General features: G+C 31.5%; 3 protein-coding genes across 3 annotated transcripts; 2 read left to right on the forward strand and 1 right to left on the reverse strand.

The window, feature by feature from the left end:
* The first annotated feature begins 4,101 nt into the window (after nucleotides 1–4,101).
* Nucleotides 4,102–28,702, forward strand: LOC129220303 (dysbindin-A-like). The gene is made up of 9 exons (XM_054854701.1): nucleotides 4,102–4,363; nucleotides 7,977–8,015; nucleotides 11,182–11,241; nucleotides 14,402–14,462; nucleotides 19,429–19,561; nucleotides 21,677–21,832; nucleotides 23,286–23,429; nucleotides 25,163–25,285; nucleotides 27,112–28,702. Exons 1-9 carry the CDS (start codon nucleotides 4,308–4,310, stop codon nucleotides 27,186–27,188), a joined length of 849 nt encoding a protein of 282 aa, XP_054710676.1. The 5' UTR covers nucleotides 4,102–4,307; the 3' UTR covers nucleotides 27,189–28,702.
* A 9,231-nt stretch (nucleotides 28,703–37,933) lies between these two features.
* On the reverse strand, nucleotides 37,934–45,018 carry LOC129221639 (NADH dehydrogenase [ubiquinone] 1 beta subcomplex subunit 5, mitochondrial-like). The gene is made up of 4 exons (XM_054856166.1): nucleotides 44,838–45,018; nucleotides 43,934–44,151; nucleotides 39,655–39,761; nucleotides 37,934–38,168 (listed from the first exon to the last, which is right to left on the reverse strand). Exons 1-4 carry the CDS (start codon nucleotides 44,944–44,946, stop codon nucleotides 38,024–38,026), a joined length of 579 nt encoding a protein of 192 aa, XP_054712141.1. The 5' UTR covers nucleotides 44,947–45,018; the 3' UTR covers nucleotides 37,934–38,023.
* A 375-nt stretch (nucleotides 45,019–45,393) lies between these two features.
* On the forward strand, nucleotides 45,394–58,943 carry LOC129221640 (retinal rod rhodopsin-sensitive cGMP 3',5'-cyclic phosphodiesterase subunit delta). The gene is made up of 6 exons (XM_054856167.1): nucleotides 45,394–45,495; nucleotides 49,725–49,787; nucleotides 49,908–49,933; nucleotides 51,161–51,286; nucleotides 51,433–51,538; nucleotides 55,187–58,943. The coding sequence occupies exons 1-6, from the start codon at nucleotides 45,455–45,457 to the stop codon at nucleotides 55,266–55,268; spliced, it is 444 nt and encodes a 147-aa protein (XP_054712142.1). The 5' UTR covers nucleotides 45,394–45,454; the 3' UTR covers nucleotides 55,269–58,943.
* Nucleotides 58,944–72,089: the final 13,146 nt, after the last annotated feature.

Below are 72,089 nucleotides of genomic sequence, written 5' to 3' on the forward strand. Positions count from 1 at the left end.
CAGAATAGGCAGTCTTTTTGATTGAAGATTCGAAGGTCTCTCCCTTTTCTTTTTTTTGAAATAAGAGTCTTAAAAACGCTCTTGTTGGTCACCTTTGGAAAAATTACGGAAAGGGAGGGGAGATGGGATAGAAGGAACTTTTCCCGGCAATTTTTCGAAATTGAAACTCAAATGACGGAAAATTTTAGACGATAACATTAGAGAAACCAGGCTCGGAGGAAAATTTTCGAAACTTCAAAATGAGGGGAAGGTATGGGAGCTTTCGAATCAATTATAAAACTTCGTTCTGAATTTGCAAGACAAGTTTTTTTTTTTTTTTTTTTTTTTTTCAGCGAAGGCGTTTATATTGCATTTCATCTTAAAAAGTAGGAAGGGCGCACCTGCCCTCGGGCAGGTTGGCAGGCGGGCCAGTCCGAGCCTGGGGGGGGGGGGGCCCTCTCTATTTAAATGGACAGTATTCATGTGACGTCACTGCGGGTCAAAACCGGCACTACAGTGCATTGTGGGAACTGTAGCAGACGAAAATCCGGTACTACAGCGTATAATAACACTTGTATTTATACGGCTTATAAACACTTCTTTATATTAAAAAATGCGAGGTTTTGTAAGTTTTTTAGTAAGAAATGTTGTAAAAGAATGATGAACGATTCATTTAATACGAAATACTCTCTTTATTATCGTATTTTCATGGGTTAAAGCCTTTTTGGTTCCTCATCAGAAACATGGTGAAAACTCGAATTCTCGTTTTACTTTTCTCTTTTCTCGGCATTTTTCATGCAGTCACAAGTCTGTACCCAAACAGCACAAATCGTCCCAAAATCGTAGAAGTAATGTAACATCAACGTGATCACATGTACCGAAATCCTCTTAAATTCGTAGAGAACTGGTTGATAAAACAGCAAAATGTCCACCCAGCACAGCGATTTTACGTGAAATCGCTGTAGATATGATATGACTTTCAACATTTTTGGGAGCAATTATCAACGTTTTTTGGATGCTTACAAAATATCAACGATATTTCTATGTTGGTTATATTGTGCTCTGGAGGAGTTTTCAACGGATTTTAGAGGTTAAATGGATTTATCTACTAATATTAGATGAACTAACAACCTGTTTCAGGGGATTTATCAACGATTTTCTCATGTGTTTGTGTCACGAAACATCTACATAAATTGCATCTTGGTGAATTAATTACCAGTAATTTATAGACTGTTTGCACACGTTTTGAAAGTCTTAAAAACTTTTTTACCCTCAAACTTTTTAAAACAGTAATATACTTAAGATTTTTTAAAAAATCATTTGAATAAAATTCAAATTTGGAATATAACTCAATAAAATAATTAAGAAAGACAAGAAAAATGAAATAATTTTTAAATTGATTTCAAATATAAATAAATATGTATATTTTATTTAAATAATTTAAGAAAAAATGGCTAATGTTAACTATTTTTAGCGTTTTAAAAAGTAATTTTAAAGATTTAAGACTTCCAAGAAACATGTCAGTAATCTATGAATCATTGATAACCTATTTTGTGTTCATATTTAAGTAGACAATAAACGATTTCTTTTGTATGCACAATTCACAAATTTTATTCCAGCAATAATCTGAACAAAAAAACAAAATAATAATAATAATATATAACAATAATAATAATAATATGAGACTTTTTAATTCAAAGCTATCTCTACGTCGTTCTTGACGATCAGAACATTGTCTCTTGAATTTAGAAAACATAATTTAAAAGAACTTAAAAAGCAGGCAATATACTTACTTCACGTTAATACAAGAAATCGCTAATTCATTTACACACTCGCGCTCGCAAATAATACACAAGCCGACAACTGACAACGTGGAAACATACTACAGTCAGCCATTTTTCTAAACTGAAATTGTTGCGCATGAGCAGATTAAAGTTTTCAGACGTGTAAAAACTCATCAAAATGATTACAAAAATTAGAGATACGCTATATACTATAAATGTAAACTTTCAAACATATTTTGAAACCTGTGCCAATTTCGTACTTTTGTCAACCATATTTGGAAAAGCCCAACTACGTGAGGAAATCTACATCGCGTCGATATCCGTTTGTGATATGTCATGAGTTTTGCACCAGTTCAACGATATAACAACGAATATGGGAAGATCTGTGCTGTCTGGGTATTCACCAAATATCCTAAATAAACAAACAAACCACTGACGTAGATCGGAAGTAGCGAGTCTTATTTCCGGTTAAGCGCCAATCTCCATTGCTAGAGATAGGTGTTCATAGCGAAAGCGATTTTGTTGTGCTTCTTTAAAAAGCAGAATAATGTCTTCTGCGTATTTCAATGCATTAAATAAGAAAGACAAACTTAGTTATTGTTAAAAATGATCTTTCAATGCTGTGACCTTACCGATCCTTTAGTAGATGGATGGCGAATCTATTGCTAATGATTGATGTTTACAGTGTTCAGGCAATTTTGTTTTCTTTCAGTTCTAGGTAGAATCATGTCTTTTGCGTATTTTAATGCATGAAATGAGTATAATAGACTTTGCTATTCTCAAAAATTGTCGATCAACGGATCTGATTTTCCTGATCCTTTAAATACAGAAATAAGAAAAAAAAAAAAGAGTCTTCGTTTGTCGATCATTACCGCGATTTCAATGATAAGCATTTATGAATACCTCCTAAGCAGAAATAAAGTTGATACAAAGTCTGCTTTCAAGAATCACAAATCTACTGGATTGCAAGTACGTTGTGAATTGTAATTCCTATTCTTAAGTTGAAGCTATTTTTTCAAAGATGGAAGCTTTTCTGCACTGTGTTCACACAGAATGGCTATGACAGGGAGTTTTGGTGTCATATTCAATCAATTCTCCTGTTGTAGCTTTTCAGTTCACACACACTTATTACAGTTGCTACCTAATTTTCAGGTTTGATATTTAATATATTTTATTACATATTTGTTCATCACTTTTTTTTTTGTTTGTTTAATCAACTTGCTTCTGTAGCAAGATTGATAGGCATAAAAAAAATTGAAAGATAACAAAATTTAAATTTAATCTCCGAGTGCTTTCTCTTGCGTTAAAATTGCTTTGAATGTAATAATACCAATAGCTGTACTATGATACTATACTATAACTTTAATTAATGTGTTTGTTTACCGATTGTCGAATATCTAAATTTGTTTACAATTAGAGCGCCTAATATTAAAGTACCGTCAAGAACTCGAAGTCCCAAGAGACGGGCTAAATGGTTCGAGTTACTGATAGTTCGAGCTATGGGAAGTTTTTTTCTCATGAGGTAAGGAATAGTGGTTCTTTATTTTAATCACACAAATCAAACTATTTGAAACCCGTCAAAACACTGAAAACTTTCAGCTTTGCAGGAAGCAAATAAAAAATTGTTCAGGTTGAGTTTTTCTAATAATCAATTTAATATAGATCAATATAGATCTTCACACATTACAGTAAAAATACAAAGCTGATGAAATTAAGGTGAATGTTTCCAGCTCGTAAATACCTCGCACAAAGTGTGTTTACTACATAATATTCATTAAGATTCAATCCTTTCGCTTTAAAGCATTGGCTTTGATTCGACGATCAGGACCTTTAGAAATTTGAACATCTTTATTTCTGACATCTTATTTGCTCCTGTCCTCATGCTGTACCCGAAAGCAGAACAACATCCCCTCTTTTTACGAAAATTTTGCGCCTTTGAAATTCATGATTAATTTTAAAAATTCAATCAAATTACAGATACGTTAACAGAGCAATTCGTCGTAAGAAGCAATACAAATAAGACTTCCGCCGGAAGTTTTGAGTGACCCCGTGCAGCCCTGCCACCTAGTGTTCAAGCACCTAGTGTTTAGCACTACTAATAACACTGCATAGTTGATCAAAATACCCGCAGACGGACAGCTGATGGGACCGTTGCCAAACCGTGAATAAGGTCCATTTCTTTACTCCATGCTTTTGATGCAGATTTTGCGAAGTCTTAAGAATCAAAACGCTCACTATGCATTTAGATCTCCCTTAATTCTATTCTCCTCAGCTGACGTACGCAGTAAACATTTTGTTTTCGGAGATGGCAACACTAATTGTTATAGCAGAAGGCAGTATTGTTTTGAAACAAGAAATTTGGGTTTCAAAAAATAATGTTCTTTTGTATATAATTTCTGTTAACCTTTTGAATTATTTATGATTTATTAAGCACAAAGTGCTTTATCTTTGAAAATTATCTCTTGTTAGATATGCTGTAAATCTGCATATTAATTTTTTTTTACCGATATTCGTTACGTTTTCCCTTTCTGGAACTGTATCACAATGTTGGAAAATCTTCGGGATAAAATTCTGAATGTCCAGCATGATTTATCCACAAGGTATATCGTTTTTTAGAGAGCATAATGTGACACAATTTCCAACAAACTGTATTTATTGTCTGGATAGTTAGGATACATATTGTTAAAAATGTATGAATATAAGTGTTTATATCGTATATCTGTTTGAAAGACACTTTAATAACTATCTATTGTTTCATTTTATGTGTCTAATCTGTTTTAAATAAGTATTTCAGTACTGAAAGTTACTATCAATGGTACAAATGAGTTTTGCAGCGACTATTAGATAAATACAAAATACACTAAACAGCATAAAAGCAACAATTCTTAAACAGCAGCTGTCTGGGATATTGCATGTAATTTTTAAACAGTTTCGTGATTTCTCCATGCTTCAGAAAAAATAAACAAAAATATTTATTAGAATTATTATTTCATTTTTTTTGAAGTTTTTAGAAGACATTTATTGAAGTTGCTTTTAATTAAGTTAACAACTAATGCTGAAAATTCTATTTCATGTTCTTTCTGTATACATATTTTTCATTGTTATTTATGCTGTTATGTATTTTCAGTTTAGTTTACCTGAATTATTTGTTTTATCCATAGTTCATTTGTTTAATACATTCTTTGGATAAAATATCAACAAAATTTTCGAATCTGAAAATATACTACAGCTATCAAAATTTTCATGCTGTGTTTCAAATCAGGCTTAAATTGCAATATCTATCAACTAGGGCTGGGTGATGTAGGAATTTCTATATCGTGATGCATCGCCAACTTTACATTGCAATGTAGCGATTATTTTAGCAGGGTAGTGGAACCTTGGAACAGCTTACCAGAAGAGGTGGTAATGAGCACGGGAGTAGATAGTTTTAAGAGGGCCATTGATCTTCACTGGGGATTGTAAATTGACTAGGTAGCCTAGCTCGGCCCAGAGCCTGTTGCTGGTTGTCACTTTTGTATTTGTATATTTGTATCACAATTTCAGGTTTTATTTTGAAACTTAACTTGCTTGTATAAGAGTTTTACAAAATAGATAAGGTATAAAAATAGGCCAGATTGGAATTAACAGATTTCAGCACCAGAAAGAAATTTATTACTACAAGATAAATAATAACAACCTCAAAAAACACAAATTGCAGTTTACTGCAGACACGTGTTTCGGCGTTACAGGGAACTTCTTTTTCAATGCAAAAAGAAATGAACTTGTGGATGAAAAGACATATTATAAAGCAGTGCTAAAAACGTAAGTTAGTAAAAAATATGGAAGACAAGTTTTGAGATTACAATGAGCCTGGTTTTTAATGCAAAAAAGATGTAAGTACAGTTGGCTCTCTGTTTAACCACTTTCAAGGGACCACAAAACATTGTCCTCAAGTAGAAAGCGTCCTTAAATTGAATGCTTTTAACACTAGAGTGAACCATCTGGAACCGTGAAAAGCCGTCGTTAAATAAAGAAAGTCGTTAAATAGAGCGTCGTTTAACAGAGAGCCAACTGTTAATGGATGCATAGTCATGCATTCCATTCAAAAGTTAACATATTCTTGCATTAAAAAAAGGTTCCTTGTAATCAGTAGCGATGAAGGGAGACAGCACCCAGTGACACTCAAAGAGGATTTCATAGTTTATAAAAAATATAAATACTTTAATTCTGAAAATTTCCACCAATATATCTTCAATTATATTTAATCTAACAAATTAAATAAAAATAAAGGGCTCAATATTGCAGGGGAATGTTAGGTTACATATATCATCTTCGAGAAATTTTGCATCAAATGGATTCACAGTTTATATTTTTCTTAAAACCTTTTGTTGTGCCACAAAAATAGAAGTGAGCTGTTTCTGAAAATTATGTAAATTTTATATTTATATTAAACAGTTATTATTTTTTAGGGGGGGGGGGGAATAGTCGGTGACACTACGAGTTACCGACCCATGTGACACCTGTGATAGGCACTCCACTTCTTGTAACACCAAAATACATTTTGCATTTTTTGTTGCTATTTTGCCCTTTAAATTTTGTTTTCTTTTCTGGAAAGTAACTATATGATAAACTTACCAGTTCATCAACATATTTTTTGTTTATAACTAAGAACACATGTGCAATTCTTACATGTTTGGGAGAAATGAAGGTCGAACTCTTAACACCTTCATTGTTAAACTAGATTGAATTATTATTAACATTAGTAGGAAAAAATTAGAAGTTAAAACGGCAGCAACCCTGGACCGGTGTCTGTACATCAGAGCAGTATCGATGTATCGGTTTAGAGAAAAATTCTAAACCAGTTTAATGATGTAGGATACTACCTGGTTTTTGGCAATGCATCGCCCAGCCCTACTATCAACTATTCATTTTTGAGCTATGCTTGCCTCTAATAAGGACGAAGCACCCTTTGAATGAGACCTCACAAAAATAACCTTTAACACATTCACTGCCGGTAGATGGCCCCCTTGCCAAAACTCCAGGGGGCAGGTGGGGCTACTGCCCCGGGGCCTCCACAACAAAGGGGCCCCCACAGTTAAATTTTTACAAAATATTCTAACTTTCACGGGTCAAAAATATCAGATATACAGTCGAACCTGTCTATCTCGAATTTTACGGGAGAGAAGAAAAATTCGAGATAATGAGGTTTCAAGATACAGAGGTTTTGAAAAAAGTTCTAAAAATAAGTAATTGGAGCAATGACTCTAAAGTAAAAGTTTGGAAACAATTTTACTAATCAACAATATCCCCTTCCTCTCAGCTTCCGAACGGATATAATTGCTGGAAAACTTGCTTCTTGTGCATAAAGTTTTAATTTTGGAGGATTATGTGAATATTATATTAAGAAATAATATAATATTAAGAAAAATGCTTTTTGTCTCCAAATTCCAGTTAATAAAGATCATTGAGGATCGAATTCAAGAAAGACACTTTAGTCAAAATTCGAGATATACAGGTTTTCAGAAAATTTGATTCGAAACATACATGGGAGGAAAACATTGAATTAATACTTTAGTTGCAGGGAAAATGAAAAACTTCGACATAGAAAGGTTTTCGAGATAGGCAGGTTCGAGATAAACAATTTCGACTGCATACGTATGTATCAAAATATTCAGATATATATCAAAACATCGGATATTTTCGAAAATATGATGATCTTTTCAAACCCTGATTAGGGGCCTCCACTCCTTCGTTGCCCCGTGACCTCCACATTTCCAAATCCAGCCCTGCAAAATTCTCCTTACTAATTGAAGAGGAGAAGCTGTTCAACGTTATGGCCTGACTCGAGATCGGCAGCAAAAGTGTTCCCGCCTAAAATTTTCTATGCACTATGACCCCTGTTGTAGGTGCCCCTACTTTTATAAATCATTAGTTACTCTTTCTATTTGTTTAATAACTAGCAAAGCTGTAAACATTTTGCATGAAGACTAAAAAATTTAATTACAGGCGTAAGGAAAAAATGCTTTTGTGAACAAATATTTGGCTAACAGAACCATGTTTGTTTTTAGCATTAATGTTTATCAAAGGTTTGGGAAAATAACAATTTGTTTAAAATTAGTTTTATTTGTTAAATTCCGCTTTTGTTGCTGTTTAAAATATTTTACGTAAGGTATTAACTCAAAGATTTGTTTCTAAAAGAAAACAATGTTTTTAAAATAGTTATTTTTGTTTTAGCATTCGAAATTTAACCACTGGGGAGAACCAAGCATCAAGGTTAGTAAAATATCATCTGATCAGTTTGAAAAAAAAAAACAAACAAAATAATGTTTTGTGAACTCTCTCTTTTACTGTCTTGTTTCATTGTATTTTTATGAACTTTTTTGTGTATAAATTTAGAATACATTTTGATGAAACAGAGAAAAATGATTTGCAAGTAGAATTCATGGCAGTGTTGAGATATTGCTCTCGCTGCTTGAAGCAGTAACCAGATTTTTACTACTAAGGTTTTATTTTTAAAAAGTTTTAGACAATTCAGCCTTAAAGAAAGTTTGCTTTTTGTGCAAAAGCTCAAAAATCAAATAATTTTAGATTCATTTTTTTAAACATGAGTTCAAATAAATGTTATGCTACTTAAAATATATGTCTTTACAAATCTGCATGGTTATTACTTTTAACACACTCTGACTGCTTTTTACTTTCTAGCCTCTCTGAATTTTTAGCGGTATAGATATAAAGCAGATTTTTTTTTCTTTTCAATTGTATAATGTAGTCTGTATAATTGGAGTTTTCAGTACCATATGAAGTTGGTTTCAGTCCTGATCAACTAGAATTATTGGACTTGACTACAAATGCATTTTAATTCTATCATTTCTGCATGACCCTGTGTATGCCAAATAAATTAAAATTTGCTAGTTAACTTAATAGTTACTACTATATTGTAATGAAGCCATGATGTTATATAAGTATTATTAGTTTATTGCATAAGGTGCTTTGTATTTACTGATAACTTTCATAAAACTTTTAAAGAAGTACAGTGAAACCCATGTAAGTTGACCACTCGCGGTGCACTACTTTAGTGGTCAACTTAAACAGGTGGTCAACTTTCAGGGGTTGATTTATATTATAAGGGCTAATTCCGTGCCTGAAAAAAAGCGGTAAACTAAGACAGGTGGTCAACTTAAAAAGGTTGGTCAACTTCACAGGTTTCACTGTATGATGTTTCAAATTGTAATAACACCCTGTACATCCTTATTAAACTTGCAGTTTAAAAAATCACTTCAATCATTGTTTTAAATTCTGATAACAATTGCTTATTATGTATTCTGATTAAATGTATGCTAAATGTTTGCTTATTATTTTGATTGAATGTGCAGTTCCTACACAGATTGTACTATTAATTATCAGTGAAACCTGTGAAGTTGACCACCCTTGTAAATTGACCGCCAGAATTTTCAGGCTCGGAATTAGCCCTCATCATATAAATCAACCTCTGTCAGTTGACCACCTGTTTAAGTTGACCACTAAAGTAGTGCACTGGGAGTGGTCAACTTACACAGGTTTCACTGTATTAATCTAACAGACATGCAGGGCTGAATTTTACTTCATGCCACCGCTAGGCTAATTTGAAATTTGCTGCCCCCTCCACTTAAGTGATTTATCCAAGATCAATTTAAATACTGAAAAGCACTTATTTTCATGAGTCCGTCTTAACCAAGAAAATTTAAGACTTGCGAAATATTTAAGCTTTATACATTACAAACTTTGATTCTCTTAATAGTAAATTCACAAAATATTCGAAACACGAATTCATCGATAGCTTTATTTTCGTGAAAATAAAAATATGTATGTACTCTTTATTATTCTTAGTGCATGCACCCCATGTTTTTTCTTTTAAATATTGCAAGTATTTTGATTGTTATTAAAATTCACCATCACAAACTTTTCAGGCAATCTGTAAGGCATGTTGAATCTCTATGGGGCTTTAAATCTTTACAAGGCTCAGAGAGTTTTTTTATTCTTTTTAGTTTATTTCAAAAGCATGATGAATTCAAAACCTATTTATTACTATTATGTTCTGCCTTTTAGTATTTGTGTATCTGAAATTTTACATTTGATTTTGAATACTATCATAAGACAGTGACAACAGCATTTAAATTAGCAAAAACAGAATTTTGTTCATTTTTTCGTTAACCAAGTAACCGAACAAAATTAACTGAGCAATAAAAAACACTGTAATTTCAAAATGATTCGATTTACTTACTATTTTCTCAATATTCAGATACATATATTAAAAGTATCAAATTCATTGTAGCGTTTTAAAGGGCCACCTATAGTAAATAAACAATGCAATAAACAATGCATATTAAAAATTAAAAAATATTTTGATTTGTTCTACAAATAAATGGTTTCCACAAATAAATGGACAAAACAGTATTTAAGGTTTTCCAAATGGAGTAGGGTTTAACTTACTTATTGAGCGGAAGTAATAATCCCAAATTACTTTTCAATTCTTAAAACATTCAAGTAATGTTTCGTGATGAACACTCCTAAGGGCATAAGAGGAATTAAATTATTTTTTTTAACGCAGAAGGAGATAATGGTCGCTTAGCAGTCCTTCCAGTATTGCACATAGTCTTTTTAAGAGAAACCAGATATTATATCTGTTTTAACTAATGCTCTCTTCTGGATGCGCTCTGAAAGGACCTTCTTTGAGTTATTAGGGAAAGAAATTCTTGGAAGAGAGATCAATGTTGTTGGGATATTCTCCACCCCTGCCGCAAACTGAAAATGAAACTGATTACCCATTACTGCTAGTCTGTCACACTGCATTTTCTGTGGTTTCGACAATTACGGTCAAGTCCGCTCACAAGTTAAGATCAGTAATGCCGCTGTTTTAGGGAAAAATTAAAAAATAACTGATGTTTTATTTTCAAAAATAATAATTTAAAAAATGAGATTGAAGCAAAATTTGCCACCCCGAAAAAAATTGCCACTCTAGGCAGCTGCCTACTCTGCTTATTGAGAAATTGGGCTCTGCAGACATGTCATGCTTGGAACATCAGCTCAACATGACTGCAGCTGAACTCTTAATGATAAAGTGCTAGCCCAAAACAATCATATGTAACTTTGTTAAAAAGCATTGTTTTTGCTGTAATAAAAGATAGGTTGACTTAGTTAAGAATTTCTTTTGCATAACGCTCATACTAAGATTATGCGAATTTTCATTTAATCTGATTACCTTTTGCCCCAGTTAATTGGGATAAACAAGGGTATACTGTACTGCTGTACTGCAATGAAGTCAAGTATTACTAGCAATACATAAAGTGTATTATATGTACTCATGACTTTTATAAAACCTTTGAATAAGTACTTGATGATTCAGATTATATGTATATGCTTATTTATTTATACTTTTTCCTGAATGTATTTTATTTTTTAGAGGAAAGAAGCAAAATTATAAAGAAGTTTCACAAAATGCTGGTGGATCCATGTTACATCAGTACGTTTTAAGCATATTTATTCACCAATTTGCAGCAAATTTTTATGATTTGTGTCTTAGTGATTTTGTTCGATTGATAACTAATTTTTATTTTGTAATTATTTTTATTTGATTACTGAACATTAATTCTGCCATGGTTGAATATCAATTTGTATAAACTTAACTTCAGAGGTACCCAGAGGGTAGGTCACTGTGACCTCTCAAAAATGTCCTCTAGCGGTTTGAAATTTTTTTAGGTAAAATTGCAATATTTTTTTTTTTTTTGTTTTAAGATTGTCCTCATTAGCTGCAGCAGGTATCTGTGCATACTCGTATTTTGTCATTCAGAGTCATTCGGTCAGTACAGGGTGCCCTTGCCTAATTTGACTTATGAGTGACTTATTATTATGCATTGATCAATGTTACTTTTTGTTCATTCTAAAAATAGAACATGCTCATTAATTATTAAGCATGGCATTGCTTACTGGAACTTTTTCAAATCAATGAATTGTTCTGGTTTATCACTAAAACGAGTATGATAAACTCAGGGACGGATCTAGAGGGGGGCCATGGCCCCTCCAAAAGCCTTGCGATTGTAGGAATTTTTTTAAGGAAAGAAAAAGAAAAAAATATTATGAGATGATAACAAACTTTAACACATGTATTTTACTGAAAACGAAGTATAGGCCTTAATTGGGAGATAAATTATATCCTTCTCCTCAAAACAAAACTTTTATTTCCGGAATTTTTCTTCATCTTTTACATCATTTCAAGATTCCTACTACTGACACTTAGACGATCTCTAAATGCTGCAGTTCTCAGAGTATACCTATTGTTCACAAGACCAAAGAGAACCTAAATTTTCGTTTTTATGGCTTTAATTTCGAAACTAGGAGGAGAACCCCCTTTTCCCATGCCCTTTCACAAATGCCTTGATATGTAGCAAAAAATTGCATTTTAAGTCTTTTATTTGGAAAAAATGTCAATGGAAACTAGCTTATCCAGCCCTTATCACTTAACTTGCTTAAAAGCAACTTAAATGAATTTTTTGGGACTTCAATTACAAACAAATTTTGATAAGACCCCCTCCCTCCCTAGTTTATATTGTGATATAGCTTTAAAAGGAGATTTTTTGCAGGAGCTCAAGAATCTTCCATCCCTTTCTAAAATATATATAGTATAATTTAGAAAGGGATGTATAAATATAGTTAAAAATCGAATTTTTTAGAGCCTCAAAGGCAAAATATTTTCAGGAAGGAAGTATTCTAAGCACTTTCACACTTCCTTCAATGTAAGCAAACATTACCTAAAGGTGCATTTTTAGGTTGGACAGCTGAAGAGCTAGAAGAGCATCCCTCCTCTTCTAACTTCTCAGTGTATAATGACAGAATATTTTGGTTTCTATGCTTTATTTTCAAAAAGCATTTTGGGGCCAGCGCTCGAAACCTGACCTTTCTCCTTACATCATCAAAAATAGACAAAATGCGTTTTTAGTTTCCTAATTTTCAAAAATTACTTGGAAATTTAAATTTTTAAACTTTTTTGAGGGAGATTCGTAAATCTACCCCCTCACCTGATGTCTTGATACCCTAAAAAATGAGTTTTAAAAACTTCATTTTAATAAAATTTCTGGGGAGTCAGGGCCAATTTCGCAATAGGCAGAGTACACAGTTGCCTAGAGCGGCAAACTTTTCAGGGGCGGCAAATTCGCTATTATAATACACATTTTTTGAATTAAATTGTTATTGGAAGTAAGATATTTGCAGTCTTTCATTTTCCACAGAGACAATTTTTTTCTTCTAATTTAATAATGATTACTTTCACACATCTTATGAAAATCAAATGTTTTTCAATCATGGTATTTGCCGAATCGTCAGCAAAATTTTCCAAATAAACATTTTTTGGGAGATCACTGTGATCATTTCATCGGGATGCCTCAGAATGTGAAACGCCATCATTTCTTCATAAGTTTGACAGTTTGAATCTGGGGAACATTTTTTAACGTTTTTTTGAGTGAAGGATATTTTTGCTTCTTTTAGGGCGGAGGGGGGGGGGGGCAAATTTCAAATTTGCCTAGGGGCGGCATGGAGCTAAATTCAGCCCTGGGGAGTTTGTTCAAAAATTTCGGATGGCCTCTCTCAAAGCGATCGGCTGGAACCCCCACTGGATAAACTATTATCTTTGGGTATGTTCGCGTAGAGCTATTGGTTGATTGATTTGATGATGTCGTGGTGAGTGTTCATAAGATTTTTTCATTAACTAGTAGCTCTATGAGAACATACACGATTAGTCATTAGTTAACTGATTGCTCTATGCAAGCATTCCCTATTAAACGAATGTATAATTTATATAAATTAGTTATAGATAACATAGATATCCTAACTGTGGCCAAAGTCACTGCTTAACTATAAACAGTCTTCAACACATCAGATAACAGAATGAAGAGAAACAAGCTCTTTAGTTCACAATGATCAGTGTTACCAAAAAGTTTTAGCGCTTAGCTCTGGCGGGTAGATGAGTATTTGACCTTTCTGGAAATTCTACAGACATCTTTGCTTGATAAAAAAATCATGAAAATGTGTAGATGAATATTACAGAAAGGAGCGAAGTGAAAAATAATTACAACTGAATGGAGTAAATATTCATTATTTGGTAACCTACCAGCTTATAATAATTATTATTATTAAAAAAAGGGAGAGAGAGAGAGGGGAAGGGGATACTAAGTCTGAAATAATGATTTTAAATTTTACTTACTGGGAAAAAAAGAAACAGACATTCATTTAAAATAATTACAGGTAATTGGTCTCCAAGAAGAACATTTTTAGTTTATACCCTAATATTTTTTTAAGGATTAAAAGCTGTTTAAAGTTAAAATTTTTAATCTGTGTTAAAGTGTAATATTATATCAGCATATTGTACTTTTCAATAATGCTATGAACTATGTACCCATAATAATACCCCATACTATGTACCCCAACTAATAAAACTATGTACCCATTTTTTTTTTTTTTAAAGTTCTTCTTAAGCTGGATATCATTTTCATCTTTCATAACTGAGTAAATACCTCATTCATTTCAAGATCCTTTACTGCAACCCTAAATTCCTGTGTTAATTTTTATCCATATATGTATGTATATGTGTGTAATTTTTCTTGATTGTCATAGTGTTTGTTTTTATTTAGTTATCAAGAACTTTGGAAAGAACTGCATGAGAGTGATGCTTATAATGCTAAAAAAGCGGAGGTAAGTTACCACTAGATTGAAAGATTTAAATTTATATTAAAAGAAAATGATGTAATGTTATTGAATGTAGACCGCTCACTCAGTGTTGGATTCAGAGCCGTCTCGATGGAGGTCACTGTGCTAAAAAAGTAATATTTGGCAAATTTTGTCTGACATTTGAGGCCTGACATAAATGCCATTTTGCAATGCCCAAATGCTCCTTTTCATTACATGTACATAAGCTTGCAATGTGCAGTAAATTGAGAATCATTACCCTTCCAAAAATTTTAGTTTAGTGTGCCCCTGGCTGCAAGGGCGCCCATATAGGGGGGCAAGAGGGGGCTCAAGCCCCTCCTTTTGAAATTAGAACTTCCTTGCTTTTAGTACTTTTTTCTTTGCAAAAATATAAAAACATTTCTTTTCTAACCATTAATGACTAAATTATTAAAAATGTTAAATTTTAATAACTCTAATTTGTGTTGAAATCGGTTTCCACGGGGGAAATATCTTGCTAAACCATGGGGAAAATATCTGAGCCCCCCCCTTAAATTTTGCATATGGGCACCCATGCCTAATTCATTAATTTTTAGAAGCCTTATTCAAGATAATGAAGAACCATGAAACATACTCCAGTGCTGTGTTTCTTAACATTACAGATATGCAAACCAATACAAAATTGTAAAAGTTTTATTGACCTTGCAAAAAGTACTATATTATATTGAAGAAAGTTTTTTTTTCTTTCTTTTCTGTTTTGATAATTCACTGATTAATTATCCTCCTCTTCTTTTTAATTTGCTCCAAGGCTATATGTGGGAAATTTTCTTTTCTTTTTTTGCCAAGCCTCAATAATGCCAGAGGATTAAAATGCTAACCTAAATCTCTTTTTGATACTTGAGGTGATTATTTAATACAAAAATAGGAACTAATATTTCGGTTACTAGTAGAGACGTACCGAGTACTCGGTAACTACTCGGTACTCGGCCTACTCGGCCAATTTGCCGAGTACTCGGTACTCGGCCAAATTCTGATCAGATACTCGGCCAATACCGAGTAGTTGCAAAAAATTGAATATTGTCCAAGACAGATACTAAAATTTATAAAAAAAGAGCAAGCATTATATTCTGCAATAATTTACATTAAAAATTTATAAGTCAAATTTAAATTTTGAGAATAATGAAGTTTGTAATGCTTCGATGGAATAAATCTTTATTTTAATGTCCCCAAAGTTAATAAAACTTATTTATTAAAAATTACGCAAAAAATATAAGTATAGAAAATATGGAATTTTTATATTAAAAATGGATTTTTACTACAAACAAAATTTAGTTATAAAAAATGTAAAAATAACTTTGCTTAAAAAATAAAACAACCTTAAAAGTATAGTGCAGGAACTCTGCAGACACATGTTTTGGCATTACAAGGAATTCCTTTTTCAATGCACAAAATGGGGGCTCGTAGATTTAAAGGCATCCGACAAAAGTCGTATTTTTTTGTTGAATGTCTTTACATTCTTTAGCTCACATGTTATGCACTGAAAAAGACGTTCCTTGTAACGGGGAGGGGGGGCAGAAACACGCGTCTGGAGTGTTCCTGCACATTTGTTTTATCTGCTTTTAAAAATTATTGATGTTTGGCAGATTAGAACTATAATTGATTGGTATACAGTGAAACCCCTCCTAACGGATACCCCTCAAAGGCGGACACCCCTCTTATGCGGACAATTTTTAATTCCCCAGTTCCAATGCAAATAACATTATTAAACCCCTGTCCTGCGGACACCTCTATATTGCAGAAAAAAAAAAATTTGTCCTGTTAGTGTCCGCATTAAAGGGATTTTACTGCAATTTGTTTTAATTCCAACTTGATTAATCATACCTTTTATTTATTTATTTTTAATTAAAAAAATTATTTTTTTGTAAAATTTTTGACACAAACAAAATTGTATATATATAATGTGTAATTAAATTTCAGCAGGAATTTAGTTTTAAAAAATTTATATGGATAAGGAGGTTTATACTACTATTCCAATAAGTTCAAAATTCATCACATGTGTGTCGGTGGTTCTTCTTAAAACATAATTGGTACTTGGAACTCGGCCGAGTAGTGAAAGGCCGAGTACTCGGTAACTCGGTACTCGGCCGAGTAATAAAAGGCCGAGTACTCGGTACTCGGCTACTCGGCCAAAGTGCTACTCGGTACGTCTCTAGTTACTAGTGCATTTAATGCCCCCAAATGTTCTAAAAGGTTTGTTTTTATATCATAATCATTTGGTTCATCAGAGACAAGTTGGTTTTAAATTCACAAGTTGGTGAATAAAATTTTAGTAATAAGTCAGTTTTAACACTAATTGTTTAAACATTGATTTTGGGAATAAAAATGCTTTTATCTTTCATCAATTTGTTTAAAGAACTTTTAATTTTAAAACGTATATATCAATGCAAAAACTCAACCCAAAAACTTATTTTTTTTTTCAAAAATCCTTGAATTTAAATATAATTACTTTCAGTGTAACTCGAAGTATTTCAAAGAGAGAGAGAGAGAAGGGGATTATTCCTTCATTTAAATTTAAAAAAAAATACTTTTTGAATTTTTAATCTTTTATGTGTGTAACATTTTGAGATTTTTGTAGGATACAGTTGTTCATATTGCAGTAGACCGATCAATTTTCAGTTATAGGATAGACTGACTAGTGAGTGCACAATCGGGAACAATCTCATTTTTTAAAATTCTTATCATTAAAGACTAGTATTTGGCATGATAATAAAAGAATTTAAATTAATGTACATAACCATTTTTTTTTTCAAAATAGTTAAAACTATTCTATGTATTTACCAGATATAGTGAAACACTTGCAACACGAAAATGCTTAACATAAAAAATCGTTTAGCGCAAAGTTATATAGAAGTTCAGACAGTATACTGTGCAATTTAAAACATGTGAAACTATTTCGGTCGCTTAAGCTTCGTGCTAAACGTTTTCCACTGTATTCTATATTTCACCTTTGGTGTTTTCTATTTTTGATGCTCTAATAATTAGATGAAAAACTAGATGAAAAACTGCATTTCCATTAAGCTTTAATTTTGTTTTTTAGAACAGCTTCAGAAAAATCCCTAGGTTGGTGCTTTTTTTTTGTAACTTTTTTTGATGAAAACTAGCCAATTGTTTTGTTTGTCCTCTACAGCTTACAATGGTTACCATAACATGTAACCACATCAGCACAGGTTAGCATCACAAAATGTCACCAACCTGGGATTTATACCAAAGCTGTTTCCATTTTTTTGTTCGAAAAGCAATCTATTTTAACATTCTATTCTACACCATTTGCTTAAAATTTGATGCTTTAGTTTTCTTGCTCCTACCTGAGAGGGAAATAAAGGGTATTGTATTCTAATGAAAAGCTAAGCCCTCCTAAATTTTTATGCACACATGTACCTACTTCTACATACTTACATATCACATGTCAGTAGCATAGAGAGAGAAAAAATTCAGAAGGGGATAAAGTAAGTTTTAGTCCTTTTCTATGTCAAAAACAAGCTGATGTTTCGCCATATGACTTCCTTTTACTCCAATTTAATGTCATTTCTCCATTACTGGCAATTTTAATGTGATTCAATAGTTTACTCTCTAAATATCACCAACAGTGGCCAAATTGAGACAGATCTAAAAAAAAAAAATTGCCAAATTTGTCACCAAGTTGGCGACAAAACTTGGCGACCAAAAGACTGGCAATATATCGCAAAGTGTTTGCCAAATTATAACACCACTTGAGTTTACATCGAAATTAACAATGATTCCTCCCCCCCAAAAAGGGGCAAAAGACTCCTTTAGAAACACCCGAATGCAACCATAAGGGGAGATGCACAACTAGACCCCACTAGGAGTCTACGTACCGAATTTCAACTTTCTGGGACTTACCATTCTTGAGTTATGCGACATTCATACGTTACATACAGACGTCACGAGAAAACTCGTTGTAATTAACTCGGGAATCATCATTATGGATATTTCGCGTGTTTATACATTCTTTGGCACTTATCCACATGTGGTCCAGTCGGGAAAAAAACTCAATATTCATTCGGGGGTGAGTAAAATGGAAATTAAGGTCGATTTTTTAATGAAAATTATTTCACGAATACAATACTTCCTTTTTTGTAAATAGAAGTAAAAAGGAACATTTCTGCTTATTGAAGGTGGATGCATCTTCGAATCCCACCTGGCTGTGCCTCTCTCATGTTGTATATTATTAAGAATTTTGCAAACATTTCTCGTATCTTTGATTGAACCTACAATTACACCTGTTGAATTTTCAATCCTTTTTCCATGTACTGTGATTTTATGTGCAACAGCTATTTACTGAGCATGTCACAGCAATATTATTTTTTTTCTAAGTGTTTGTAAATGTGTTAAATCAGCATTTGAAATTATAGTTAAACTCGGTTAATACGAAATGTCAAAAACTCACGAATTTGTTCATATTAGCCATTATTTTTAACAACCGTGAATAAGTGATACTCTGAAAATACGAAGAAATACTTACCTATATTTAAAAAAAAAATTACTACTAATTGTTAAATTCAGAAAATTAATCACTCATTTCTTATAAAAGAATGTTTTTTGAAAATCTTGAAAAATGAAAATCGACAATCGGGGAATAGGTTGTCCACAGGTAAACAAATGTTCGGGCTTTATTTCCCGTATAAAATATTTAATATTTTCTTTTCTTTGCACACTGGGACTTCTACTACCTAACAAAATGATGAATAATTTCTGAAAAAGAAAATTACAATATTCAACCACAAACATTTTAAGTAAGGAGGTCAGAAATTTTTGTTTGTCGTAGCCGAGACTTTCAATTAAATTTATGTATTATACATGAAATTTTCAATGTATTTAGATAGCAAACCAAACTTAACGAACAAAATGCTCTTTTTATCCGTGATTTCATATTAAACGTGATCGTATTAAGAGAGTTCAACTGTATTTTTAGGAAGTTGATTCTGTGATTGGAAATCTGCATTCATTTTGTTTTGATCATCTGTCTGTAGTTCGACAACTAAACATTCAGCTTGCTGCACTTCCTCAGTTACAAACTAGCATTATGGACTTGATGAGTAAAATAGGTATGGCGTCTTTCTTCCACATTCAGTAATTTAGCATACATAAAGGTTTGTGACAGTGTAACTTGTGTAGTCAACATTTTAATTTATGTATTTAAATATATTTTATTTATCTTTACTAATATTATAAAGAGAGAGGGTGGATTTTTGTGTGTTTATATGTTCGAGGAAATCTCCGGAACCACTGCACCTGTTTGAAAAATTCTTTCACTATATGAAAGGTGCTTTTTTACTGAGTACCATAGGCTATAATTCGGAAAAATCCGATAAATAGTACTTTTTTTATTCAAATTTAGACCCAAATTTCACGTAAATTTTCTATTATTGGCTATTAAAGGGGTGAAAAATTGCTTGCACATATTAATATTATATATCGTTAAAAAGGGTAGATTTTTCTGTGTTCTAAACAATTTATTTCAATGCTCTAACTTAACTACGGTGGGAGTAATTTGCGTTTTTAGCTCGAACTTTTTTAGGCTTCGTTGAAATTTAGGTACTATTTTCTTCATTAAATCTATCAATAAAAAGTGGAGGAATTGTCCCACAGTTTTTTTTTTTTTACAGCATTGGAAAAAGCGAGATTTTTTACTCCAGATCTCTCTCCACCTATGGTCGAAAAAATTAGCTTCTATCTTCAAAGGAAAAAAAAGTTACAAGCATTTTTAAATCAATTACGAAATGTGTCATTTTGATTCAAGTTGTCAACCATTTTATTTTCCCGTTTCCACGGTTACGCTTTTTGAATCCATTGTGTATTTCCTTATTCTGCATCTGATTTCTTAAACTTATTTTATTTCATGTTTCCATGGTTACGCTTTTAAAATCCATCATTTGCATTTTAATTTCTTAGAAGTATTTTAATATCTGTCGTCATTGTTTGGAAGGGTAATTTTGCATGGTGTTTTTTTTTCTTTTATTTAATTTATTCTTTAAGTTATTAAGTTATTCTTTTAAATTATTGTTGAATATATGTAACTTGACACAATTTTTGTTCTCAAGGTAGACCAGGCAAAGCAGCTCTTAATATATAAAGATTTGAAAGCTACTATGAATGTGATTTTATACCTTTTTGTTTGTTTGGCGAAACATTTATTATTGTGAAAGAAAAAACATCCACTTCACTCGCAAAAGGGCTGAGTTCCGGTAGCGTGGTCACTTGGCACGTTAGGCGCTGATCAGTTCAGTCTAGGATTATTGTTTTAAGGCAACCGTTAATGTAATTCATTGTTTTGGCGAAAAGTTTGTTTTGAAAGAAAATAAACTTTTGATTTGTTTTCATCCGAGTGAAATGTACGACATTTTCTTCTTTTTTTCTGACGATGATTTTTGAATGTCCCACGGGATGTTTTTTTTTTTTTTTCGTTAGACGGATAGATTATGATAGCGTGGTTGCTGGGCAAGTTTGGCGATAAATAATAGAGCTGTGGAATTATTTTTACATTTGAAATATATTATTTGATGTCTTTTTTTTATTTATGTGGCGAAATATTGTAAATTGCAATAAAAACTGCTTCACTCGCTAAATAGAGTTTTAAAGCAACTGTAAATCTAATTCAATGATTTGACAAAAAGTTTAAAATTCCAAAGAAACTTAAATAGTTTTTTTTTTTGAAAAGGTGTGTATGCATTTTATACAAAGAAAAACAATCATTTCATATGAGAAGGGGAAGGGGCGTCAATTTTTTTTATTCAACGGACTTCCATTAAATTTTTAGCACGGGCATTGCTGTGCGGGTACTGCTAGTTTATTTGTAATACTGAGATTAAAATTCCAATTTTGTAGGAGTGGAGATCTTAAAGAGCACTATTTTTATTTCATAGGTTTCTTGATTAATTTACAAAAACCATCTTCAAATCTGATATTTCTTTTTCAATTATACAATTTTTGAGAAATTGCCTGTCATTGTGTGTGTGTGTGTGGGGAGGGGGTGTACATTTTAAAACCTTGTCAATGGAAATTCTAAAGTTGAATGCTTTTCTAACAGTCCTCGTATGTATATGGATCATTTTAAGTTATAACAAATTGAAATAAAAATTTTGAACAAAAGTTATTTTAAATCCAATAGTAGCAATGATTAGAAATGATATGATTAAACAAGTTTTATGGGTATTTTTTAGGAGAATTAGAAGGAGTGTTTGAGGAAGTAGAAGATGCATTGATGAATTTGGAAGATGTAATTGAAACACAAGAGCTTCAAGAAAGACAATTGGACCACAGATTTCAACTGGCTATGTATAAAGAAAAGAAGTTAGCAGATTTCGAAGACATGAAAGGTAAACTGCGTTACTGTTATTATATAGCATAAAAATCTTTAATTAAAATGTTTCTAATGAATCATGAATTATTTTTAGGGGAATGCATGATATTAATTCTTAATGGTATGAGGAAAAAATACTTAAAACTACTATCTTACAAATCTTTTCTTCATAATGCATTTTAATTAATTTCAAAATTCATCTAAGTTTTTATTGATTTCATTAATCATGTTTCCATCCAGTATTATTTTCATTAAGAATGATTTTAGTTACATATTTATGTCTTAATTAAAATTGTACATGTAGTGTCTGAAATTCTTCTCCAATGAGGATTTTTAAAGTCTCATAGGTTATCAATTCTCTGATTTCCCTAATAATATTATCAACATTTCTTGTTAGGTTCTTTTTGCAGTAATTTGTTAATGATTATAGGCTGGGCCTAATCTTGCAAAATGTCATGTATAGGCTGACAAAAAATAAAGTGCAGGTGAAGTGTAGGCTAACCTGCCCCACTTTAAAACCAACCTTGCTTCAAACCAAATTTAATACTGTGAAGCACTGTTTATACGTTTTTGAAGGGGTTGTATGAAAAAAGTGTATAAATGAAAAAATGCATAATAGGTATATATTAATATGTATTAGACTCTGGCAGGACCAATTTGAAAAACGTATAATAGATAAAAATATATAAATGAGAAATTTATAAACAGTGCTACACTGTATTGAAAACACAATATATGCCCCTGAAAGAATGTTTCCAAAGTTGAAAAATCAAGTTTAAGCATAAATGCTGACATTTGATATTTTATTTATTCATACTTATACATTGCGATCAGACGGTTGTCAAATGATTGATCTCGAGTTATTTCAAAAGATATTCTGTTCTCTTGAGATGAAAGAAAATATTATCTGTACGTAGAGAATAATATGCTTGTTTGTGGCAAGTGTCCCAAAAAAGTTTTTTGCATAGAAGCATGAAGTTTGGTAAACAGGTATTTTTTTTTCTCTTTTTTAGTAATATGAAAAGGGTGTGGCTAAAAAAAAATAAAGTGTGCTGATAATTAATTTTTAAAGATAGTAAAAAAAAAGTGCAAAATGTAAAGTTCGGCCCCACTAATCGAGCTCAATTTTGCTTGAATTAAATTTGTGGACAATTTGTTTTTGTAGTCAAGTCTGTCTTTATGTAATCTAATCCTGTGCTTTTTCTGTTTTCTTTATTATGTTGGCTTACAAGTTCATTTGCTTTTGAAACATAACATTATTATTGTATTAAGCGTTCCTAAAAATTGTTATGTGTGGCTATAAAATGGGACTTAATAAGGATAATTGAGAAAGAAGTCATAAGTTTTGTGATTCAAGAGTTTATTTTATGAAAAACATTTATTAGTGCGAGTATTAGGAAAAATACTCTTTTACATTTTAGTAGAAATTAAATTTTAATGTACTAATTCATCTGTCATATTTAATTTAGTTAAATTAGGAGAAGTACATGCACATAAAGTATTTGAATATGAGAAAAAACAAGAAGCCATACTTAAAGAAAGACAAAACACATTCCAAGAAGTATTTGAAGAAGAAGTTCAGCAGTACAAAACGCATGGAGAATTAAGAAAAAGTAAGTTAATTGAATCACATTATTACTGAATTTTGTATTGATACCAATATTTTCCCAAAATCAAGTTATTTCATATATATGTTGCAGTATTTCTTTAAAAATATACAATTTTTTTTCCTTACTTATAAGTCCTTAAAAAAATTGATGAACTTAATTGTTCGTAACTGATTTTTTTATTCAGTTGTTTTACCTTATTATGATTTACTATTACAGTGAAGCACCGTTTATACGTTTCTCTTTTATACGTTTTTTAAATTGGTCCCTGTAGAGTCTAATACGCATTAACCTATGCCTATTATACGTTTTTTCATTTGTACGCTTTTTTCATACAGTCCCTTGAAAAATGTATAAACAGTGCTTCATTGTATTTCTCATAGCATAAATTATGTGGCTACTGTAAAGCTTTTAAATTTGATTTGGTTTCAAGAAAATTTTGATGCTCATTTTGTCTCATAATTGGTGAGAGCAAACCTTAAACATTCAATGCATATTATTAGGAAAACAACACAAACCTGTTGAATGTTGATTTCACAAAGCCAGGGGAGAGTAATTGCCCCCTCCTGAACCCCCTATATGATGGGCCTGGTTCTGACTGCAAGAGACATCACGCCACATGTATCTCAAAAGAATTTTTATTTTTCGATTTTCAGTAAAGTTAAAATACGGTTTTCATTACTTCAATAAAGAATAAATATTCTAAGCAATTTAGATGAGAAAAACTGTTTAATTAACTCAGAGAAAGTATTAAAAGGTTAATTTCAGGCCTAGAACATGGGAGAATGCTCTAAATATTAAAACATTTGGTTTTTTATTTTAATAATTCTGCTAAAGTAATGTAAATTCATTTCAAACCACCTTTTCTTCTGCATTCCCCCAAACGCACAGGTGTGTGCTCTCAAAATTTTTTTTATAACTGCAGCACTGTGTACAGAGATCGCCAAAAAAAAAAAAAAAAAACGGATACATACCCCTTTGTTTTTGTACTAATGAATTCTTATTTTCATCCTAACCCTTTGACTACAGCTACATATGATGTGTACATAATTTATACTACCCGCATAATGATGGTTAGGTGTGTCCTTTACCCCTATAGTGTCCTTTTTCCAACTTTGCACAAAAGAGAATTGTATTTCTGCAAGAGTAATAAAGTTTTCATATGTTTCGTGGGGTAGATACAATGCTTTTTTGCACATAGGATCACATGGGCGCTTTGAACCAAAAGAGAACTTGAAACCTTCAGTCCAAGAAGGAGGGGCTATAGAACTGATTATATATGGGGTGTTTTTTTTTTTTCATTTATTGTCTTGTTATTGTTTAGAGTACGTTCATTTTTTAATTTTAATGTTATGTGTTTTTCCAAGATGGTAAACCACTAAATAAGCCAATAAATCTAAGAAGACTGAAAATAAATCTAAATTACATAAACAACTTATGGAGATTTTAATTGAGTAACATCAATTTATTATTGTTTCTGTTTGTCCTCTTGAATTGTGTTTGCTTTCCTGCAAAGCGGGAAGTCGTTTGCTTCTTTCAACAACATAACTCTAGGGGTCAAATTTAGGACTTATGTTTAAATCAAAAGCAATGTTTTGTAAATGTTCTGTGAAACAGATTTTAAAGCTCAGGTAAGCTCTAGTTTAGATGGAATGGTTAAAACCTTTCTGATTTATCAAATTTGACGCTTTTATGCTTTAAAAAAAACAACATTCATAATATAATTTGTCATTTTTTAGGAGTTTCAAGTACAAGTAGTGCTGAAGCTTCTGTTTCATTGGAAGAGATAGATTTGGAAGAAGATGCTTCTGCATTAAATGACTTTCTTGGCGATGTTGATGCAAATGAAACAGCCGAGAAAGGTGAGTAGAAAATTGTCTATATTTTTTAAATACAAAGGCTGTTTAAATACTTTTCAGTACAGTCAAACCTTGATTTCTCAAACCTCCTTTCCTCAAAACTCTTGATGTCTTGAAATACTCCTCCCCCCGCATTTTCTATAAAAACTTGAATGTGTTTTCCATAGTCATCTTGAAACTTATTTTTAAAACCCTTGATGTATTGGAGTTTTTACACAGAAGTGAGTTTCAATTGCTTTTTTCTATGCAATTTTGTTGGAGCAACTAGTTCTGCAGGCATTTAGTTTTTATCTCTTTTCCTGGAAATTTTAAGAATAGGGGATTGGATGAGTCCCTTGTATCTTAGTGTTTTCCCCAAAGGTTAGATTCTTTGCACTTTTCCTCAGAATTAGTAGTCCATTTTGATCGGGGGGGGGGGGTGATCTAGAAGAGGGCCATGGCCCCTCCCAAAACCTTGTGGTTGTAGGATTTTTTTTAAAAAAGAAACAAAAACAAAAAAAATATGAGAAGATAACAAAATTTAACACATGTGTTTTACTTTAAAAGAAGTTTAGGTCTTAATTGGGAAAGAAATTATATCCATCTCCTCTCGAAATAGAACTATTTTCTCCAAAATTTTGCTCCATCATTTACATAATTTTTTGATTACAGCTTTAGACACTTGGGCGATCTCTAAATACTGCTGTCCTCATCAGAGTACACCTATTGCTCACGAGACAAAAGAGAGCCTAAATTTGCATTTCTATGCCTTTAATTTCGAATTTTTTTTCGGGGGGGGGGAGTGACCCCTCCTCCACAAATGCCACGAAAGGAAACCAAAATTGTATTTTAGGACTTCAATTTAGAAAACTTTTCAACGGAGATTAACTTATACCCAGCCTTTATCCCTTAAACTGCCTAAGAGCGGCTTAAATGACTTACAGTTAGATTTTGCAACTTCAATGGAAAAATATTTCCAGGAAGGGGAGATTCCAAGCACCCTCACTCTCCCTTTAATGTCAGCAAACATTGCCTAAACGTGCATTTTTAGGCTCGACACCAGAAGAGCACCCCACCCACTCGTATTTTCTCAACATTTTACAGTAGAATATTTCGGTTTCTTAGCTTTATTTTCAAAAAACGTTTGGGAACAGCACCCGAACCATGGCTGCATCATCAAAAATAGTCTGAATGCTTTTTTAGGACACTAGTTTTCAAAAATTTCTCGGAAACTTCAGTTTCGGAACATGTTTGAGGGAGATTCCTAAACCCACCCCCATCACCAAATGTTTCTAAAGATGGCCTAAAATTGAGCTTTTAAAACTTCATTTTAATAAAACATCTGGCGAGTTTGTTCAAAAATTTCGGCTGGCCCCCTCCAAACACTTGATATTTTTTAACTTTCCAATTTACAAAGTTTGAACAGAACAACGTCCGTCGGGTCTTCTAGTATATATATAAATACATATACATATTTAGGTGTCCAGCAGAAGAGGCCTAAAACTCATAGTTTTCCTCAAAAATTGATTTTTTTCTAATTTTTTAAATTTATGTTTTTTTTTTTAAATAAAATATCAAGTGTCCAAAAATTATTTGCAAACACATTTTCAGATCAAAATTGGAAATGAATAAAAAAAGTTATGTTTAAAATAAAATATTAACTTAAACTTTTAGAAAAATTCCATATCTTTGAGTACTATGTGGTTGAACTTAAATTATGTAGGATTAGCAAAAATTTCTCTGTAATGCTACTTACCTGCTTTACTGTTTATATTTTTGATTTTTTTTGCTATATTTTTGATTGTCATATTTAATGATTTTTTTTTTTTTTTTACATTTCTTTGAAATAGACAAAGCTGATGGCTCTAGTGAAAATGATGATGAAAAAGCAGCTACTGAAAATAAACCACCCATTTCCTCTGATTAATAAAAAGCTTAGTTTGTTTTAAGATGAATGTATTTAACTTGTTTATAGTTTTTAAACAAAAAATTAGAGTTAAAGAACTAAAGTTGGAAATGAAAACAACCGACTATTATCTTGCATCTTATGGTTAGCAGGGCTATAGTGCCTCGAAAGAGTAGTGTGCCGATCGGCACTTTTTTCCCCACGATTCTTGAAGACAAATTGTATGAAAACCGCTAAAGGGCAGTGCGATCGAGGTGTACGTTCAATTTCGCGGTGTTTACATTAGTAGACGCGGGATTTTGTTACAATTTAGTTCCGCGTTTCTCTTTTTTACCTTTATTTCATGAATATTTCATGAAACAGCATTTACGGCTTTTAATGGAGGCATCAAAGTTGAACATTAGAAGAAACAAAGCTTCATCTTGTTTCGCACCAGGGTGTAAAAGTGGATACAAAACATCCAAGGAGAAAGTTACGCTTTTTAAAGTTCCAGCAGATGAAGGAAAACTAAAGTGGAATTCGTTAATTCCCAGTTTAGATAAAGTTTTTGATAAATATTGCTCAATTTATTCTCTGCATTTCGAAGAACATTTTATTGAAACGCATTTTAAGCATATTATAAATGGTGAGGAAGTTTTGATTCCTCGGGGAAAACTTTTTTTGAAAGATGAGGCAATTCCGACAATTTTCCCCAAATCTGCCAACATACTTTACTAAAAAAGTACCAAAGAAAAGGTCCATCAGGAATTATGCAGTTAAAAAAAATGTTCCCTGTTTGAAAAAAAAAAAACTTGATCTTTCCGCAGATGAAACTGAAATAACCACGTATAAATCTATTATAAATGAAATTGTTCATATTAATTTGCCTAACGAATATTGAGTTTGCATGAAATTTAAAAATTCATTAATTACGTAAGGATGATTTTGGCAATTTTTGACCCCCTCCCCCCATGTAAGGGTACGTAAGATTTTTCACCAACCCCTATCCCCCTATTCTTATGTAAGATTCCATTTCGTTTTTCAAAATAATAAAATAAATCTTCGAATCGTTATTAAATTCACATTATTAAATTAAACCTTTTGCATAAAGAAATAGTTACTGAAAAGTTAGAATCTAAACTGAATGTTTTTTCGACTTTTTTTTGATATAATATTAATTACAAGTAAAACATGCAATACACAATGTGACTCTTTTATTATATTTTTTACTTTTTTTTGTAAAACAAATAAAAAAACATCTTATCCTAACACGTTTTTACCTTCCAGACGCAAATGGAACATAATCTCTGCCAAATCACTTGACCGCACAATTTCTAATGTGAAATACCGACTTGGAAAATATTAAGTAAGAATGAGTTTGACCCCCCTTCCCCAAGTAAGGGTACGTAGAGGCTTTTCCGACCCCGTCCTCCTCGGGACCCTTACGTATTTATTGAATGGCCGCTTATAGTCTACTATTTTCATTGAAGATAACTTAGCATAAGGTAATTTTATATGCTTCAAAAAATAAATGAACACCCATGTTACAATTAGCACTTATTACAGATTACACTTATTTCTTTTGCGCAGAAATAAGTTCAATCCGAAAAACGGGGCTTTTAAACTGCGAAATCAGCATGCAATCGCTGATTTAAAACGAGTCTGATTGGGAAGCATAACGTACTACTCGAGCGCAGCGCCATCTGGTTTTTCCTCAGATCTGAACTCACTTTTTCCCCGTCGATCGGCACACTACTCTTTCTAGGCACTATAGCAGGGCTTTTGGAAATTAATAAAAATGCCAAGCTTTGCCAGTTTGAAAAACGCTTTTTAGACTCGGTACAGTTTTGGACCAATTTCAAAATATTACTTTTTTAAATGATACATAATAAGCTGTTAAAGGGTCACAGTACCTTTCAAGCAATTTTTTTTAATTTAAGTAAATTCTATTTTTTGTTGAAACCATAACATGCTTGCTTACTTTATAATCAATAATTTTTTTACAAAAATTTTAAATATTGCTTACTTTTTTTTAAAATTCAAAACATTTAGGAAAATTTCAATTTTTTAAACTCCCTAAGGCTTTTTTGTTTTTAAACTAATATAAAAAAATCTTTTTGCTAAACAATCACAATCATCATCTCTAAAAATCTGTGCATTCATTTGCTTTTGTGTTAACTAAAAAATTTTCTGTGATCAATTACAGAAAAAATCATAATTTTTTTCAAAAAAATTTAGTTTTTAAAGGTATAACATGCTCTAAACATTTGAATAATTTATAAAATGATTATCCAATGCACAGTTTTGTTAAATATATTATCTTGATTGCAAAAAGTATTACTTTAAAGCTGTATCTTTAATGGAAAAAAATCCTTAAGGATTCTTATGACATGAAAACACACACACACAAAAAAAAAAAAAAAAAAAAAAAAAAAAAAAAAGATCATCGAGAAAAACCAATTTAAAGTTTTCTTTTTGCATAAGAACACATAGCGAGCATGACCTAAAACTATTCATAACTTTTTAAATATTTGAACTAAAGCAATGAAACTTTTCCCGTGTTTGGACTAGTGTTTAGTTTCGAAATAAGCAATAAAAATTTTTTTGATTGTTTGGTCATTTTTGAGGTACTGTAACACCTTAAATAATTAAACGTTTTTCTACACATGGACTTTTAAAATCCTATAATGCACAACATTTTGAAGCTTTACAGATTACTTTTCTGTAGAATTGCCGTTAAATATTAAATGAAACTTTTTATAAAAACTTCTAATTCTTTGATAATTAAAATTGATTCAAATTTTATTTAGTGGGATCTAATTCAGCACAGTCATTGAGATTTTAGATGCAATTTTATCTCCCTGAACTAATAACCATCATTTGTCATAGATGTGTGAAGAATGATACAAAATAATTTAAAGGACTATGGATTTGAACTTAAAGCAATTATGAATATCTAATTATCCTGTATTAAGTCTATGTACAGACTATAAAATCAAAAGTTTTTAACTTATGAAAAATCTATTTTCAATAAAATGTACACTAATTCATTAAAATAAGTCTTTTAACATTTAAGAGATAAATTGGTTTATTACAGTAAATCATTTTCATATCATGAAATAAATTCATTAAATTTTGTAAACAAATGAAGTTTACTTCAGAAAAATTACAATACGCAGTAATATGTAAAAAATACATATTTATTTTATACCTAAAATAAAAAGTTCATTTTGATCAGTTTTTAAAATTTCAATTGCACAATTATCATAAATGATTACAAAATTTATCATTTTCTGTTGCTCTTTTTTTTATATTACTAAACATTAAAGTGTTTTAAAACATTCCATTGATTTTTGTTTTCATACTCAATGTACATAATCAATTGCTTGATTTCCCAAATGTTGAAGTTTTATATAAATATTGAATCATATATAAAAAATGTATTTCTATTGGTATTAGTTGTTATAAATTATATTTGTACAGCAATAATTTTCTAAATTATAAACCTATCTAAGAAATGTATATTGTTGTGATTATCATAAAATGTGCATATTTGGGAAATGTTTTAAATATTTTTCTTTTGTAATTGATAAGTAGCAATAAAATATATGAAATTTGCATATTAAGTGTGTATTTAATTAATCATCAATTTAATAGTTAAATATCAACATTAAATAGTTCTGAAAAATGCAGCATGTATGAGATACACTATTGAAATCCAATTAATTTTGAATAAAATTTCAATAATTTAAGGAAAACTTTTTGTTTTGTCAAGTTGTACCAAATATTTCTCAGAAATTCAGCATTTTGTTTAGTTAGGAGGATATTTACCAAGTAAATAGTGAAATAAAAAATTAAGTGTGTGTAAAACTTAATAATTGAAATATGGAAAATAAAACTGGAGTGAACTAAGGGAACTTATTTAGTGGATATTAAGTTCAATTCTAACTTAATTCCTAGTTTAGTTTTTGTAAGAATAATAGCAAATAAATCTATAGCTTCGGGCTTTTCCAAAGCGAGTTGTTTTCTTGAGGAATATTGAACATTGAAAAATATTTAATGAAATTTAAAGACTATGAACTAATTAGTTCATTTTTCCTGTGCTATAAATCTCAAATTTTCCCCCGACGGATGGGATGATCAATACTTCGGGGAAAAAGGGGGGAAAAAGTCCCCCCCCCCCAACTATTCCAATTTCTACACTAAAGTAAATTTACTTTAATACAGAGTACCTGTGAAAGCTGTTGGATGACTTTTCAAGGTGGCTGCTCAATTTGTATAATGAGAAAATGCCCAATCAGTCAACTTGATGAAGATCAGAAAACAAGTTACAACCACCTCACCTTCTGTTTTCTCAAAGCAGGGACAGCAAATATGGAATGAGTCTGGTTCTGAGCTAAATAGCACGTTGCCGATCTGCCTCCTGTGGATCTCAAACTTCCTGATTATGCACTAACATTAAAGGATAAATTTGGATTCAAAAACGAAAAAACTAGAAAATAAAATAGGTTCAAGAATTTAAAAGCAAGAAATGGTAGCATTTGTAACAGTATCAATAGAATTACGAGTTTGGATTGACGCTTGGAGAAGCAAAGGGATTCGAGTAAAACACATGCAAAGTTCAGTTACAGGTAGGCTTTAGTAGGCTTCTTAAAAACATTGAATTATGAGTTTCGATCAGCATATGTTGCCACAAGATGTTCAAGAAAATTAAAAATCAAATTGAACCATTAACTAGGCATATTTAATACTGATGCAGAATAAAGTTTCATGTGTTTCAAAAAAGAGAAACCTTCAGGCTATCTGTATATAGGGTAAGTGCTTCAGTAGTCGGTTAGTCTCCAGTAGTCAGCCACAAGGACATAAAACTGTTTATAAATAGTAAAAACGAATGTGGTTCAAATGGGTAATGAAGTCAAGCCATTAAAATAAGTTTATTAACGAAACTAAAGCTAATTAATATCGAAACATATCAAAACAAAGAGGGGTTAGGCATACACCTCAACAAACACAGATGATGCTTTCCCTTCCAAAGCAAATATACAACTGACTTCAAATGGGAGTGGCTTAAAATGACTTAATACAAAAAATAAAAGGAAAGCGAATCAAATCATTCAATAAAAAGAAACCATAAGTTTCGCTTCAATAGTATATCAGGGGTCATTGTGACTCCATGAAAAAATACCTGAACTTTTTTTCCAAGAAGAAGAAGTATTTTGATGGGCATATATATTCACATTACGTACATGTACAGATTATATTACGTATATATATAACTTATATACATAATTATTCGATGGGGCTAACACTCGAAGTTTTAATTGGATTTAATACGTCCATATGCATGAAGAGAATTAAATTCTTTTAATTTTTCTCATTTCTTAAAATTTTTAAAAGAATGTTTTATTTTTCTCCACTGTATATGAATCCCTAACCATTAATTACATTCATTTACTAAAAGTGCATAAAGATTTCAGAATTAAATAAAGTTTGGGGCAAAAGGGGCAGCATGTATTGTGCAAGTGACATCACACAATTCAGTCTGAGTGGAGTTCAGTGAGCCTTCTAAGTTCAGGAGTCTCCTATGCTAATTTTTAGCCCTTAGTTTATAACATTAACAAATTCTGCAATTCTAATAATAAATTTTGCATTTGATAAGTGACAAAATGTTTTATTTCATGAATCTTTCATTTTTGCAAAAAAGCTAAATGAATTTAAATCCAAATAGCAAATCCAACTTAAGGAAATAAAACGACTAAAATTTTAAATGAATAATGAAAATATTAAACAATAACACTGGTTAAACTAAGTACTATGTGTTTATTTGCTTGCTATCCAATTTTGAAATGAAAATAAATTATCCGTTTTGAGATAGAAAGATCAAAATTTTGAAAGATTACTTTACAATATACAAAAAGAGAACTGGGAACAAATTGCTAACACTACTTTTTTTACACCTTTCATCCTTCTATTTTTTAAAAAAAGCACTTGAAGAAAAGCTTTGAAGAAATCTGATGGAGGAGAACGCTTTTGCCCTGTTGCAGAAGTAGTTGAATTACTTGATCCACTTCCTACACAAGAAAGTTCTGTGCAACTGGCACAATACTTGAGGAAGTTGCATCTAAAGTAGACACATTTTTTCTTTTTTGGTGGTTTCCAAAACAAAAACTGAATCAGAATTAGTAGCAGGAAAAGTGGTAGCATTATTTGATGCACTTGCTACACAAGAAAGCTCAGAACTCTGTGAAGCCGGCACAATAATTGAGGAAGAGGCATCTGAAGTAGATACATTTTTTTAGTGGTTTCCAAAATACTAAATGTAGTAATAGCAGAAGAGGAAGTTGAAGCAGATAGGATGGTGTTCTTGTTGATCAGAGAATCTTGATAGATAGACCAACTATTTACTAAGTTGTCTCGCAACTTTTTGTTCAGAAACTCCTTTGTAGGGTTTTTAGAGCCAAAAGCTGCACAAGAAGTGTTTTCAATAGCAAGTAAATAGTACGACAATGTTTAATTGTTTGGATGGAATCTAAACTATCACAGTTCAGGGATGTACGGGATTCGGCGATTATATCGTTCATGAAATTGAAAGTGCCCTCAGGAGTCGGTCCATGAAAACATGTTAATACTGCCTTAACTAGTTTAGACAGAACCGGATATTTTTTTATCCCGAATTCTTCCATATTAAATACAGTGGTCCAGAATTTAAGGATTTCCCTGTCTTCAGAAGACTCGGTTGATAAATTAGCATCCACTTGGTAATTTCTGATCTCTTGATTTAATTCATCAAGTTCATTGCCATTGACAACATTTGGCAAATAGTCAGCCAGTTTTAACAGTGCCAGAAATGTTGTTGTTTCTCCCCGCAAAGCTGGATTCAAGCCTGTAAATTTAACAAATAAAGAGTTTTTTAATCATGTACTCTGTACACTTAATATAGCTTTGTCTGAAAACAGATATAGCTTCTTTCAATAAGGGATTCGTTTTTCCCAGACCACGAAGAATTCGAGAAGCATCACCACCAACAAAAATTAAGTTATCAGGCAAATGACACTTTATATCATTAACATTGATTTTCAATATTTGGTCATATGTTGCTAGAGTTTTTTTTTTTTTTTTGGTGCACAAAGAGTTTCTTTACGATCCTCTCTTTTCTTTTCTTTCCTTCAGCTGTCAAAGGTTTCTTTTTTAGTAGACGACTGATCTTTTTGACTTCGGAGACTTCATCTTCAAACAGTTCCCTTTTTTTGAAAATGTCATCAATAATTTCTTTGTAGATGCTTTGTTCAGCCATCCACGAAAAATAGAAAACTACTAAGACATCCCATAAGTAGATAACCCTTTCCAGAACAGCCAAGATATGGAGCCATCTATGATTTGGTCTGGAAAGGGGCTTTAGGGGCTTCACTTTTAGTAACCTGCATACTTCAAAAAAAAAAAAAAATTGTTGTTTATCGTGACTTTTGAGATCAATATGTATATCATCACATAAACTTTCTAAGTACCTTTTAAAGGGCTTGGAAAATTGCAAAGCACAGTTGTTCACTGTATGGCAAGTATCGCCATCAATATCTAAAAGATTGGTAGCTTTGCTCCTCAATCTTTTTTCAACTCCGCTTTTTTTACCATGCATGGTATTGCATGAATCCATCAACACACTAATTAAATTACCCCATGGAACTTCATTTTTTTCAATTAGCGAAACTATTTTCAAATAAATAGACAATGCAGTTGATGAAGAGAGTTGAATAGATGATAGATGTCTCACAATTATTTTATTTTCTTTTTCACAATAGTACTGTGCTAAAACAGCTAATATGCTATCCGAGCCTCTTGTAGTGCTTTCATCCAAATTCAAAGAAAATTTTGAATTCCTTAAAATTTCCCACTGTTCATCTTTGATTGTTTTGGCAAGTCCATGCTTCAGTTTGTATGAAACAGTGGTTCGACTTAACTTAAGGGAGTTCAATGCTTGCAAGTCTTTTGATAATGTTTTGGCTAGTTCCACAATTTCTGGAGCTACAGCAAATGAAAGAGAATGTTCAGCAATAAATGAGCACACTAAAGCTTCAGATCGACATTTTCTAGTAAGAAAATCAACAGTTCTGTTGTCTTCTTTCATCTCATAATCACCATCTGGATAAAATCCACCTAATACACCAGCATTTTTCAATGATTCCCGGTTTCTTTTATGAGTATTTGTAGAAAAATATTGCAATAATGCCTTTACGCCATCATTAGCATATGTAAAGGGCTTGTTGCAAGAAACACAAAAGCAAAATCCAGCCCTATCAATTTTTTACACCATATTTCCATTTTTTCATTGTAGGAATCCACTCTGTTTAACCATTCCCAATTAAACTTGTTCTTCTTTCCTGCATCGATGAAGCCAATATCTTCAGATTTATCCAGACACCTCATTTTTTAAATGAGAACATGCAAAGTTCAAATGAATAAATTTATCAAACAAAAAGAGTAGCGAAATGAAAAGTAAGAGGTAACTAGTAAAATTTAACTAAACAAACTAATTTACGAGGAGCCTATTAATAACGATAAAGTATAATTAGTTCAATAACAACAGAATGCACGCACACAAAGATCATACACCAGAATATAAAATAAAGAAAATATTTGCATACGATAATTTCCTCCAACTGCCATAAAGAACAAAGACAGAGTCAAAGCTCTTATCATTTTTCTCTTCCTACCTCCCCCCCCCCCAAAAAAAGAATAAACTGGCCACCGATTTGATTTCACCCGTTCTCAGTTTGACCTTGAAGCAGGTGTGAATCGAAACCCACGTGTGAATGCATCATCTGAAAAATAGTTTCTTTGGCAGTAAAAAAAAAAAAGGAAAAATGTTAGGAGATGAATCTTTTTCTTTTAGATACACGGCCACAAATTAAAATAGCTGACCTCAGCAGCGGAGGAAAATCGTTTGCGGCAACCCTTCCCAAAGGGGAAAAAATATTCTTTCAAGTAACCCTCTTTCCTCTTCTTATCTAGTCTTTATTCTAACCCCCACCCCAGCTGTTCTTCTATAATTTCCATAGAGTTTGCAAAACATGACCATGCTTTATACCAAACAAAACGCTTTATACCAAACAAAACGTGCTTTATACCAAACAAAACGTCTTCAATTTGGACTTTCGGTGTGCATTTCATTAAACATCGCCCTAAATTTACAAAAAAGGGTTTTCTGAAAATATAGGAGTTCCGGTATTTTCGAAGATGAAGATACCGGAATTCAAGATGAAAATACCGAAAATCCGGTAAAATACCGGAACACAATCACCCCTGGTATATGCATAACTCAAAAACGGATATGACGCATACCCACCCCATTCATTTACCTATCCCCAATTATTATCCAATAACAGTTAAGTCGTGGGTACTTTTTCTTAAGTCATTTTATTTTAAATGATGCGCCTGTCATCCTAGATTACGACTCTGCTTATTATAATTTTTTTGTTAAGAAGAGACATCTTCTTTAAACGTTAAGTACCCTTCTTTATTTCATTCTACTATAAATTGATTTTACTTTTGTTTTAATGGAGCGTAAAACATAAAGTTTCAATGAAAAAACAAACTCATTAGCCCAATTGCTTTTGAAGGGGTGGCCGACCACTAGGTATGGAATTCTATTGCACTTCCAGTAGTCGTCCATGGCAGTTCGACCACTGTTTTTTTGCTGTTTGGTTGATCTATCCAGGAGTTGAACACGTTCTTAATATGGATTTTCTAATGTTCATTAAATACAGTAGAGTCTCAAAAATCCGAGGCGCTTTGCTAATATTTTTAAAGTATACTTTTTATCGACGAAAAATGTTTTAATCTAAAAATTGAAATATTTTGCTGTGTAGAACTTCCCTAACACTATGCAATAAGGTACTGAAAAGAAATTGAAAGGTTTATGTCAATAACTCTTGCCAAATGACATGAAATATTCTTTGAGTGTAAGAGATGGATTAAGAAATGCCTTGGAGAAAGTAAGAAGTAAGTTGATACAAAAAATAACTTGAAATTTAAACATTGTTTTGCCTCAAAGTGAATCATTATCAGAGAGGCATAGCCTAAACTTTTACACTGTTTTTATTGTTGTATTGATTGCTGAAATTTATAGGTTAACAAAGATAAACATATAATCTCTTAAATGGTCGACTACTGGAGCTTTTTCCCTATATTGTTTTTACATGTTTTAAATATCTTTCTAGTAAATTTTAGTTTTCTTCTCTGCAGCATTTTGTTAAATAGTTTTTTATCTGACAATCCTTTCCTTTGAAAGTACAGTTAGAAGATGTCTGCCGGCCAATAGACGATTCAAAAATCTTTTGTGAAAACGAGCAGTTGACACTTATATGGAGAAAAGCAGTGAAAAAAATATATTACCAAGCACAAAATTTTTGCATTGCAGATTTCTGCAGGAGATTGCAAAATTCAAAACATATTGAAGTCTTTCGTATCTAGAAAACATCAGGATTCCCCTTCTAACATAAAGCTTGAAGGGGATACTCCTTTCGACTTGAGAAAAATTGAATTTTAGCATCTGATTACAAACAATCCTTTTAGCAAATTTGTCTATGCATGCAGTCTTAGAAGATTGTTTTTTAGAATACATATTTTAAGCTATTTAATACTGAAAATTTAAACATCAAATTTTGATTCCTTACTGTAAAGAAATATTTTACATTTTGACTTAAAATTTTTATTTCGAACTTTGAACTTTAAATAAAGAATTTATTTCAATGACACCAAGGAACATTTATTTTTATCACTTAAGTTCACAATTCATCAAAAAGATCTAATTTATTCAACAAAATCTACAAAAGATATCCTAACATAACAAGTGGGCTACTTTTATTGGTTTTAATAATATATTATATGTATCCTTTCGATCTCTCCAGTTCATCTTGCTGCTGTCTTGCACGTCTAAAATGACGTCCTTGATCGGTTGGAATAAAGAACCAGGCTTTGTAATCATCTCTTTCAGACATCAATTGATTGACTTTATCAATTTTTTCCCTACATAAAGATGATTTAGTATTACTATCATTGCACAATACACTCTAGAGTGGTTCAAAAATACATGTAACAAAAACGTTTCTCCTAGATAACAGGACACCCATCTATATTTTCAGAGTTGTGGATGGTAATATACTGGAAGAATTTTAGCTTCCTATTTCAACTGAAAGAAGGTGCTCAACCTGCTCCCCCAAACTTCATAAGTAACGTCAGTGGGGGGGGGGGGGGAGTTAAAAATACATTGAACTGAAAAAATAATGCAACATATTATAATATACGCTAGCGATATGCATATACATTGCAATAAAATAATAACTTACAAAAAAAAAAAAAAAAAAAAACAGCTGTGGAAATTAAATGTTTCTAAATGTGTGGTATTTTCTACACTACGGCTAATGTTAAATTAAGGGGTCATTGAGCACCCTCTTAAAATTTGAGTAAGAAGCTAAAACTTTTACAGCATAATACTATTAGTAAGTCTAAAAAAATAGGGAATGTCCAGGACTCTAGCTGAAAAAAAGTCTTTTTGAGCCACCCTACTACACTCACATACAGTAAAACCTGTCTACAACGATACTTGTTGGGACCTAAAAAAATATCGTAATAGACAGGTTATCTTTATAGACAGTTTGATTATTCATGCTGACATTTTGCTGGGGCCAAAAAAAAAATATTATAGACAGGTTATTGTAATCGACAGTATCGTTATACACAGGTTTCACTGTATATACATATAAAAAGGATAGAAGAAGAAAATTTCAACACAAACAAGACATCACAATTAGTGATCACCATTATAAGCTATGTGGGAGTTACTTTAACAGCAGCACTATTCTAATTTTTGGTGGTCAATGTTTTTTATCTAGCAACCCTTTTGCTTGCCCATCCACTTTTGAATAAACCCTCATCTTTTTCCTGATTCCACCATTTTCCTCGCATTTTTGTTCAATAGCTTTCATGAGCATTTTGTCCAATTAGGAGGTTACTAGGTGCTTTTATTTTTCAATGCTTTCATTGTAAGTACATCTATTACTCATAGAGATGTAAAATTTCCGGAATATTTAAGCATAGGATTGATGAAGATAAACTATATAAAACATATTTATTTTCAGTTATTATTTGTTCAAAAGTGTCACTCAGTCTTACTAGCAAGTGATAATCAATACACATCATCATAATAAAATCCATTTTGTGAGCACGGCATGAGTCAAAATTGCCAAGAATTGCAATTTTGTACATCCAAACTAAAACTAAAAATCCAGAGAATTTCGTTGTTATTCTTGGCAACAAAGTGCCGGAAAACAAAACAAAAAAAAGTTGTTTTATTTTCTTTATGCACCAAATTAAGGCACTTACCCCCCCCCCCCAAAAAAAAAGCTTTGGATCAATTGAGAATAATTTTAAGTTAGCTGCTACATTTATTTTACTGCTAATTTACTAAATACTTATAGTGTCCAATTTGAAATACATCTTAAAAAATACTTACTTCCAACGCATTCTTTCTTGATCATATTTTAGGAAATGTAATGTTCTTTCATAAATTACTTGAGGATCTTCCATAAAATGTTTTGCGATGAATCGCTTGATTGGATGCTAGAAAGAAAAAATGTTAAAAATTACATACTCAAGTTGGAGGGTATGAAAATCATTCAACACAAAATGTCACTGAAGAGTTTTAAGTGTTGAAGAATGCAATAACTATGTTTAGCATTTATTTTTTTTAACTGTTTACTATGCAATGTAGCATTATATGTTACCTTGTTTGACACATAAGTTGGATATTTATATGCTGCATGAACAAGTGACCAAATCCTGATTTTATAACAGTAAAAAGCCAAATATTTGTCGACCCAAAATCCACACACAAAAATTTAATATAATTTCTTTTTTGTTTTGCTTCAGGAGATAAATAGAGAAACGAAGCAGGTTTCTGGGGAAGTTCCTGGTCAGTGAATACTTCACTAAAATTTAAGAAAAAAAAAAAAAAATCATAGAAATATTCTGAACTTTTCCTCATTGGAAATTATTACTTAATTTTGAGTTGATTACATTTTGTTTTGAAAAAAAAATGATATGGCTTGACAAATTTCTGTAATTGACTTGAATTTCAAACTACTTCAGGAGCACACCAAATGCTGCCCCATGTACCGGGGAGGGGTAATTCTTGATCACTGGAGTAATTCTTAGTAGTTATTATCATTTATGCATAGTAAGCATTTTAGCTATTATTCAGAGTTGGCAAAAAAAAACTCACCCCATTTTTTTAAAAAAAAGAGGGGGGGGGAATTTAAAAAAACAAAAAACAACAACTAAAGCTGAGTATTTTAAAGGAAAATGCTTTTTTTTTTGGTTTCAGGGAAAAGGTGGGGCAGTTGTAGCATATGGTAGCATAAGAATAAAGACAGAACTTAGAAATTGCCTTAGGGTGGAAATTTTGTAGAGTATTTTTTATGATGTCAGGTCTGTTACCAACTTTTTTAAAGGTAAATGATCAAGCCTTATTAACTGCTTGCAACATTCAAAGCAACTCTGAGAACCATATTTGAGATAAGGTACCTTAAACCTAAAAAGTTTACACATGACAAAGAAAAAAAAACAATAGTGTAAAATTGTCAGGCAAGGTTAGTATTTTGCCCACTTTTTTGTAAAAAGTTCGGGACGCCGGAAGAAACTGGACAAAATGGACGAAACTGGAGGAAATGAAAAAACAACCGACTATCCATACACAAATTTATTGTTATGGTGTAATAAAATTAGTTCATAACTTTAATACATTTTATATTATAAATTAATCATTTAATTTAAATAGAATGATTGTAAACTTTAGAATTCAATAAATCCAAAAATAATTTAATTACACATTGGTGCAACTAATTTTAGATCATAATTTATTTAAAAGTTAATAATATTTAACAAAATGTGAATAGGCTATTGGGCATGATTACACTATTATGTATGTATTACAATAAAAAAAATAAATAAATAAACTCGATGGAATAGTCAAATAAATGCTTGGAGACATACAGTTGGCTCTCTGTTTAACGATGTTCTATTTAACAATGGTTTTTTCCGGACCTAGATGGTCCACTATAGTGTTAAAAGCATTCTATTTAAGGGCGCTTTCTACTTAAGAACGATTTTTTGTGGTCCCTTGAAAGTCGTTAAACAGAGAGCCAACTGTACATACACAATGAAGATTTATAGACTAAAAACATTTAACTGTTTTATGTTTTTCGAGTTTTATTGATGTCACACTATGGTAAAATATTTATGTACTCGGCATGTTTTTATGGAAACGTAATGTCATACAATAACTACTTTAATAGGATTGTGGGTACTCAGAACAGTGTACCGGAAGAGACTATAATGAGCAAGGGGTTAGAGGGCTTTAAAATGGCCATTAATCTTCATTGGGACTAATAAATTGACTAGGAACAACCTAGCTGGGTTCAGAATTTGTTGCTGATTATCACATTTGTATTACAAGAACAGATTTTACTTCATGTCAACATTTCCTTTATTAATATCTAGTAGTCCCACCCCCCTTTAAAAAAAATATGATTTTTAATGTTTTGAGACTCCAACCTTTAAAAACTTTTGTTGCTAAAAATATTATGGGCAATAAACCTCCACATCACAGACAAACATAAAAATGTACAACTGCACGGGTGCAGAATATGTCCGATCCGGCGATCTAGGATTGGGGGAAATTTGAACCATCTGGGGAAATTTTGCAGATTCGATTTTTTTTTAATTTTAATTTTCCGATTTTTTTCGCAAGTGTTTTTTGAATGCATTTTCTTTTGCATCTCTTTATATTTTCATTAACTATTTGTTGGATAATAATTTACATTTAATAATAAATATTAGATAGGATATTTTAGTTAAAACTTAATTTAGTTTTTAGATACCTAGTTCTACATGTTACCAGTTCATTCTATTAGTTTTAAAGATGTATTTTTTTCTTTTTTCAAAATTGTCTATACCTATAGTAATGAATTAATTTTTATCTGAAACATAAAACATATTGTAAAATTTTGGGGAAATTTTCAAATAGATTGGGTGAAATGTTGGCAGTAAAAACATTTTCTGCACCCCTGTACAACTGATGTGTTTGTTTTTATAAATGCCATTACATGCATCATAACTTATTATATACACACTTGCATAAACTTTAACAGAATCTTAATTTTTCCATTTTCACTTTAAAATATTTTTCAATCAATTGTTTATATACATATTTATGTATGCTATTTTTACATAAAAATATTACTTGAATAGGAAGAATCTGACATTGCGTAAAAATTACATTTTTAAGACTTCAATTAAGAGAAATTTCTGGAAAGCATCCATTGATCCCCTTCGTGCTTCATATGACATGACTAAAGCTATTGTTACTTCAAAGTTTCTGATGCCTAAGATGGGCTAACGGACACATATGTGAAATGTGGAGTATAAGGTCATGAGTTTTCCCAATCTTTGTCAGTTTGAAGGCTCTTACCATCTCCAAATGACACAAGACCCCCCCCCTCCCCCCCTCTCCGCATCAATGATACTAATCACCAGCATGGTACTATTTTATTAAAAAAATTAATTATTTAATTAAAAACAGAAGAATTTAATTTTACCTGAACATTTAGAAAAACTAGATCTAAATAAAGAGAGAAATTAAAACAGGTAAAAGTATGGGAAAGTATTTTTTTTTTCTGGAATTTGTTTTTCATTTTGCGGGGACCGTAGCATTTGCTACCTTTGCTCTATGGCTAATCTGGCCCTGATCATCCCTGGTAACTCTACCATTTATATTCTGCATCAAATAAGATGAAATAATTTATTCAATGTCTTCCATTATTTTGATTGCTGACTTTTTTCAATTTGACTTTTAATTCAAAAAGATACTTATATTTTACATGATTAAAATTATACAGATCAAAGGAGTAATAAAACTATCACAAAATATATATGTTTTAGGTTTAATTTCATGTTCAGGTTACCAAAAATTTAAGAAAACATGATGGTTGCTATAATATTTTTGAAAATTCTATTTTCAAACACATTTTTAAAAAATATACAAAATGTCTACTTAAAAATTTTGACAATTTTTTTTTTTTTTTTTTTTGAATTCATTTAATAAGTTATTAAGTGACTTAAATGGTACAAAGTTCATTTTTCTAGTGGATGGAAAATGATTACCTTTTTGAACCTGGCTGTAGAAATACAGGAAAAACTTACCACATGCATTTTGTATAAACTGAGTTTTAGAATTATTTCAATGCAATCAGTATTTAATCAAAATAATCATCGAACATTTGAAGAGAAATCTTGCTAGGTATTTAGGAAGTGACAAATATTTGATAAGTTTTGCTGAAGTTTAAAAATTTCCGAATTTTCCAATTCGCTCACCTCTCCATGCATGAGAAACAGTAAAACTTTTGCACACCAACCTACAGTGTTAAAAACATTTTTTACTGCCTCCTTTTTTTTTTTCTCCCTAAGGTAATGCATAACTAGATTGCTGCAAAATAAAAATATACAATTGCAGAAAATTTTCCCAAAGAGCCTTTTAAATACAGTAAATATTTTCATTAAACCTGGTAAGACATTTAAAGGCATTTACATCATAAAACAGGGTTTTTTTTTTCTTTTTTTGATAAACACAGAAAGTAAAGGTTTCATACACCCCCACCCCCTAAAACAATAGAGCAATTTAAGGAATTTTGAACAGCTTTTTCAAAGGGACATGGAAGGAAAAAACAATTACATACTTGAAAATATTCATGATATTCAGGCTTATAATCTTCTGGAATTTCAGTCAGAGTTGCAGGTCCAATAAAAATATTGACGTATAAAATAAGCAGCCCCAGAGGTATTACGCCTAAAGATATATAAAAGTGTAAGTCATCCTTGAAACGAGTGTACTGATGTCTGGAAGGAGTAATGTTCATCACACGATCACCGGCATCATCAGACATAGTGCGAAACGCTGGAGAAGAAAAAAAATACAATCATAAGCTAGTACAGACTACAATTATAAGCTCATTAACTTGTTTATTGTAATATTTTGATTGTAAATAAAAATAATGGAATTTATAAAAACCTTTGCAACACTATAAATGAGTTCCCAGAGCTTTTCAGCAGGGTCTAGGGCCCCCAAACGGCTAAAAATGTTTCAGCAAACAACAAAAATTGTAATGTTTGGCTTCAAAGGCGTCCTGAAAAAGGGGCCCCCTCCCCTTTCCTAATATCTTAATCGGGCCCTGCTCTCAACTACCATTTTAGTAAAATCGTTTCGTTCAGCTACTTAAAATGACCTGAAAAAAAAAAAAAAAAAAGTGTACAACTGTGCTTCGTATTGCACAGCAATTGTATTGCGTATTTACAATTGTATTGCGTAATCGTATTGCGTCTTTGCTAATAGCTACTGCTATTAGCAAAAACGCAGCAGTTGAAAAGTAATGTTAGTTTAAAAAAAAACGCATCCTGCTGAAATGCCGGAATAAAATATACCTATATATACACATATAAACAAAAAGCATCTGTTTTTCAGATGAAACAAACAAGAAACAATTATTAAAAGACTATAATTCACAGGCAATGCAACATACGAACACATAAAGGTCACGGAAATCAGGAGAGCTGAGGGAAACAAAAATATTATTGCTACTGTACCTTGCCGAATAGCATTCTGTTGCTTTGAGGTTAAAAAATTGGAAATTTTAGTTAGTCTAAGAGCATTGGCAGGCAGGCAAGCTCTGCACAAGGTACTTAAAATTGTCATGCTTTACAATTGCATATCAACTTTTCTCACAACCGAAGTGTATAAATTTTGGCCTTACTAGCTGTTTGTAGAAGTAGAAGTGGATATCATTGATCTCCAGGGTGGAAGGAAGTAGTACCTGGAGCACCACCTAATCGGTAATCTGAAGCAGTCCCCTTTACAAACTTGTCTCAAACAAAAGATATAATTGAAATAATTAATTCTGATTGTGGAATAGATTCTTAGAAGCTGTTTTTAAAAGTTTCATTCAATAACATCCTGGTTTTGGAAATTTAAATATAAATTTCGTCTTGTTAAAAAATAATAATCTTCCGTTGGCAACAAAATCGATATTAAATTCTCTCGCACTGTTTTGCTTGCTAGAATTTTTCCAGAGTTCATTAGCAACTTGAAAAATATTCTCATCTGTCAATGAAAAACCTTTTTATTTAATTTCCCAATGTTATTTCAAAGCGAAGTGTTTGTTGTTCATTGACCAAGTTTAGTTTAGTGAAATTATTTCTCTACAATGCCTTCTAAAGCAGAAGATATTCTTCAAGGATTCAAACTGTATCCTAATAATTTATAAAATCAAAATATAAGTATATTCTGACACTTTTTATGTTTAAATCGTTTCGCTATTTTTTCTCCATTGAACGGAAAACATAGTTTGTACTGGTGTGTCTGTTTGTAGAAATATTAATTTTATTATATTTTAATTCTTAATGTAATATTAAATTTAAATTTTGTGCTTTTCGATTGTTGTCAGTGCTTTTCAATTGTTTTTCCCCACTTGAATGAAAATCAAAATTAGGAATAGAAAAAAAAAGAGAGAATCAACAGAAAACAAATCGTGCTGTAACAATAATTAAAAGTGAATATATTCTATTTTATGTAAAGATTAAAAAGTCTATTGCAGTCATTATTGAAATAGATATATATTTAACAAAATACAAGAAATAGGAAGCGTTTTTCTGCAAGAAAATTTCAGTACTCAAATCTTAATAAACACCTGTTGACTTTCTACAAACTCGCGTTGGATTTTCGCATATATTTTCATGTATGTTCTATGTTTTAAGTTGGAATACTAGTTGTAATTAAAATCAGTTTGCATCATGGCTGGAGGTCGGGGTTTTAATAACTTCTTCACAGTTGTAAACATTCATACATTCTAAGCTGTATGATGGAAATTTTTTTGCATATTTAGATAAAATTTGCAGTATTCCAACTTTTCCAAATTGCACATTACCATAACATGGGCAGTTCTCAAAAGGTGGGAGCAAACACAGACCTCAACTTTAAAGCTTCAACACCAAATAACTTTCATTTTAATTGACTCAAAAATTTTTGAGTTAAATAATAATACGGTATAGAGACAAGAATTCACATAAATTATGGAAAAAATGCTCTTCAAATACCCTTAAAAAATATTTTCTTTGCTAAAAGGCACAATTTTGGACAGACCAAAACGTTAACTGAGCAAATGTACCATTAAAAAGAATTTTTTAAAAATTATTTCCATACGTTTCAAAAAAAATTAAAGGTATGAATCGAACACTGAATAGTTTTTTGTTAATATTTTACACAAATAACAAAAGTAAAGACAGATTATTTACTTTGTAAACGATTTTAGAAAAAAGTAAGTTTGAAATTTGATGCATGTCCAAAAGTTACGATCTTTACAATGCTATTATTTGAGAATTAAGTATATTATGTTTTCGTTTTAAAGGTATTTATCGATACTCAGAATCAATTTTTAATTGTTTTAAAGTGTTTTCATAAGCTTTTATGTAGTATCTTAGAAGAAAAATAATTTTTCTTAAACATACATGTGAGATGTCCAAATGGCGTTACGGTCTTGACGCCGATAATTCTGTCCGTTTATTCATAATTTTTGATGATCCACTGTCTTCTAACCTCAATAAAAAAGGTTATTATAATGTTATCTTCTTTAGTCCATTGATATTTTGCATAATTAATACGTTACACATTGAGCAATACATAAAATAGGTCGCCAAACAAACCTCCGTTGGCGACAACACAGCATACGATGAGCTAAAGGTTACCAGAGGGGAATTCCAGTTTGACAAATGTAGTTTATCGTCAGCTGCATTAGTTTTGGCAACTTTATCGCCTGCGCTAGCAATTTCCCCCCCCTCCCGCTTTTGTTATTTTAGATTTTTTTTTCCTCTTTCTTTTGGAAACTAATTTTTCGATCTCCAAATAGAAATACGAATTTCTTTTTTCAATAATTTTTTTTAGACATCGTTTTATTTCTTATGACATTAGAAAAAAAAAAATAATTTGAATTTTCACATCTTGAATTCAAATTGTTTTTCGCAATCACAAGTGTGTGTTTGTAGGAGTGTGTGTCTGTGTGCTGGCATAAGTGTGTGGGTAGTTGTGTGTATGAATGTGTGTGTGTGGGGGGGGTATGTGTGTGTATGCATATGTGTCTGTGTGCAGGCATGAATGTGTGGGTAATTGTGTCTATGTGTGTTTGTATGTGTAGGTGTCTATATGTATGCGTGTGTGTATGTGCGTGTGTGTGTAGTTGTGTATGTATGCGCGTGTGTGTAGGACATGTTTGCAACCTGGAGATGGCTTTTGCCATAGGAGCAGCATCGTGAGGAGCCGGTCGACGGTGGTGCTGCAGAAGGTGGCGGTGGGAAAATAAAATGATAGGACGCCAAAAACAGTCAAGTGAGAACAAGAAGCAATCGTGATTGCTCAAAAATATTCATTATTAAAACTGATGTCACTTTTTACATTTGTATTATTTTTAATTTAAAGCTTTTTTTAATCTTTCATCAACTTCTTCAAAATCATTCCAAAACTTTATTATATGAAAAGAACAGTATGTATAGCCATTCAAGTACTTCATTAATATCCTCTTTATTATTGAATTGCAAAATTCAAAAAGTAGTAAATAAAATTTTCATTGGAAAAGTTAAAAATCAGATTAACAATTGTCAAAAATGCTGAAACTTACATTATGATGATGTCCAAAATCTGTTACCTACAGGACAACAATGTCCAAAATCTGTTACCTACAGACTGCTGATTTAATTTGCTAATTAACAATTTTTACAAATACCTGCTGTCTTTTCATGTTCATATATTGTGTACTAGGTATGCATACTATAGAATAAAAGCATAATTGATGTCAAATTTGAAAATTTTTGAAATTGCTCAAAAGTTAACTTTTTTGTTCCTACCTTTTGAGAACTGCCCACATATATTAAAAGGAATTAAAAAAATAATAATACAGTCGACGCTCGATATATGGACCATCTTCGTCCCAGAGAAAAAGGTCTTTATAATGAGTGGTCGTTATAAGAGGTATAATTAAAAAAAATATACACAGTCATCTTGCATGCCCGTTGTTCCGTAAAAAAATGGTACTTTTTCAAACATTCCAGTTAAATGCCCAAATTGTTTTTATCGTAGGAATTTTTAGAAAAATCGTGTGCAAAATACTATGACAGAACATTAAGAAATTTTAAAGTAGAAAATATAGGGAGGAAAATGTTACACACTTACAAATCTGCTAGTACTACTGCTACCACTACATTTTCTGAAGATAAAACCAGAAACAGATGGTTGCCTTTTTAGCAGACGTGATTTTTGCAAAACATTTTCCGTCAGACATAGGTGATAAATTGTTTTTTTTTTTTTTTGCTTTTTAAAGAAACATTTCAAAGTCCCTCGAGAACCGCAAATCTTAAAAACAGCTAGATTCAAACACCAAACTACCAACACATCTGTCAACTCCCTTTTCTTAGGAACCTGGAAATTTCTCGATTTTTCCTCCCATTATTATTATTATTATTTTTTTTTTTTGTGCTAGCTGCGGTGAATGGTAATCCATGCGCACCTCCTCTCAAAATTGGATTTGACATTGAAAATTTCAGGCAGATGTCCGTAAACAATAATCAAGGCCATTTCAAGCTACAAATTTGTTTTATTGGGAAGAACGGAAGAACACCCGAAATAGCGTCCGCTGAATTCGGTCGTTGTATTGGATTAGACGATACAGAGTGGTCGTTATAACGAAGGCAAATTAATGTAGTGTTCATAGGAACAAAGTTGGGACTTTTGCCACTGGTCGTTATAGTGGGACGGTCTTTATAATGTGTGGTCGTTATAATGAGCGTCGACTGTAACTATTTTCTAAAATTCATTTAAGCTTGTCTTTGTTTTAATGTTGGAAAATCTGGAGCAAAACTACATATATTTTTTTCATGTAGCATCGATGCTAGGTACTAAAAAAAAAATAAACTATATAAAAGTAGACAATTCTTTTAATTATAAGGGAAAAAAAATTTTTGATTATATTTTGTAGTTTTTCATTGCAGACAATATTGTTAAATTCTCAAAAGTTTTATGAATTTTATTTATTTATTTTAAGCCTCAAAATGTTCAAGCAAAGGGAATTTAAGTTACTTGTACAGCTGCCAAACTAAGTGCTTGCCAAGTAGTAGTGGTGCTTCTATTTCAACATTCCACAAATAAACATTACACAGTGTTTTTAAAAGCACAACCATTATTTTAGTTGTTAGATTGATTTTGTTGAGGTAGATGTTTTTCAGATTATTTTGTTAGCATAGAAGTCTTTGCAAAATTTCATAATGGCACTTTAGATATAAAATCTGATACTTAATTTCACAAATTTTAATTTAAACATGTAGGCCTTTGACTTCCGACAATATCTAAGGTTTTCAAAGATTTTGGTTTATATCGGAAAATGCTCTTTTTGTTTACAAGTTTTTTTTCCCTTTTCCCTTAACATGTGATAGAAATTGGATGAATCTGCGAGATGCTGATTCAGGCAAAGTTCTATGGCAAGGCTCAGAAGATTTGTAAGTCTCATCTTTTCAATATTATTTCTAATAAAACCTATGTATCAAAATGAAAATATTTATTTTTTTAACCCATTAGTGATGAATTTTATTATTCTTATTTTAAAATATCTTTTGCAGGTCAAAGCCTGATGTAGAACATGAAGGTAATATTTTTTTTGTATTTAAATGCCCTCATTTAATATGATTAAAAGATCATTTAAGAAAGAGAAAATTACAGTGGTTAATAACAAGATTGATGATCTTGTATGTTGCTTATGTTTTTTTATCAACCAATTCAGTAAATTTGTAATGCTATGATTTTCCTGCAGGTTTTTTTGGGAAATCAATTTAATTTGTTAGGAAATCCCTTCATTGCTTGAAAGGTTGTTCATGTAAAATTTTAGAAGATGTACGCAGTGCTAAAGAAATTTTAAAATGCTTATGGAATAGGATTTTTTTTTTAAATCTTGTGTGAGGGGAGTGGAGACTCATGTCGATCTGTTTGTAACCAAACTGAAAATGATTGATCTAACAAAATTCTATTTGGCTTATAATACAGAAGAATTTGTTTTACAACGCTTTATACAAAACATTTTTAACGCTGAAATTGTTATTATGTGAGAGATGGGGCTTTTCTGTATTTTTTCTGTTGCTTTTTAACCCTGGACAGAAAAAGTATGGAAGTTATAAGTTAGATGTATTTGTGTCCTACACAGAAGAACCAATCTTGATGGTTCAGTATTTGTTCTAAAGGAAACTTAATCTAGTGTTCTTAGCTAGGTCTTGATCTCGGAAAACTTAACTGAAGATATGAAGATATTATTTAGAAATCATGAAAATTAGCATCTTTTGCAATTTCAATAGTGAAAAGTTACTTTCACAATTAAAACATTGTAGCAATCAAAACAGCAAAATTTTCTACATCTGATGGATTTTTTGAAACTTACAACTTATTTAGAACTGGAAAAAGGTTATACCTTTTTTAAAATGAGATTTTAGTTACGACTCTAAGCCTTTATTCATTGTTGGCTGACAAGAAAAGAAAGCTCAATGACTTAAAATTTTTATTTGTTGCCAGTTTGTGCTTGTTAATAAGCGAAATACTTAGTTTTATAATTCATTTTAATGTGTAACGAAGGCTTTTAAGTTTTCCCTCTTAATGCTGCTTCTATGGCTAGCACAACTTAGCTGTTGTGATTAATTTTCCTTCTCTATGTTGCCTATGTTATCTAGAGAAAATTTAAATTTGTATGTGTTCCACCTGGTAAAATTCTTTTTCATATAAGTTGACAATCAAGGCTGGGATCTTTCAAAATTTTAATATTAGTTCTTGTTCCATTTATAGTTGTTAAAAAACTGTGCAATAGTGAAGTCATTTTTTTTCTCCTTAGCACGTGTACCTAAAAAGATACTACGTTGCCGAGCAGTTTCCAGAGAAATTAACTTTTCTTCTGTTGAACCCATGGAAAAATTTCGTCTTGAACAACGAGTTCTTTTCAAAGGCAGATGCCTAGAAGGTAAAAATTTAATTTCTGTAGTATGATAGTATTGGAGCACTTATTATGGATATGTCTTGTAAATTTATTTTGCTTTTTGTAGTGTACTTTTCAAAAACTAGTCTTTAATATTTTATCGTCTTTAAACTATACTGCATATGTTTCAGAATGGTTTTTTGACTTTGGTTTTGTGATACCGAATTCGACTAATACTTGGCAATCACTCATTGAAGCAGCTCCTGAGTCTCAAATGATGCCTGCAAATGTTTTAAAGTAAGTAAAAATTTTGAATTACAGTATCAGAAACAGGGGTTGGGTTTACTGGGAAAAACTGATTTTTAACAGGACATGGCAAAAACTAGATTTTTATCTGTAAAAAAAACTAGAAAATGCTATTAGTCACTGTTAATTTGCTGGGGAACAGTGATTAATTATTTTCACTAATAAACCTCTATATATCTAATGTTATAGTTTACTATCATGCATTATTTTTTATGAATATACTCTTAGATACATATTAGCAAATATTTATGGGCAACTGTTGGAGAAGTAATAAGACGACAGCTATCTCATTATTTTCAGATTTGGCACTCGTATGCACAAACTTGTATTTTACTACCGACTGTTAAGAGGATACAAGGTTGTTAAATTAGAAATTTAACAATCAATTAGTTAAATTAGAAATCTAACAGTTTAGATTGCTAAAAAGAAAAAAAAAATTGTTAAATTCTTTTTTGTTTAAAAAATTTAGCTTAGAAAAGAAAAAAAAAATGAATTGCATTTATTTTTCTGCGTGAAAAAGCTTAAAGATCATATTTCTTGAAAATTAATTATTTGAGTAAAATCACAAAAAGAATATATTTTAAAAAGGAGCAATTTTAGGATAACGTATTTATTTATGCTTTAATTAATGTAATGATTGCAGCCGAACCTCTTTAAACCGCTACCCTCTTAGATCGCCAAAAAAAGACGATAAAAAACATGTTTTGTTGGTTGGTTTGATTGGGTTTTTTGGCGCAGGAGCTTTAGTAAGCTATACTGTACCAAACATGTTCTGTATAAAATTGCAATACAAATTCCCTCCTTAAACTGCCACCCCGCTGTCCATTCTTTTGGAAAGGAAAAAGCATCAGCTACGTCACGGCTCTCTTTGACTCGGATTTCCAAAGGGACGAATTAAAAATCTTAAAAATTAACTTTTTTTTGTAAACTGGTTGTAAAAATATATTTACTTATTTAACATATTAGTACCTATCAAAAAAACAAAATTTTTCTGCATCTGACGGACTTTGTATGGAACTTTCAAGTTAGATAGTATTTGAATTATAACCCTTTTTATCAGATTTTCAATATACTCGAAGCCTTTATTCACGCAATTGGTAGCAATGTCATTGTTGACCAACAAGGAAAGAAAGCTGAATGAATTTAAATTATCTGTTGCCAATTTCTATTTTCTAACAAATAAAGTACATATAATTTATTTCGACCGATGAGAAAGACTCGTAAAAGGATTTTCAACTTTCCCTCTCGATTCTGCTTTTACAACTATCAAATGTTACCTTTTGGTTCAAACTATGGTTTAAACCAAATAATCCTGTTATCAAGGGCATGGCACACATACATAGTCACCACAGTGGTATCTAATAAGTAGGGGAAGGGGGGGGGGGACATGTGAACAATTTTTTTAAATTTCTTTATTTAAAAAAAGAAATGGATCAATTTCTCAAAGCAAAGATCACCACATGATTGAATAGTCTTTTTCTTTGTGTTATGTAGTTATTTTTTTAGAAATCATTTTAAAAAAATACATCTCTTTAATTTATGGTATTTTTTTAAAAAAAATGCATTCAGTTGTTCACTTGTACCTATATGGAAAAGCAAATGTGAACAAACCTGGGGCTCATATGAACATGATTAAAAAAATCCAGGACAAGGGTCATATTTCTACGAAAAGTTCTTTATTATGAAGCATATACATATATATCAATTACATGAAATGGTTTCTAAGCTATACTCTAACAATTTAAATTGTAAAGTAATAGTGTTACTTAGAAAATATTATTCCCAAAATACATAAATCTGCTCACTGTCAAATTTTATACTTTTGTAGCTTGTTCTGAGCACTGAATAGACAAGAAATAAATTAATAAGACTACACAGTACAAAGAATATTTTATTGTGTAAATATTATTCTTATTACAATAAAACTCCTCTAATGCGCACTCTAACGGGACACATTTTTTTGTCTTTAATAGAGGGTAGTCCGCAGGATAGGGGTTTAATAATGTTAATTGCCTTGGAATCGGGGAATTAAAAGTTGTTTGCATAAGAGGGGTGTTCATTAGAAGGGGTTTTACTGTATATACTGTTTTTAAGCTTCATGCAGAGAATGATAGTGTATTTTTAAATGATTTTAAACTTTAGTTCTTGATTAAATGAAAATATTTTGTCTTTTTATTTCCTGTAAGTATTATAAGCATTAAATTTTGACCAACTATTTTGCCTCAAAAACATTTAAGAAATAAAAAATAAAACATTCAATTGTAATAATAATAATTGTTTACTTTAAATTCACAAAATGTTTATGGAAAATAATAATTATAAATGTTTATGAATTTTTTAAACTCTTGTAACTACACCTATGGTAATACTGCCGAAAGGATATGGGAACTGTTCACATGTGCCCCTAAATGTTGTGTTCACAAATGCCCTAGAAAAAAATAACTTGCACAAATGAAGAATTCTTAATTTAATTAAAAAATTGAAACATTGTCATAAATTTACTTGAATATTCAAACAATGGTTTACAACAATAATTAAGCTTAGCTTATTTGTTAGTTTAAAATATGTTTTTACTTGAAGACAGTGATAAAAATTATATAAAACAGCTGCTAAAACAAAAAAAAAAAGTCACCACACAAGCATAAAATGGCTCATTGCTCTGAAAGTTTGGCCAAGAGGTAGGACTGATACTGCCATTACTTTAGAAATTTTCAAGATTTTTTTTAATGAAGTTATTATATTAGAACATACCATGTTCACATATGCCCCCCTTACCCCCATATGCTAACTGTAAGATTTGGCTATATTTAACTTGCCTCCCCGAAGAGATTAAGCCAATCATAAATGGCTCCCATGCTCGAACGGAAAGATTTAAGCTAAGGCCAAAAAGGGGCAGAGTCTGATGAGCAAAAGTAAATATTTCCTAGCAATGAGAATAGGGAAGTTGCAACCAATTAAATGTTCATATTTTGACTATTGGATATTGTTAATTGATCCTCAAAAAATTCACCATCGCCGAATTTTAAAACACCGTGATTGGTTTTTAATGAATTTTTAAAAATCCACGCGCAAAAGTGCGCTCTTCTGAAACGTCACGAGCTTACGTCACAGGGCACTAATGGGCAGCCTTCCGCCGAAGATCCCTTGTTTTCGCTACGGGCATTTTTATTTTTTTAGAAATTCAAAAATCCTTTTGAACACACTATGGAGGCCGGATTCGTTAAAGCACAATCTAATAATCTTCCTCAAGTAACATCAATGATGGTATTCGAATATTTCAGAGAGGATGAGAGGTTTAATGTTCCAGAAACGCGAGGAGTTAAATGCGAGGAGGTAAACCTTACGTTTCGTCTTCGCAGCCAACTGCACGTCCTTTGGCTTCTCCCGCGGCAGAAGAGCGCATGACGTCACTTCCTGTGCCATTTGACGTTACAATTGCTTGAACTTTAAAAATTAATTTAAAAAAAACTACGTATCATATCACAAAAATTTTTTTCACCTATGATGTTCATACATGTTACTCTATCATATAAAAATAAAATTGAAAAATCGAAAACTTCCCTATTGTTAAATTGTATAGAATAATGTGTAATATAAAAACATGATAGTTTCAGTTATATCTTAAATCTTTTATTACAGTGGAAATGTAATAATTGAAACCAAGTTCTTTGATGGTGATCTTCTAGTCAGCACATCCAAAGTTCGTTTGTTTTACGTTTGAAATGCTTCAGAAGAAAGCATTTTTTTGTTCTAAGCACTGTTTTAAATGATCCTATAAATTTTCATCTATGAATTCATCACTGAAACTAATCTCAAGCAAAGTTGAGTTTTGCAAATGTGTTAAAAATTAAATGCTGTTGAATTGTTTATACTTTGATGTTTATGATCTACTCAGTACTAATGACATAATTTCTGGTCTCTTTTAAAAAGAAATAACATTGATATGCATTTGAGTCTTTGCAGGGTTCAACCAAACTTTTTTTCTTTTTTGTGCATTCGTTTGGAAAAGCTCAAAACTTATGTTGATGTTGTGTATTTTTTCCAGAAGTTTATCTTTTGCTGACCTATGAAGCAGATATACAACGTTGACCATTAATAGTTTGAAAGCAGTTTCTTCTGCATTTTTGTCAAAAAACATAATTATAGAAAAATTCCTCAATATATAAGCAATCTTAATTGTATCTTTAGCAACTCCTTATAAAATTTTACCATGTGCAAGTGCTTGGAAGCACTAATATATATGTGTATACATGTCAATACATGTATATATGTGTATGTGGGCATTCCATTTACTTGCTTTCATGAAAAAATAGAAATATACTCAAATTACACCAGGTAAAAACTTCAACTAGTAGGTAAATAAGATCTTAAAAGAACATTTGATTATTCGATCATTTTTTAAAGTTTTGTTGCTGAAGTTAGAATGCAAATTTGTAAAAATTATATTTTATTCAACTATGTGATAAAATTATGTTTTATGTACATGCATTGAGCATTATATCAGTTATCAATGTCTTTAATTTGTTAAATGATCTAGTGCAAATTCTTTTCTTTTATTACATTTGAGACAAGAAAATATGTCATTAGCAATTTCTTCTACATGCTCTCAAGATTTTTCTTTTTTTTGTTCTTAGAAAGTGTTTTTAGAAATTTGAGTACATAGTTTTTCCCTTTTGTTATCCTTTTTTTTATATTTGTGTTTTGATTGCACTTTTATTTCAGTTTAGTGCTAATTGCTAATGTTGATGTTTCCTAAATTTATTTTTTTCTCTTTCTGTTGGGAAAAATCCTTTCATTTAAAAATAAATTTCAATTTGCTTTTGACTTGTTTATTTTTTTTTTAAGTTCCGTAGAAACAACAAAGCTTACAATTTTAAATTTTTGCCCTAAAATATATTTGTTAGTTGGAACTTAATAATTGCTCCATATTTTGAAGAGGAATAGTTTTGGTTTTGATATAAATATTGTATTAAATTCGAATGGAAATGAAATTAAAATTGCAAAAAATACCAAGTGATGATTATTTTATCATTCTATTTTAAACAATACATAGGAACACGCTTATTTAATTATTTTTACTACCTAAATTTTAGACACATCTTTGATTCAGCTTCAAATTTTAACCCAACTTCAATTTTTTTTAAACAACTTTACTTTTGATAAAGTATACTTTTTCCAAGCAACCAAAACTTAAATATGTGTATTTTTTGTTTTTGTTTTTGGGTTCAAAAGCATTATATACTTGTAATGGTTTTTGCTGTCAGTTTCTTGGGATTACTTTATAACTTATAAGATGATGCTTAATTTAATGCAGTGATTGTTTATTTCAATCATTTACTTGCCTTTATTTGATATATATATATATATATTTTGAATGTTGCTAAATTTTTTATGAACTGTTACAAGATTCCTGTGTTACATGAAAAACTTTTTCTGGCATCAAATTGCATAATTGATTTTAAAAATCGATTGTAACCATTTTTTTTTCAATGCTTAGTGGAATGAAAGATATTGTTTCTCACAAAAATATTTTTTCTTTTTCATGAAAAGTATGTCAATACTAAATATTTTCATTAGTTATTCATTGTTGAATTTTTTTCTCTTTTTGTATTATAATGCAGTGAAATGCGTTTAATATGAAATCATATAGTGGTCCGAACAGTATACTGAGCAATTTAATGTAATCCATTTAACATAAAAAAATATTTCGGTCCCTTCAATTTTGTGTCGAATGTTTTTCACTGTATTTGTCTGCAGTTCTAATTCACTCATTCAAATTGTAATGGAAAATTTTCATGAAAGCACCTATATGTTGTCCTAAATTTAGAAAAGACAAAGCTAAAAAACGACAGATAGAATCAAGTTTGTTACAAGCAAAATTTTCTTGTGTGGTAACTACATATTTTCTTTTGTTCTTTTTTTAGAGAAGGAGGTTGTAGTATGAATTTTTTTTTAAAAAAAACTATCTTTTTCTACATCAATGTGATTCCTTCTTTTCCCATACTTTTTTTGTTATGGGAACAAATAAAATGGGAATTGAACTATTTAATACCTTGTGTCATTGAAAAATTTAGATGAACTTAATTGAAGTTATCAGTGCTTGAACTCTGTGGTTAAACTTGTTCAGAGATTTATGAATTTGAAATTTATCTATTTCTTTCCATGAAATAGTTTTTTTTTATATCTTCCCTTAAACTAAGTACAGAAGAAAAATGTTTTAATTTTCTTATTAAGTTAAATAATAACTACGTCCACTAGTGTACTTGAACTCCTTTAATGTGCATAATATACACTTGCACATATAGTACTTAAAATTGAATAGGTGTACATTTTTCATTTGGTATATCAATTTTGTTATGTTTAAACACTTTCATGTCTTCAACCAATGCATTAATTTCATTTCCAAACATTATACTTCATACTGATTTCTAATTTGTCTAAATTAAATGATTTTTCTAATTTTTTACTGCATTTTGTTGGAAAATATCTTTAAAGGAATGAGGATTTGTTACTACATATACCCTAAATTACGGTTAATATTTAAGTTATGAGAAATTTTTATGAATTTAATATTTCTATGAATTCATTGCTTATAATCCCATGTAAATATTTATTTTTTATATAATCGTTTTGTTTCTAGTCTTTTGCATCATTTTTTGTAGATTTTTAAAATTTTGTTTATCTGAAACTATTTTGTGGCATTTTGTTTTGTGATATATCATCTCATGCTTATATGTTTTAAAACATTAAATGATGTATGTTATATATATATATATATATATATATATATATATATATATATATATATATATATATATATATATATATATATATATATATATGGATGAGACATAATTTATGATTGCAAAGTAACCCAAAAATGGTTTTTATTTAAAACTTTTGTGAATTTTCTGTGATGAATGCTCTTTATCCCTAGTTGAAGGGAAATTGACTTTTTTTAGTTAATACAGAGCTTCAGGTACTATTTTTGTATTATAGTTTGTTTCCAAGTACAGGGATAAATATATAGATACTTGAAATTATGAACATTTTTCTTTAGACGTGACTTTTATGTTGGAAAAAATAATTTATTGTGGGATAAAACCTTTTTCTGATGTTGGTTTTTATAATTTAAATAAAGACAAAGGAAGAAAGAACATAGAATTTGTTGATGTGTAATTAATCAGGGGTGATTTTATTCTGTCTTTCCAACAGAGCTTTTTTTTTTTGTTATATGCTATTTACCCAGAGGTGTTTTTAATCTGAAAATTTTGGGTTTTTGTTTCCAAAAAGTTTGGGCTGACAACACATTCTAAAACTGAAAAATTATTTAAAATAAATAAATAAATAAATAAATGTTTTTTTTTTTTTTTGCAATGCTTTTGTATGCATATTTGAAGAGTTTTTACGGGGGGGGGGGGGGGTCGAGCTTTCTCCTAGTCTCAGAAAATTTCACTGTCTTCAGAAAATTTTACTTGAATCTACTATCACCCCTGTGTTTATCATAATACTTTTTCTTAATCATCAGTATTGTGTAACCCTTCAGTTATTCTATGTTACATCAACTATTTTGTCTATTTCTTATTTATTTGCTAAAATGTTAATATTAATGCATATGCACGATGAAAAACTTTTGAAAGATGATTTAATATATCTTTGAACTGTAAAATAACTTTGTAACAATCCTAGCTTCTGTTCTATCATGCTAAGTCGAATAATCAATAAATTTGCTAGCTTTTCCTATATACAATTATCCCTAACAATAAATTGATAGCTTAGAATGTAAACTAGCTAACACCATTTAGTGTAATAAATTTTTTTTTTAACTTGGTTATTATAAAAAAAAAAAGAGGGATGCCAAATGTTGCCTATAAGTAGAGAAATTCGTTGTTCTAAAAATCGCTTACTGAACAGGCTATAAACTTAATATGTTTTTATTTCCCAATGAAAAGTTATCTATCATGAAGTTAGCTGGTTTGCAGTCTAAGCCATTGAAATATAAGTTGATCTAAGTTGACCATTAAAGTACTACACTGCTAGTGGTCGTTGACCATTAAAGTACTACACTGCTTGTTAGTGGTTGTTGACCATTAAAGTACTACACTGCTAGTGGTCGTTGAGCATTAAAGTACTACACTGCAAGTGGTCGTTGACCATTAAAGTGCAACACCGCTAGTGGTCAAGTTACACAGGCTTCATTGTATTTATTTTGTATTTATTCCCAGATGTTTAGATTTTATTATTGCAAATTAAACCAAGGGAGGGAGGTAATGTTACAGCACCCACTTACTGACTAAAGTGTTTTATTTACAATGGAAGCTCAAAAGAGCTTAACTCTTGTATTTCTTCCCAATTTTATGTGACTTTTTATACATTAGACAAAACCAGGCTATTTACATGTGAAGACTAGTGCTGAAGATTATGGGACTCTCACACTTCTTTCATTAAACTGGTCCTTGCAGATAGTTAAACAGTGATTGTTTATGTCTTTTTGATACTGGAAGTTTGTACTTGGGAAGTATACTTTATTTGATTTTTCGACATTATGGTTGGCAATGCTTTCACATTTCAGCTGGACCTGGTTTTAATATCATACCTTTCCCCATGTGCTGCAATCAAGAATAACTTGATTTGAAAAATGTGTTTTTGCTTCTATTTGAAAATAAACGGTTGCATTCCACAGATCCATTCTGTTTTTTTTTTTTTTTTATTTATTTTTTTTTAAAAAAAGTTGTTGAATAACATTGGTTTAATTCTTTCATCTAAACTTTAGCGGAATTGAACATGGGATTCAAAATTTATTTTAACCTTCATGGAATTCTCAGAAATAATTATTTAATTATTTGCATTGTTTGAAATTGGAAAAAGGATTTTCTTCACGACAACCACTTTGTTAAAATTGATAATTGTCTCAATTTTAATCAAATGGTTTATCTTAAATTATTGATTTAAATTTCAAATTAAACTGTTTGAAATCAAGTGTTGAAAATAACATAATTTGAGAGGCTATTCTAAGTCATTCGTGGTAGATTTTAATGTTTTTTTAATAATAGAATTAAAATTCAAAAGTACAGTATTGAAATATGTTATTAATTATGCAAATGCGAGTTGGAAGGTGTATTTTTTTTTTCTTGAGTGAAACTAGCTGTCACTCATACCTTTCTGTTAATTTTTGTTCTGTTTTTTCATAATTTTTACGAAAATTCGTCAGTTTTTTTAATATATTTTTTACAATCCTACCAATGTATTTTTAGTTTTTAGCTATTTTTATCAAATTTCAGCAATTTTTCAAAACTTATGACTAAATCATTTAGTCTTCAGTAATGACAATGACTGGCTTTTGACTTAGATGATAATGACATAGTTTTGAACAGTGTTTAGAAAGTAAATAAAATGATATTTTACCTCTAAGTAAAAAAATTTACTAAGTAAATTGATTTTAAGTCAGGAAGCAAAATTTACTTTCTTATTTGAAGTCAATTGAGCATCTCTCATTTTAAACAAGTACCATTAGGGTAGAAGTTCGACTTCAGTTTTAACACATCCACAATTATTTATGAAAGCACCATCTTTCAAGATTTTGATCCAAATCAGGAACTGAGCAACTCCTGATCTGCTCCCCACATTTATTGATTTGTAAAGGTAAGTTGGATGATCGTATGACTGTGACAGGTGAGTTCCCTGGTCAGGGAGGTACCTTCTGGCATAACAGTATCAAATCAACGAGCCCAGGGCAAAACCGATCGGGTAGCCATACTCCAGCTCTTGCATGAGACGTATTGTAACAATACTTTTAAAAATTTATCTATCAAATGACATGTTATGTACATCTGTAACAGCGATGCACTTAATAGAGCTAACACAACAATAACATTACAAAAAACATATTTGTTTTTTATTGTTTCTCTTAAAAATTTAACAGTATATTCTGTAAGATTCAAATTAATAGTAGAAGCCACACAATATAAATGCTGCAAAAGTATCAGAAATCAGTTTAATGACATATTACACAACACATTAGTGTTTATAGGCACATGTGCCAATTACTGGAGACTAGCAAAATTGAAGCACCACTAAATGATCTTCAAAAATCTACTTCATCTACTTCAAAAATCCAAAAAGAAACGAAAATATATTTCCACTCACTCAAAGTAACACCTTTCAACTAAACAGAACTTTTGACAGCAAAAATTTAAAACATATTTTAAGTTAGATTTTAATGGAATGATCCTCATGCTTCCGTTAAGCCAGCGAAGAAGCTTTTTCAACAAAAATGGCTGAATTGACACAAGCCACAATTGTTTCTCTTTCCTATGCACTGCTACCTTTTAGTAACATGAATTGAAGTTATAATCTAAAGTAAATGTACATTCAGTTGGTATATAGCCATCTACTTTAAAAAGATTGGATACGAATCTTATATTACGACATTTTTGTTGGAAGTGCCAATCACTGGTGACCTGCTAATTATTGGGAGTGTTACCCTATACGTTTTAGAAAATGTTGGTTTGCCTCCCCCCTGATATTTTTGTAGTTCCAATAACTCCTTATAAGGTCTCAAAATAAAGAACTTTATGAATATTTTTATGAAAATTTCCCAGAAAAGAAACTGCCGGACCCTCTATAATGGAGCTGTTTCCTTCAGTCAGAAGTGCTACTTTTAGTCACTGATATTGATAGAATAAGAAAAAAAAAACATGGAGTGAGAAAAAACTTTTACTTTCCCAACAGTTATTTTTTGTTTAATTTTTTTAAATGTCGATTTTGGAAATAGGGCGTGGTCTTTGTGACGTCATAAGTGATGTACTTTAGCGCTCTACTCCATTGTTGCGCTAAATGTTTACGCTTTGCTGTCAACCACGTTGCCAGGACATGATAATTTTCGTTGTGCACTAATGACATCAGTGAATGGCATTTCATCCCTTGTGATGTCATGTGCAGAAACGTAAAAAAATGAATTTCAATCTGCTCTCCAATTAAAATAATTTTTTAAAAATATTAAACTTCGTCAAATTATTTTAAAAATGGTCAAATGCTATGCTCTTTCAAAAAATAATTTCGGAAACGAACCCATTGGGGACATTCTATATCTCACTTAAAAGGAATCACTGCATCAATCTTCTGATACCCTTCTTTCTCCGAGGCCAATCGAGAAAAAAGAAGGGGGGGGAAAAAAAAAAAAAAAACCGATTGAGGACATTAAAAAACGAGAGAAATATAAGTTTTTTTTTCTAAATTGGCGAAAAAGACACATATTTTTAAAAATGTCCTGTTTTGCTTCCAACCAAGTGTCCGGACTAAAAAAGAGGGGGGGGATCCCCCCTTTTTTATGTTGAAATAGCTTATCGCCCCTTTAGATTTAAAGCCAGTCTTGACTAAGAGCAATAAGAAATTCGTGATTGCTCAAAAAAAAAAAAAAAAAAATAATAATAAAAGTAATAAAATAAACAAATAAATAGCTTGCTAAAAGATATTTCAGTTTTATTTCGGTTGCATTACTTTGAAGTATTATACACTTGTATAAAGGCACTTTGCACGCAGAACTATTTTTAAAGAGTTGTTTTTTAACAGAAATAGAAACAATGTACTGCGCAACCAGAAGTTGTCACCATTAAAATGAACAAAATAATGAAAATCCAATTGATTCTCGCAAGTATGTCACTATACAATTTGAAACATAATTTCCGATTGGTTAAAAACTGCTCTAATTCCATGTCATTCCCTTTTTGTACCTTTTGATGCCTGTGAGATGTCTTTGTTTGTTTTTCTTGGAACTTGGCTTGTTCTTCGTTGAATGATTTGCGAACAACCTGTTTCACATTTGTCTTCGGTTTGGACACTAAAATATGACCTTCTGTACACTTTGTACCTTCTTGATACTTTTTATTTTTTGTGGAGACTAAAATATGATCTTTATTTTTTATAACTTTTCGATGTTTTTTGTTTTTTCTGGAAATTAAAGCATCAACTTTATTTTTTGTGTCATTTATCGATTGCGCTTCGTCGGATGATTTACGAACAACTTGTTCCACCTTCGTCTTTGGTTCGAAGATTAAAATTTGATCTTCTTTATTTTTGCTATCTTCTTGGTAATTTTTGTTTTTTAATGGGACCAATATATGATCTACTTTACCTTTTGGATGTTTTTTGTGTTTTATTTGGTCCAAAATGTCATCTTTCTTTTTTGCTTCTTCCATCTTCAATTTTGCTTCGTTAGATGATTTATAGACCAAGTGCTTCATCATTGTCTTTGGTACGGAACCTAAAACACGATCTTCATTTTCAGTATCTTCTTGATGATCTTTGTTTTCTTCGCAATTGCATATTTCTCTGAACTTTACCAGTACTCCTATCCTGGGAATAATTTTTAACAGTTGCCTGCTTACGGAAGGTTGTTCATGGTGATTAGATGCTTTGATGTCACGAAATTTTCTGTCCGATGTCTGTTCTGTCTCTGTTCGATGTTCGATTTCTTTTCGATGCTCAATCTCTGTTCGATGTTGTCCGGACTTTCTGTAACTCGTATAGCAACGGTTGCAGTACCGTACTTTAATGAAGATGAATTCTTCGGTGTTCTTGGCAGTGTGAGGGCGACTTGCCACAATATCAACCTGAAAGGGGAAGAATACGTCGTCAGTGCTTATTTTAAATGCACGCTATGTATGAATTTTTTATGTGTGTGAAGGTTTTAGCTGTTTTTCTCTTTAAATAAAAATTAGGAAAAGTGCATTTCACTAGGAAACCGCAAAAATAGAGTAATAACAACTTTTTTTTGAATAAATAGCAATAGAATGAGCATAGTCAGTGGCGTGGTCAAAGAGGGGATAAGGGGTCATAACCCTCGTCCTCCTCCCCTTGAAGCAACAAAATTATATGTATGAGCACACATGCATAGGCCTGAAATTGCGCTTTGTCATCTTCAATTTCGGAAAACTTGATACAACACCCCCCTCCCATTTCCCATGAAAATGTTCTCACTACGCCACTGAGCATAATGAAACATGTTTCATGCATTGAATGAAGGTTGCCTTTATAATAGTTTAGTAAGACCCCATTTGGAGTGTGCTGTGCAGTTTTTGTCGCCTTATTTGAGGAAAGATATTTCTGTATAGGAAAGCGTTCAAAGAAGGGTAATTAGACTAATAATGGGACCTTCAGATATAGATTATGATACCAGACTTAATAGGCTTAATATGTATAGCCTGGAGCAAAGGAGGGTCAGAGGGGAGATCATTCAGTTATTTAAATTTATCAAAATGGACGATGTTAATGGATTAAATTTTTGCATGGAAAGCAGGACGAGAGGTCATTGTTTTGAGCTATTCAAATCTCAGGCTAACCTGGAAATAAGGAAAAACTACTACTTTAGTAGGGTTGTGGGCACTTGGAACAGCTTACCTAAAAAGGTGGTAATGAGCAAGGGGGTGGATAGCTTTAAGCAGGGGTCGAAGTGGTCCTATATATCCTATATTTCCTATATTTTCAAAAAAAGTATGAAAATCGTCCTATATTTCCTATATTTTTGGAAAATGTCCTATATTTCCTATATTCCTGTTTTTTATCCAATTTATTTCTTTAAAACAACAAACTATCTGATTTCGGATTTTTCGTCGAAAGTACGTGTGCAAACGAATTTGCAAATTAAAAAACCCAACTCACTAAATCCTGCAACAGGCATCTACTCTCATTGGCCACAGCAATATGACGTCACTGTAGTAGTGGGTGGAGTTTCGAGAACGAATTCTGAAGTTGGTTTTAGAATTTTGCGTTTGGCAACAGCAGTTAGTTTTGTTTTCCAGCGTGGTTTTTTTTTTTTTTGGTTTTGTTTTCGTGTTTTTTTTTTTTTTTTTTTTGGGTTTTGTTTTCGCGGGTATATTTTTGTGTTCAGTGCATTTTCTGATCGGAATGTCATAATAGTCTTTTTGCAACTTTTCTTTTTGTGGAATTTTATAGAACAAAATATGTATGTTTGTGCTACAAAGCATTGGTTATTTCCTATTAGTTCTCAACACAAAGACGGTTTTTATTTATTTATATAAGCTATGTTTGTGACACTTCTATCCCCGCAAAAATTATGAGTTGCTGTGTTAATTACCAATAAATTTCACTTTGTTCTTTTTTTTTTTTGTCTACAAAGTACACTTTTTTCAAAAATTATTCTTTCAACTACAGGAAAGTCATTTCAGGTGTAAGTTATAATTTTGTTTGATGTTTTTTTTTTAAACAAAATCATTGATAAGAATAAATAAATAATATGTATGTATTATTTCTTTTTTCATAGCAAAACTATTCATATAATGTGTCCTATATTTGTCCTATATTTTTTGTGGAAAATGTCCTATATGTGACAAGTCGATCACTTCTACCCCTGTTTAAGAGGGCCATTGATTTTTATTAGGGACTAATAAATCGACTAGGACCAGCCTAGGTGGGCCAAGAGCCTGTTGCTGGTCGTCACATTTGTATTTGACCTCATCCCCGCCTTATCGAAAGATTCGGTCATAAAGTCGCCAGAAATTTTACGAAAAGTCACCAAATTTTGCGATAAATGGACGTTTTCAGGAAACGGATCAGAAAGTAGATACCTTTGAACGTTAACGAATCTACCTCGGCTGTTTTTGTGTCCATTTGCAGCAAAATTTTTGCGACTTTGTTTAGAAATGTCGAGCGACTTTAAGACCTCGTATTTTGAAAACGGGGGCACGAGGGCAAGTTGTTTATGCACCATGAAACATGTTTCACTACGGTCTTTCCATCGCCACTTATTTAAAAAAAATCATTATTGCAGTAACCGTATAGTTTCCTGGTCAGGATTGTTAGCGCTCCTCGTTGAACGAGTCGTAATCTAAACCGGTTGAAAACAAGAGAAGCATCGGTTGCTGTAACCAAGTGTTGGCAAAACAAGTATTTTCAAAGGAAGCGTTGTTTGTTTACAATAAGAAATAAATTTTAGATGAAAAGTCCTGCCAATTTCGGCGTTAAGGGACATATTGTGGAAGTCCTGTTCTGCTTATCACGTTTACTGCCCTCCTCATTTACTGTGAATTTGATGTTTTTGACTCTCCCACTCAGCACCAACAATGCTGAGGTGTACTATAGTTATTCATTGTAAAATATGGTGGCAGACACACTTTTATGAAAAGGGGCTCTAACGTTGAAAAGAACTAATAATTGGTTGATTTGAAAATAATTTCGAATAAAATTTCTGAAGTTCCTGTAAATCTGTTGTGATATATACGCTTGTTTCAATCATTTTAAGACTTTCTGTTATCGGATGTTTGCAGAATCACTAGAATATATGTCAATCAAAGAACATTTAATTGGATTTTCAGTGCCACCGAAAGCTACGGTAACCGATTTTTTTTTAACCTTCTGCCCTTGTTCGATGCATCCAATGTTAGGCAAAACCTTCAAAGACTCCGGCCGGTTTGTGCTAATCATAAACTGAATTGGAAATTCATTTCGATTTTTCAATGAAAATGTCGATTTCGCCATTGGCTCGTGCGGCAAATAAAATCTCCGGGGCTTCATGGAAAATATCAGTTCTCTGCTACCGCAGAACTGCTTCACAGTTGCTTCGTTTCTAACGTTTTCTAACTCTTCTTGAGTCACTTCTGTTGTGTTAGCTCGATTCATTTGCTCACTCATTATGAGGAAATGTCCCGGTGAATGTTAAGCTTTATCGTGATCCAGATGTAATTATTTCTGAAAGTTGTAGCTGGATAAGCTTGTAGTGATGCTTTTGCGATAACTGAAAGCTATTATTTGAATATCGATCAAATATTAGAAACAGTTTGTGCGGATCGGGGTTCAAGTAACAATGAGGTTTAAGCACAAAATTTGTATTTGTTAGAATCTTTGTTTGTTGCCGTCTTCATTGTTACAACAATAATTGATTTAAATTTTAAGAACAGTATGCCCCAACGCATATAAACAACCTTTTCTCTGCTAGAGACCATGCACAAATTTAGGGACTGATTATTGGCTACCAAATAAAAACGTCATCCATCTCGTTTTCATTTGTTTTGCTCTATTTATTGTTTCAACTCGAAACAAGATCTTCTAGACATTATTCGAAGGGGAGGGGAATTAAAACATTCAAACGTAATTTCAGAACTTCTGAGGTGAAAGTTTGTTCACTTGCGTTGGATGATTAAAAAAAGCTTTGCTGACGTATTTGCGTCGGCTGTCCAATCAGGAGTCTCAAAACTGATGCAAGGTCCCTAGCTGAGTAAAGTTTGTTTATATGCGTTCCCTACTTTTCGCCGATACGAAATTTCCTTCCCCCCTGTCCGTTTACCTTGTCGTGGTGGGGGGGGGGGCTTGCGGTGTGGTGAGTTCGGGGCGAGCTCTTGGGAGGAGTAGTGAACCCCCAGTTGCTCAAACAGAATATCGGCGCGAGGGGATTTTTTTCCCTTCCTTCCCTCATCACACTTACCAAATGCGGACGAAAACCCCTAAGCCAAGGTGTGTCAACCGTGCCTATGGCTGCGTGGTACCGGGGGTAGTCAGTGCCTCAAACGGGAGGCTTCAGGGATAGCAGGCGAACCCTGTCGTACGCAGCCTTACCTCTGTGCAGGGGGGCTAAACATGGGCTAGACCCCACTTTTCCCCCTAGTTCTCTGGTTTTTTTATGGATATAAACACAAAGAACACTTCTCCCCCTTGTGGGGAGCGTCAGACTGAATCGAATAGCACCGCAAAATTTTTTATTATCAAACGTTCTGATCCTAATTTGAATTTAACAAAAGTATCTCCTTTTCTCATCAACGAAGCCCTCGTTAATCAAATAGGGGAATTTCAATCAGTTAAAAAATTGCGTAATGGTGAGCTCCTCGTCGAAATAAAACATCAAAAACAAACCACATCCATTATGTCTGTCAAACAAATAGGATCCTATATTGTAACTGTTACCGAACATAAAACCCTTAATTTTTCCCGAGGAATAATATCAGAACCTGACCTTCTCTTTACACCCGAGGAGGAAATATTGGAGGAAATGAAGGACCAAAACGTAAGTGCAGTAAAAAGGATTACAATAAAACGCAATGGCGAAATGATCAATACTAAACATATCATTCTAACATTTAAAACACCCGTCCTCCCTCCACGTGTTAAAGCTGCACTGCAAAAAATAATTGTTGTTTTTACAGTAATATACTGCTTTTTCCTACAGTTTAATACTGCTCTTCTAAATAACAGAAAAAAACTGTAAAACTGTTTTAGATTGCGCAAAACGATGCGCAAAAGGTGTTTCTTTTCATACGGGAAGAGAAACTAATGAATTCAAAGTATCGACAGCCATGTTAGTTATTTTTCGGGTGTGCTGAGACAGGACTGCTCAGCTGTAATCCAAGTTAAAGGTAAGTGCTAGTAATATTATTCATTCCCTTTTCTCAAAATGTAGTTTTTTTTATCATCGATAATGTATGTAAAATAACAGTATTTATTTTGAAATCATAATTCGTATTCCAATATTCGTTGACGTTGACTTTGCAATTTCTTTTAGTTGCTAAGTTGTAGCGATTGCTTTATAGCAAAAATCCGAGTAGTTGTTGTGATTCTGAATATTTTACTGCCCGTATGATAGTTTTTAAACATTTTCTGAAACTCAAATTTGATTTAAAAATAAATCAGTTCCTTTCTTTATCGTTTTTAAAGTTATTAGAACATTAGATTTTGTTTACGATAATATTTTGTGTTATATAGCATGTGAGTACTTAAAATTTAAATTCTTATGTCTTCTAGTAAATTTTTAGCGAATCGCGATTGACTTCTTCCTTCTGGTTTTTTTTTTCTTTCTTATGTTCAGTTTTAAATTCTTTAACAGTTTGCATTTAACCATTTTATTGATAAACTTTACGTTATAGCAATGTAAATAAATAAAATAACAACGTGACCGAGAGACATGCAAACAGTATCAAGTTTAATGATATTTTTGTTGAAGAATTTGCCACTCTGAAAGACTCAAAATTCTCTGAAATCTGGAGCCAGCTTTCATACTTATCTAACAAAACTAAAATAATTATAATTAAAAAAAATCATCAATGAAGCACTCCAAAAAAATAAAAAAATAAATAAAAATAAGCATCTTTAGATACAAACACGAAACCCTTGTGTTTTAAAAGTTTTATATTTGCGTCAGTAAGAAATTAAAGTTTTACTTCTGGAAAAATGCACTAATAGCATTGAAACTTGTCAACTTAAAAATAATTTTAGAAACCATATTCAATGGCACTCGATGGGAGGTCACGGGAAGTCACTATGACCTCCCCAAAACTGCCATATTGGGAACACTTTGTCTGCCGATTCGGAAAATTTGGGGACATAATTGTAACGATTCAAATTTTTGAATTCTCGAATGTCCAAATTTCATTAGATATTGTACTTAATTGTGCGTACTTAATTTGTGCATGCACCAGTATTTTATTAATCGGCAAATATGTAAGTTCCGTTCGACAAATTGAGATTTGTCATATTTTCTTCGCCTTGAAGGACATGCTCATTTAGAAAAGTAGATACCTAGAACTACAGTAGAATTTGAAACTCTTTTAACCTTGAAATCGTCAGTTTCCTTATGTTTTAACTTTAAGAACCCTTTGAGTCTTAAAGTTTGGTATCAATGCGTTTATGATTAAGACAAAAACTATATTATAAATACTGAAAAATGTGATTCTGTACTTCACTGTCTTTCACTGGATATAAAAAGTAAAAATATGTCAGATTGTTATCCCCGTAAAAAGAAAAATTGCAGAATTTCGTTTAAACCTGTAACGGAGATTCAAGCCAAAGCCGGGTAAGATCTTTTGCATTTAAATGCGATGGGTTCCTTAGCAGTTGAGTTCTTTAGGGGGGGGGGATTATTTTCACAATAATAGACGATTTTTCAAAAAAGTGAGGTTTTCGAATACTTTGTCAGGTTTCAAAAGAGAACAGAGAAAATTACGGGAAAGATTCGATTTCAAAAAGAAACTTCTGAACACCCGGTTTGAAATTTAAATTAGCGACCAAAGCATAAGAATCAAAAAAACCAACAAATCCTCCCTTTAACAAAGTAGCGTCATAGAACATTATAACTAAACATTAATGAATGGAATTAGAACAATTTTAAATGAATCGGGTTTGCCTCAGCAGTTTTGAGCCGAATCAGCTATGTGCTTCCACTACTTACGGACTAGAGCGGTTTTAAAAGGAAGAACCAAAACCTTTTTAAACTATTTGAGGGAAGAAAGCCATCTATTAAACACTCCCGTGTTTTTTGGCTGTATTTCGTATATTGCACTTCTAAAACAGAAAATAAGCAAATTGGATATGAAAGCTAAACAGGGAGTCATGGTAGGATATGCGTTTTATATGAAAGGTTATAGAATTTGGGATCCCGAAAATAGTGAAGTGACAGAAATGCTGAATGTTAAATTCGATGAAAATAAATTCTGGGCGGGAAAAAAATAGAAACGGGAAACAGAGGTATACCGTTTTATTTCACTTCTGAGTAAATCTGAAGTAGAAGAAGAATATCCTGAAAATCATGAAATAGCATGTTATGAGAATTAAATTGGTTGAAGAAATACCAAGGCAAAGCATATATTGACACGACGATTCTAAAGTCCGAATCGTGAAACCGAGGTTAATTGTTCTGAAAATAACATTGAATATGACCCAAAATATTTTGATTTCATTTCTGATGATAATTCAAGAAAAGTATCAGATTCTGATGAAGATAGGGGGGATAATTCAAGTAAACTAGAAACTAACATTTCCGAAGATGTAATTCCTTCGAATTTGAAACCAAGTTTGAGAATGCCAGAAAGGGAAGATTGGCAAAACGCAACAGAACAGATGAGCAGAACGAAATAATTCGCTTCAAGGCCAGACTGGTAATTTTAGGTAACAACCAGCTATTGGGGGGGGGGGGATACTTTTCGCAAGTGTTCTCTTCAGTAATTTCCTTTCCTTTGGTTGAGGCTTTCTTTTCAATTTTTGTGTATAAGTTACATTGGGTCCATTTCCGAGCAGATGTCTGCAATGCGTATCTATATGCGGATTTAAAAGAAGAGATTTGTGAGACAACCTGAAGGGTTTGTCGGTCCCTGAAATCTAAATTTTGTCTGTAAACTGAATAAATCATTTTTATTCTGATACAGATTACGCCTCAAATCAAGACGACTGGAATATAATGGGGGGGGGGGGCGCTTGTAATGTTTTTGGATAGGGTACGAATAATATGGTGTACATTCAAACAAAAATACGTAGCACTCTCAACGATAGAAGCAGAGTATATTTCAGTTAGTGAACAATCTAAGAAAGTTATGTGAATAAAAAGAATTTTAAATGCCACGAAAAGAATTCAGTATTTTAGACTGATTGTCACAGTATAGAGTGCTATTAATCTAGTTGCGATCGATTTTTCTAGTTCTGCAAGAAAAAATTGCAGAACTAAGCAGATTGATGTGGGGTACCATTTCCTACGGAATTTGATTGATGAAAATGAATTTGGAATAAATTTTGTTGAGAAACTAAAAATAATTTAGCTGATTGTTTC

The sequence above is a fragment of the Uloborus diversus genome, chromosome 4 (assembly GCF_026930045.1).
Source record: "Uloborus diversus isolate 005 chromosome 4, Udiv.v.3.1, whole genome shotgun sequence".
NCBI classification, from domain to species: Eukaryota; Metazoa; Arthropoda; class Arachnida; order Araneae; family Uloboridae; genus Uloborus; species Uloborus diversus.

What these genes read in the sequence shown, in the direction of transcription:
- LOC129220303 (XM_054854701.1), top strand. Translation starts at nt 4,308, where the DNA reads ATGTTGGAAAATCTTCGGGATAAAATTCTGAATGTCCAGCATGATTTA. An exon ending in GGGGAGAACCAAGCATCAAG is followed by an intron (nt 8,016 to 11,181) that starts GTTAGTAAAATA and finishes TTTATTTTTTAG; the next exon opens with AGGAAAGAAGCAAAATTATA. An exon ending in ATAATGCTAAAAAAGCGGAG is followed by an intron (nt 14,463 to 19,428) that starts GTAAGTTACCAC and finishes CTGTATTTTTAG; the next exon opens with GAAGTTGATTCTGTGATTGG.
- LOC129221639 (XM_054856166.1), bottom strand. Translation starts at nt 44,946, where the DNA reads ATGACAATTTTAAGTACCTTGTGCAGAGCTTGCCTGCCTGCCAATGCT. An exon ending in ACAGAATGCTATTCGGCAAG is followed by an intron (nt 44,152 to 44,837) that starts GTACAGTAGCAA and finishes TTTCTTCTCCAG; the next exon opens with CGTTTCGCACTATGTCTGAT. An exon ending in CAAGAAAGAATGCGTTGGAA is followed by an intron (nt 38,169 to 39,654) that starts GTAAGTATTTTT and finishes ATCTTTATGTAG; the next exon opens with GGAAAAAATTGATAAAGTCA.
- LOC129221640 (XM_054856167.1), top strand. Translation starts at nt 45,455, where the DNA reads ATGCCTTCTAAAGCAGAAGATATTCTTCAAGGATTCAAACT. An exon ending in ATTCTTCAAGGATTCAAACT is followed by an intron (nt 45,496 to 49,724) that starts GTATCCTAATAA and finishes AACATGTGATAG; the next exon opens with AAATTGGATGAATCTGCGAG. An exon ending in ATGCCTGCAAATGTTTTAAA is followed by an intron (nt 51,539 to 55,186) that starts GTAAGTAAAAAT and finishes CTTTTATTACAG; the next exon opens with TGGAAATGTAATAATTGAAA.